The 60948-nt window shown below is 35.7% G+C and overlaps 2 protein-coding genes across 3 annotated transcripts; one reads left to right on the forward strand and one right to left on the reverse strand.

Moving 5' to 3' along the window:
- Positions 1-25802: 25802 nt before the first annotated feature.
- Positions 25803-45829, forward strand: LOC123551963 (uncharacterized). Of its 2 annotated transcripts, none has more exons than XM_053541514.1 (5): positions 25803-26012; positions 29733-29856; positions 31389-31630; positions 43327-44309; positions 45384-45829. In XM_053541514.1, exons 2-5 carry the CDS (start codon positions 29733-29735, stop codon positions 45586-45588), a joined length of 1554 nt encoding a protein of 517 aa, XP_053397489.1. In that variant the 5' UTR covers positions 25803-26012; the 3' UTR covers positions 45589-45829. The 2 variants fall into 2 exon arrangements, with proteins under 2 accessions (XP_053397489.1, XP_053397490.1); XM_053541515.1 differs by lacking the exon at positions 25803-26012 and adding an exon at positions 28809-28863.
- An 859-nt stretch (positions 45830-46688) lies between these two features.
- Positions 46689-60551, reverse strand: LOC123551966 (cytochrome P450 4F1-like). Its single transcript, XM_053541518.1, has 11 exons — positions 60311-60551; positions 57312-57468; positions 55539-55720; positions 54616-54740; positions 53704-53766; positions 53203-53326; positions 52068-52200; positions 51330-51459; positions 48907-49188; positions 47855-47920; positions 46689-47588 (listed from the first exon to the last, which is right to left on the reverse strand). Exons 1-11 carry the CDS (start codon positions 60470-60472, stop codon positions 47483-47485), a joined length of 1530 nt encoding a protein of 509 aa, XP_053397493.1. The 5' UTR covers positions 60473-60551; the 3' UTR covers positions 46689-47482.
- Positions 60552-60948: the final 397 nt, after the last annotated feature.

Below are 60948 nucleotides of genomic sequence, written 5' to 3' on the forward strand. Positions count from 1 at the left end.
TCCATATTGGTATTAATGGAAACGAGGATTTTGATATTACAGCAACAAGTCCATTTCATAATACGACAGTCTAATTCGAAATTAACTTACACTGATTTCAAATCAAATGCTCATATATCTGTCTATTTGATCGTCTTGAAACAATGATTCGCTCAATGTACTTTGATGCTATTAACAAACAATGCTACTGTACTTTTTAAGTTACCTTAGAATACCGTTATCAGATGGAATCTGGTCAGTCATTTATTTATAAATACTTTAAATGGTTAACCAGATTATGCTCTTACCTAGCCACCGCCGCGTGCACGTCGTGTTATGACACCCTCCTAATTCGATGTCGGATCACCATTCCTGGCGGTTCTTTTCTGGAAGATGTTTGCGCTTTCAGCTGGTTTATCAAAGACAAAAGAAGACATCAAATATAAACACCCCGGGGCACTGAGCATTGGTAGATAAGATGACAGAATATAAGGATGCCAGAATATAAGGATGTCCGGTAGGGGAAGCCTTCTATGAGATCACCATGTTGTCCATGCAATTTGCCGGGAGGGGGAAATAAACGCCTGGTTTAGCGACAAAATGAGTCTTCACACCTCGCTATTTTACTTTAATCTAGAGAGTTAGCACCACGCAAAAAAAAAAAAAAAACAGGAATACAGATTGAACATAGAAATATCATCAAAGTCGGAACACTGTGGAGTGCATCGTGAGATGACAACGAAGAATACATAATGATGTTAGATACAACAACTTCATGACATAATGGTGGCATAATTTACAACTTACACGAATTATCAACTTAGAATGCGCTTTCCCATATGGTTCACCGGTAACGCAAATATACACACAGAGACCAAGTCATTTTTGTTTTAACCGTTCTGACTTACCTTTGAAAGCATTGTATACAAGTTGGTATAGAATCTGTAGAAAAAGATTTGTTATTTTTTTCTTTAGGATACAGCCACCATGAACGCGGCTTGATTTGTTTATTTGCCTTGGCTTAATAATATGTTAACAAAAGAGTCTTTGTGGGAACATTAATCTAAGACTTCAGATTTCTTGATTTGATTACAAACATGGTCGCTAGTGGTGGATTAGATTCATATCTGCTTTAAACAGTGAAACTCAGGTGATCAGTCTAGATCCATCTTAACCCTCTTGATTAAAGATGAAATGGTCTCGAGATCACAAAATCTTACTTTGATAGCATGACATCTTACTTCGAGTGTACTACATGATATTTCGATCGCATGAAAACTTATAACTATAGCACGACATCTAATCCCGATCTTTTCTCGAGCGGACAACATCTTATTTCGATTGTACGACATCTTATCTCGAGCGCACGACGTCTTATCTCGAGCATTCAACTTACTGTCTCGAGCGCTGGAGATAAATTAATCTTAAAACAATATTTGTTCAACTTCATCATTGCTTTTAACTAAGTATAAATAAATTGTCTCTGCATTATAGAGGGCAAGAACTGCTTCATTCTTGAATTTAAACTTTTTCGTGAGTATCATGTTTTAGTCATAGAAAAGCCTCAAACTATCAATTGTGTTTGGAAAGTCTTAGCGCTGTGGCCTAATATTACTTAAGGAACCAGCGCGGGAGTCATCTGGTCCCGTCGCGTAATGGCACAGAAGCCAAAGCCAGGACTGACTTACTGTGTCTCTGGTTCTCACAGATGACGGAAACCTTGAGTCAACCCCGACAGAACCAACTTTCCAGGCGGCAGATATGAGTGATGTCAACTGGAAGCGGCAACAATTAAGTGTAAAATTAAAGGAAAACCTGACAATAAGTTAATTTCATATGAAAGCTATCCTCACGCCTTTCATAACGCTGAAAGAATTTTTAAAGTCGGACCACTATTGAAAAAGATATGGCAGTTTGAAATTTTAGAAAATGGCTGATCATTGAGGCAGCCAGTTTAGTGTGTTTATGACGTCATTTACACACTGCTGAAGTAGAGAAATTATTTTACAGAAATAAGTAAATACATTTCACATATGTATCTAAAATTTAATAAATCCGCCGCGGTTTTTTGTTGCCATGGAAACAAAATGACCACCAATTTGACCAAATATTTAAATGCTCGTAACTTTCTCATTTTTACTCCGATTTAGTAAATTCTCTCACTTCTTTAAATGATTTAAGAAATCCCAGCAGATGAAATAACATAAGAACAATATTGCGTTTCCCTTTAAGAGATCCAACCATTTCCAGGATATATAACATCATTGACAACAGACTTCAACTGTCCAAGGACCAGCTTATCTAAGTGTAACGTAGTGTACCTGAAGCTTGTCTTGAACACAACACATTAGGACAGTTCTAACATTTTTATTTACTACGAAGAGCAATGCACATACTTATGAATGTTCAGTCTAATTTCATGAATATAATCAATGTTCAATAAGTCTTTTAAAACAGTTCTGTTTACAGATCTATTTAACAACATTTCTTAATTATAAATATATTTCAAACTAGCTCTTAACAAAGCTTATTAAGTTTCAGCTCATGAGAGCGGGAACAAGTCCCTTAGTCCGCCACTTGGGCAGTCTCTCCCTTCTGATCACAGAGTATATTGAATTTATAAAGGATTATACAGGAAAACACAGCAGACACATTATCTAACTGCCCGATCACTTAAGGATACCTACAAGTTCAACAAGCCTTAAGCTACTGAAGATTGTCAAATCTTGTCTGACTTGTCAATTTATGAAATGTACAGTTTTCATCTTCTATAATTTTTAAAATCATCTTAAACTTCTGAAAGAAATACCCGAAATAAAATACAAAACACCTGAGCATTACACTACATAAGGAAGTACAGAAGTACCTAAGACAAAGGAGTGCTGATGGTGTCTAATACAGACAGTGCCAGATAGACGACCAGACAGTTTCCCAGTTAGTTTTGCCAAAAACTACAGGGAATGGGCCCTGAAGGGACTCCATGATGATATTCGTCACCAGGGAAGAGAAAGGACACTTTGGTTTGTGAAGCAGAGATTCCTTTGGCCAGGCCTTGATCAAGAAGGCTCAAACCTGCCCGAACTTCCTCAGAAGAAAGTCTCCAACCAAAGCCCAAACACACCTGGTACCATTTCAGAGTACACATCCCATGGAGTTAGTATGTAACGACTGCTTGTCACTCGAGAGGTCCATGGGTGGTTACGAGAACATACTTGTCATCACAGACCACTTCACACGCTTCGCCCAATATATTCCAACTCATAACCAAATGGCACAAACAAATGCAAGAGTCCTTTTTGAGAACCTTTTCCCACACTACTCCTTTCCGGCAAGGCTACATAGTAACCAGGGACGAAACTTCGAGAGTAAAGTCATCCGGGAACTGTGTAACATTTCAGGGGTTGAGAAGACCAGGACTACACGATGGGAAATGCGGTCACTGAGCGCTTCCATGCGACCTTGTTGGGAATGCTAGGTACGTTGGGTCCAGCCGAGAAGTCAAATTAGAAAGACTATGTGACACAACTAGTTCAGGCCTACAACTCCACTCGACACGAGTCCACCGGGTTCTCTCTATACTTCCTTCTCTTTCAGTGGCACCCACGACCGGCTATAGATTCATTTCTTGGGGTGAAAGACCGCACAAGCCAGCAACAAAGACAACTATGCCGCCAAGTTGAAGAAGCGGCTGGATTTCGCCTACCAAGTAGCCAGCAGAATTTGGACAAGCAGTCTGGTCGCCACAAGAAGTATTACGACAGCAAGGTTTGACATTCTTCTTTACAAGCTGATGACCGAGTTTTAATCAAGAATGTGACACCAAAGGAAAAAATAGATGACAAGTGGCAACGGGAACCATACCTCGTAATGGACATCCCAGATCAGACGTTGCCAGTTTACAGGGTAAAGAAGGAAAATGGCAAGGGAGCAGTGAAGACCCTACACAGGAATCCTCTTTTACCCCTGAACTCCATTCCAAATGAAGATACCAACCAGGACACACAGAAACAATTACCAAAAACAGAAGTAGACAAGAACCAGGAGGTCAATAACCCATCAGAAACAGAGTCCGACAGTGGTTCAGAGACCAGTGAAACAGTCCCGAGGTACATTACACCACCTAGGCGGATACCGCTACCACAGCTCTGTGTCAATATTCCCCGACAAGTGCAGCCATCTAACATCACACATGTTACTTGTGACGTTTCTTGTATTACTAGAGCTATCAAAATACAGACTGAATATATTGTGAAAAAGAGCGAACTAGTTCCCCCTTCGTTTGAATGCAAAATACAAAAAAAATAGCAAGGCACTCTATAGATTTTTTTTTATTTCGAAGATAAAAGAGTTTCAAACTTGTTCAAGGATGGCCATCGGCAAAAGTAATTAGATAAATATGTTACTCGTAACGTTCTGTATTTAGGGCCTATCAAAAGAAAATGGTATTCAGTTTCTATTTGGTTCATGTTACAAAATCTACAAAGTCATTTCTGGGCATATTTTCGTATCTTCCCGATTCAATAAGTAAGTTATGTGATGACGTTCTGAATTTCGTAAGAGAAATTCCGTTCTGAATTTCGTAAGAGAAATTCTGTATTTACTTTCTGGTATACATGAAAATATTTCTCTATACCGAAATCATGTTTAAAAAGAGCATAAGACTGTAAGCGGCTTGAATTGTTAATTTCACTGTACCATGTTTGCTTGTAAATGTCAAGTATTCTATTTTTAATGGCAACAAAAGGTATGTCTATTTCAAATTGGTCAACCCAGACATATCCGAATCCGTTGGTGTCTAAAATAATTTTAATTTGAAAGGCCCACGTTTTCTGTGAGTGAGTTCTATGAAAGTCTACATCCACTTTCAACATTACAAAGGTTTGCTTAACAAGTGAATTACTTCCTTGTTTGAGTATATGTAACCAATATTTGAGCATGTTGATTTTTCTTATTAAACATAAAGGTATTCTTGCATAAAAACTACTTTTTTCACTGGATCCGCTCATGTATTAACGGGAGAAAAATCATGTACAAACAAGGCAATTCACGTGCTGTTAATACCCGATTTTTATTTTTGAAATGCTTTGCCAGGGACATATGTATGTATTTTTGCGCACACTGATATTTGGCATCTGCGTCTTGTTTCTTCCATAAGAACCTCTTCTTGCAGCATTATAGATATAATGTAATCCATGGTATGTTTAGCTGTATCAGTTTCCAACCCCAAACGTACTGGAATAAGGTCAGTAATTCGGTCGAGAATGTCGAAAGAAGTCCGTAATAAATAGATCCTAATTTTCGCATTATCTGCGCAAATTCGCGTAGAACGAGTGCTTTAATCACACTTTTTTCGCTACTAGAATACATTCTGCATGAAATGAGACGGTTTATGTTCATACAACCCACATGGCAAGTTTTGCAGATCGAAACCGGAAGTAGGTGTTTATTGCGCGGAGGAGAGCAAATATGCGCCATTTTTAGGGTAGCAGACCACAACTGACTGGCATTTCACTAGGAACTATTCAACCCCCTATTTTCTTTTCATTTTTTCGTTAATTTGTGATAGAACTTTCATGAAAAATTGGTGCAGGAAAAAGTGATGTTCTCTAAAGATACGTAAAGACGACATGAAGTTGTCGTTTTTTATATGAAACAAAGAAGGATTTGAATTACTGACCTTTAACCTACTGCCCCCATCAATGTACGCACTAGCTTCTCTTAGAGTTCACTCCCTTTACAAAGCGTCTGTTCAGTTATTGTAAATAACTGTGAATAAATAAGTATCGTGTGTAACTTGTGCTATTGCTCGTTTTTAGGTATTATATTTATGATTTTTGTTAGTATCAGTCGGTATGTTTTTACCTGATTTTTCGCAGAATTCATATAATAAACCTTGAAAGCTAGTCACTACCCTCGTACTCATCCGTACTCTAAATGTGTTCGTACTCAAAATAATTCGAATGTAAATTTATTATTCTTGTTAATCAAATTTTTAAGTTATATGCAAAATTATGAGTAATATAACGTTTGTAATAACTAGAAATAAAAATAAGATGCTCAAAAACCTTCAAGTCACGCTTTTGGTAGTGTTATTGATCTGTGTGCCCTGGTTATGGATATTTAAAACATGTTTACCGTTTCCAAGAACAACCGAATGGTAACTAAAAATGTACCGGAATCGTAAAGTCATCGCATATGAAAACAATGCATTAAGTCGTCGTGTAATGTTTCTTTATGCGAGAATAGCGACAATACACGTTTGTTTTATGTATTAACGTCCTTCGGTCTCGGTCACAAACAATCTCGCGGGCTTCTGCAGACGTTAATACACACAAAAAAACGTGTATTATCCCTACATTCTTGCTGTTTCTCCATAAAGCGCTGCTAAATTAGTAGATCGTTGTACGCATAAAATGCGCTTAAGAAACTTTGTATGTATAACTTCAATGTCTGGCGCTTTATGTGGACCCGTATCATTTAAAATGTATTTTTATGTTCTTTGTTTTGCCCTTTTGTTTTGTTTTGTTTTAAGAATGAATCACGGTATCTCAAATATGCATCGAGTACTTTTTAACATGAAAAAATGTCGGCCTATATGATATGATGGCGTAAATACGGCGAAATAAACAGGTAAATCACAAATAGTAAATAATAAATTACAAGAAATGTAATTTATTTTATGCTAACTAATGAAATACTGTATTCTATCAGTTAAATATTTGCATATCTCATCACTCACACTGTGAAAATATGAAATCTATATTTTCACACTGTGAGAGATATAGCTCCGCCCCTCATTACATTGTGTATGAATTTTAAATTATTTGCTTAAAACAGGATGAAAATTGTAATCGCATTTTGTTCTTTATAGTATATTTCTCGATTCAAATTATTTTACTTAAAGAGAATTTCATAACGTTCTGCAGCAAAAAATAAAACACAATGGAACTTTATGTTGCATGCGTCTTTAAAACGTCACAGCACGTCTGACGTCATGTCTGTTTACGCGCGTCTGTCTCCCGCGATGAGATTAAAAAAAGTTGCAAAATGCACATCTCAACGTAATTGAGCATCAAATAAAAAGAAAATTTGTTTGTTTTGAGTGAATATTGAATATATCTCACCTCGAAGTGAGAAAATTTTCACATTTTCACTCGTGCTAAGCGCTCGTGAAAATATTTGAAATTTTCTCACTTCTCAGTGAGATATATTCCATATTCACTCAAAACAAACAAATAACTTCTATTGATTTAACTAACTTAATGATCCTTTATAATACAGTTTATTAAAGGCGGCTACCTTGACTTACAAGATATAAGGCCTATGCTATTTTGATATTATGAATTAGGTGGGTGGGGTACATGATATTATTTCTGATTAATTTCGAAGTTACTGTAAAACAAACGTTATTCCAATGTGACAATACATCAAAACCATGAAGTGCTGAACTCTTACTTTAATTTAAAAAGTAAAGTGGGAAAAGTTATCAGTGTGTTCGTGTCACAATTTTCGGGGTAAGTATTCTATGTCATCGTGCATAACTGCGAAAAACTATAACATACATAATAAAGCTAAACTATCCGTGTAAATGAGCTGAGAGCTATTTTTCTATTTCCGTTTATTACTTTTCTAAAAAACACATTACAATTTACCAGGTGTTGGCAAAATTTGTCATTTTTGTGCACATGCCTTTACACATTAAAGAAGTCCGAACTATAGGTATGGTGTGCGAGAGGGGCCTGAGCGCTTACGTAGTGCTCATTTACAGGAATTGTACTGCTCATATATATATGAATTTTATAGGTAGATAAAATTATTTATGTCATTATTGTACATTTGGAGCAAATCGGTCCTATTCTGAAATATGTTAATTTATATACTACGGTAAAAGCCAATCAATGAATTCCTTTTATACCGTTGAACCAATCGTGAAACGACATCTTCCTTCTTCGTCAGCATTCAAGAGTGAATAGCACGCTTCTTTCTTTAATTTTATTTTGACTAATTTCTGGTTTTATCTTACCACCACATGCCATTCAGCCTCCTCTTTCAAGTGACAATTTTCTAATTTTGAAAGATTTCTCTTAATATGCAAATTCATCTACATTTCTTGATATGCTTTCGGCGGTTATATCCGCCCTAATATGTGAATATATATATTTGTTATGGTATTGGACTGTAACTCCATTCAGATATGAGAACATATCTATTGTTTAAGGACGGTATGTTTCGCCCAGATATGTGAAAATATAAATTTGTTAAGGTATTTTTCGGCGGTATTTTCTGCCCAGACATGTGAAAATATATATATATTTTTTTAATGTATTGTTTTGCAATGGCGGTATTTTTCGCCCAGATATGTGAAAATATATATTTGTTAAGCGGTATTTTTAGCCCAGATATGTGAAAATATATATTTGTTAAGGTACTGTTCGGCAAAATAAATATTGTCCTTTTTCAGTCAACACTTAGTTCACTCTTATATTTTCCCATACATAGTCCTCAGGGTCAGTGCTTCGTTGTGAACAGATGCACATAAATAACTTTATCATAAGTCCGCAAAGTGCAACAAAAGAAATAGCAGTATTAATTTTGTAATAATATTATTTATTTACAAGGTATGTCTGACAAATGACATCGAGAATTCTAACTTTAGAAAGCTGCATTTTCAAGTACCTGAATTTTTCCACTTTGGTTAAAAACAGTTTTTTTTTACAATAGATAATGACTGACTACAGAAGGTAATAAAAATACCATTGACCTAGAGAATGCTACAACCTACTAAACTTCAGAGTTTGTTTAAAATTATATTGAACACGTTTGCTTTAATTTAAGGTGAAAAATAAACTAGAACTCTATGATAAAATCGAATAAATCATTTCGAACATGTTAGACAGTGAGAAAGCAAACATATCGTACGTATTATTTAGCATGGATGATTTAAACTGTGAATATATACTTTTTACACTTAACATTTAATTCCACGAGTACACACACATATACATATATATTTACCTTTACCCTTTATACAATAGGAATATATTTGTTTTAACTGTAAGATTAAAGCATAACCCCTCGTGAACAAATAATGCATGTGGCGTTCACTGTTGATATAAAATTGTAATATTATATTTTGACGTTACACTGAAACAAACAAACCCTTTTTGCATATTCATTTATATAAAACAAACAAACAAAAACGGGAACAATGTTTATTTTGTTTGATTATGAGTAACACCGAAACGACACAATGAACTTTTCCCAGGTTTTGTTGGTGGTGAAAGGCTCCAGGGGTCCCTCCAGACATTTTTTGAGGCTCAGACTAGTACCTAGATCGAGACACTAACCTCAGTTGGATGGCTTCCTTACGTGAAAAGTTTCACACCTCAAGTGGGTTTTTGATCCCACGTCGGTGATGGGCGAGGAATTCGAAGCCAGCGACCATGACCATCAAGTTTTTCTTTTGCAAGTATAAAACATAAATATTCAATTAAATTTCGTAAACATAACTGACAATGACATTTACCACGTCGGAAGTTACAAATGGTTTGCCGAATACACCATACTTTTAAATACAGAAGTTTACACACCATGTGGGTCGGAAAGCACGAAATTTACGTTCTTGAACGTATATGTGAATAGTTACTTTTGAAATGTAAACAAAGGCATAAAAGTAACTGTTTTCATGTTCGTGGTAAGGATCGACTTGTGATTGTCAATGTTCCCGATACGGAATATATATGAATATATAAACACGAGCCGTTTCATCTTACAGGACTTACAAGAACATAGTGAGTGGTTGTTTATTTATTGTATTTATGTTCTAGTAACCTTTGACACTGACTTCGAGGACAGACCGGGTTTGTGACATATACATGTCTGTTGTTGGGCTGGAAAAAGATAGATCCAAAATTTATACTAAAAGCTATATTGCATAAATGTTTCGTTATTTCTGTGCATACAATTCGGTTGTTTGAAGGTTAGAATATCAGAAAATTACAGGAAATAAAACATGTCTTTGAAAAAGTACCGATCTTTCATCATTTGTTTGATTGGCGCATGATTACAAATTTAATGTTAGTAGGCCGTGATGTCCATGAAGCCGTGTAAAGTGATAATTTTGATGACACATTGGTTTTATTTTGTAATTGTGAGTGATCGTTAAGTGATCAGAAAAATCGGACAGTGGGATGTTATAAAAAAGTGATGTTTTATTTAGATTAGAAAGTCAATCGTACTCTACAATAAGGAAATCTAAGGTAAAATACTCCTTTTATTTCGTTCACTGAAGAAAACATGGCGGACACAGTTTTGTAAAAGAGCGGTGCACGTGTGATTCGTGTAACATAGTTTAACGGCGTTTTCTTAGAAAGCTAACGCTCAGCTCATTTACACTGACATATCCTTGATTGAAGAATATATATATTGTATATATATGAGAGACTTACGGTACCAAATACTTACCCCGAAAATTTCTATGCATTTTCTTCTAGTGCACTGTTGGGACATGTTTTTGAGTGTCATTGATACTTTATAATTTATTCGGAGATACATTTTCTTATAATTATTAGTTTCTTTTTGATCCCCGTGCATTTCTCGCGTTGTTACGACAATCTCAGTTTTACATACGAATTTTGCATTGTCGAAATAGCATAGTCCATAAGAAGATTTATTTAACGTCGGAGAAGTACAAACATATAACTCTAGCTTAGAGCTATTTTCCGACAAGTAAATAGTTACTTACATTTCATATACGATATCCATTTTGTATATATATAGAGAGAGAGCCGGTGTAATGAAGTATTTCGACCCTCATAGAATAACGACCCCCCGGTCATTATTCTATAGAAAATGTGACTCTTTTCCTGTAAAATATTGACTCCCCTTATAAAAAACTGACTCCCTTTGAAAACTCTATAGAATAACGTCCCCCCGGTCATTATTCTATAGAAAAACTGACCCCTCCAAGTAAAATACTGACTCCCTAAAGATGACTCCCTTCGAATCTCATAGAATAACGACCCCAGTTATTATTCTATAGAAAAAGTGACTCCTTCCATGTAAAATACTCACTGCCGAAATTACTACATTCGAACTCTCATACAATATCGATTCTCGGACATTATTCTATTTAAAAAAGTTACTCTTTCCGTGTAAAACACCGGCTCCTAAAAAGACTTTCGACGATAATATCTATTAAAAAGTGATCCCCACCAAACCTAACGGACAATTTTACTAGATCTACAACTCTAATACCCTCCATTGCCAATAGTTAACATTTTGATTGTACTACTACTACTGGTGCCGCTACTTCTATTGCTATTACTACATGTACTTCTTCTTCTTCTACTACTACACCTACTACTTCTACTACTACTACTACAACTGCTACTACTGATACTACTATACCTGCTTCCACTAATACGTCTTGTACACCTACCTCTTCTTCTCCTGCTGCTGTTGTTGCTGTCACTTATTCCTCTGCTGCTGCCGCTGCCACTGCCACTGCCACTGCCACTGCCACTACCACTACCACCACCACCACCACTACTACTACTACTACTACTACTTTCTATTGTTGCCGCTACCGTACTTTACTGCCACTGCTAAGTATTGCAACTTCTATTAATACTAAGTTCTATGCTAGCAGTTTCTTGTGCAGTTTTCTTCTGAAGAATTACTTCATACCGAAGTTTGCAGGGATTATTGACACTGGTGTATTTTGTAAACGTATTGTGAATTGTTATTTTCCTGAAAAAAATGTATACACCAAGATACATGCAGCGTCTAGAAATAGAATCCCTTTTCCCGTTGCGGAATGCTCTGATTTCTGTGTCAAGTGATGGTATCTGGGGCTAATGGTCAAACGGAAGGACGGACGGACGGACAAGGGCAAATCTATATGCCCCCCCCCCCCTCCCCCGAGTGGGGGCATAAAATGCAGTAATTAGGCCTTAGATACATGAGTTATCACTAAATTTGACCAAATGACCGGGGGTCATTTTTTTATGGGAGTCAATATTCTTCGTGAGGTTCAGTTTACTTCACGTGGGGGAGTCATAGTACTATGATCTGGAGGTCTTAATACTATGACCGGGGGTCACTTTTTCTATGGGGGTCGAAATACTTCATTACACCGGCTACCTAGCCACTGCCTTTTATATAAAGGAAAATACCGAACCTACGCTGGGAATTGCTAATATATTTAGCCCTGTGACATTGACATTGACAAACACTGAAGATTTCGTTCGATAACAAAACAACACAAAAAGGTTGAGGTATATAATATAGAGGATATTTGTTTGTTTGCAGTGTGATATCGAAATACATCTTCATCGAATTGTCTCCCCTTATCGGTGAAGATATATTTCGATATCTCACAGAAAACAAACAAATTTTCTTTTTATTTAATGCTAATTTGTGAAGATCGACGATTTTTTTAGTTTAATACATGGTTTTAAGTTCAAATAAATCCAATAATTCATGACGGGATTCGGATTTATTTAGGCGATGCATTCGCTAAATTACCATGGATACTCGGGCACATTGATATCGAATATTGATTAGGTCTGTGAAATCAACACGACGCCATTTCGTTTTTAAAATCAGCAACAACAACAAAACTGCATTTAAATATTTTGTACACAAAATACTCATTCAGCGGCTAACAGACGTACGTACAGTGGCAAATGTCGCTAGTTTCGTTGAATAACCGGCTCCGCCTTCGTGAAAATAATCAAGTTTCAAGTTTATTCAGTAAGTTCTCAGTTTGTATACATACAAAAACATGAGATAAATACAAGATTTCACAAAAAAAACATTACATATAGTCACGCAAATACGAGGGCAACACATTGACATTGTTCTAATTGAGGAAACTATTTAAACATCATTACAAGGTTAAAAATAGGTCAGATTATGTCATTCAGAGAAGCGTGTCGGAGATGCGTGTCGCTATTAAAGTGTAATTGTATAGACACATGTGCTTGCTTGACCATTTATTCGTAACGGGATTACCATTTATTCATAACGGGATTACACGTGAGGAATTAAAGAGATAAACGCTTAGAATGATCTTACTACGTTATTTAAGAAGAATGTAATGATATAGGCTTTTCAAGAGTAATATTTTTTTTTAAAAAATTGCAACCAAAAATGTGGAAGTAATATTCTTCGTAAGTGCAACATATTCTGTGTAGTGTACAGTTGTAAAATATTCCTAATTCTTGAAATGGATTTAAAGAAAAATTAATCAATTGTCTCCCTTATCGGTCAAGATATAATAAGGTTATTATAACAGTAGATTGATCTGGGATGCAGTATTTGGCTCGAGTTTTGCCAGATCGGAACTCACGAGGCGCGCAAGCGCCGAGTGTGATCCGACCTTGCAAAATCCACGAGAGCCGAATACAAAGTCCCAGATCTAGCTACTGTTATAATGACCCTTTTATTATATACCTTTACCATTTTGATTCTTGTTTTGTTCTTGAACGAAATCTTCAATGTTTATCGATATTAAATGGAACTCAGTGAAGTTTTTATGTGCGCTATTTATAGAAATGAGTCGGGTCATGCATATTTATGAAAATAGTCCGGCAACATACAACACGGAAGGTACAATACGGAATTTAAAAGGTACAATACGGAATTTTTGTCTGTCTGTTCATATTTAATTGTGAAATACAAGCCGATTTTTTACAAAATTTATATAGGTATTTAATAAATTTCGATATCACACTATCCTCTATTTTATTAACGGAATATCAAACACTGTTTGTTTAAACGTCTAATGTAACCATGGCAACAGGGATGTTTAAAATATCTTATACATATGTATATTGCTTTTTCACGTAATTTCTTAGTTTTGATGTAGCTTCAAAACATATCATTTCTAAAGTAAGTTATATTTTCTGTTGTTTTATTTAGTATCTTAACAAATATCTCAGCTTGAAATTCTTACAGCAGTACTCCTCAACTGACTTTTTATGAAAAAACCATTGTGTTTGCAGGTTTTATTTTTTCATGGATAGTGTTGAGATACAGATAAAAAACTGAAATTGTGTTCCTTGAATGGACACGTGCCAACGCCTTTGAACTTTACATTCACATGTATATGTCACGGAGTTTGTTTCCATGGTAGATTTAATTTAATTCATGGTATCACTATTTTCTACTGAAATAGGAACAATTTTAGAGCATATTTTTAGTATTAAGTACCAAATTATCAATGGAAATGGAAACATTAGGTATTATAAATCAAACTGCAAAATTTATTTGAAAATGGCCGTAATAAATAACCTTGCACCCGACTGTATTCCCAATAACATCAGTTACTATCATCCATTTTCTTACATTCTGCATGGCATTTTAGTGTAAGTACATAAAAGCCGCAAAATGTTGATAACTAGTCAAAGCGAAAGATTCATAAAAATATTTCGGCAAATAATGGCTGTTTAAAAATAGTTCAAATAAAAATGCTCAGAATTACGTTCTTTCAAGATAAAAGCTGTTGATTTAGCGCGGTAACAGACACGTAACGTCATGACGCCGATGACGTCGTTATTTCAGCATTATCAAACCACGAAGCATCTGAACAGAGGCAGGTTAATGATTTTTTTTGGAAGGAATGAATATACAAACGCATTTAATATGCCATAAATGCTGTCGTAAATCCTCAAGTTAGCTTCCGGTTGGGTATGCGCACGCACAAATTTTAAGGTAATATATATCATACTTAAATCTATCTCCTTAGATACGGTACTGTAAGTGAAAAATGTTATAAAGTTTGTTGAATATGGCATGCTAGTAAAAGATTCTATTACTGGCTGTAGGTCTGGACAGAACCTCATTACCGCCTATACATGTATAGTTACCCTCAAGCCGGATAGACCTATTCCCATCTGCACCTACAACCGGTGAAAGAATCTTAGGCCTATAATATACACAGTCATTGTGTTGATTTGAAACTGAGATAAGTCAATTGCAGTTTCATTAAACTTAAATGATTTTTACAAAATGCCTGTGGATAATATGCAGCCAGTGGTTATCATACATAAAACAAATTCCAAATGAATACAAGTAATTATGAAAATAATGTTTTATACATTGCATACGAGAGGAATTCGGAAAAGTCTGAGTGTGTCCATATAAAATACAGAAAACAACATGTATTTATGTATAGTATGCTTTCACCAGCCACTCAAAATATTAACATTTAACATAAATACACATTAATTTTCTATCCGGGCTATCCATGACCTGAAAGCTCCTGGGTATACTATGCAGACAATGACACACTGCGCGACAGAAAGAGAAAAACTCACAGGGACTTAGGTCGGGCGAATATAGAGGATGACCTGCTGGTACTGCAAATACTGCTCTTGCGTGCGGATGCATTGTCATGAATAATGCAGGTTCCCCGTAACCAGTTTGTTGGCGACGTTTAACGTAATATTTTCTGATTGATTTTAGAACGTTGTTTTTTTTACACTTTCCAGTAATAGTTCTGCTGGGTGCACTTGGTATTTATACAACAGGGCCTTTGGAAGTTAAGACTCCGTTTGCAACTTTGAGTTCTTTTTTGCAATAAGTGGTCGTTCCTGTGATTTCATAAGTCATTGTTTGTAGTTTATCTGCCTCTGTGGTTCGAAATATTATACCCACATTTCATATCCTGTAAGAAATTCATTAAGCGTCTTTGTAGATTCTTAGTATTTTGTTCAATAACATCGCACCCTTTGTTTTTGTTATTTTTTTATTTTGTTTTGCTTTTTAGCTAAAAGATTGGGTACCGACCTTGCGAACACCTTTATGTTTTTGGTCAGAATTTCTCGAACACCTCCCGATGAAATGCCAACTGGGGTAGCTATTTTGGGAACCTGTATAATTTTCTCCAGTCTTCTGTTAAGGTGGCTGCTACAGCAGTAATGTTATGAGAGGATGCTGCTGTTTTAGGTCGCGCTACACGATGTAGATCTTGGAGTCTAGATTCCCCCTTATTTATTAACCGTAAACAGTTTTAAATTCAAGCATAATCTGCTTGGGCGTAAAAAATATTTGTTTCTGGTAACGATTAGTACATAAAAAGTGCAGTTTTGCAACTATGTGTCAAAAAGTTAAGAAAAAAAAAATTCTCCAAGGAGGGTCGGGCCCAAAAGTTTAGGGTAGGTCGGGATACCGGGAACAAACAATTTTTTACGCCCTGGCTGTTATTTTTATATAGGACCTTTTTTCTTTCCTTAAACCACACGATAAAATAACACCAGTGTGTACAATGTGGTGTGTAACTCAGCTATAATAACAAGAAATTTTTGTGTTCATGGCTAGTGAAACCCTCAGAGATAAAAGTCTCTACGGAAGAGGCTTAGTCTAAAAACTTTCTAAATTCCCCTTACTGTGTAAAAACATAATTTGTAAAATCAAAACTTTGAAAGTTATCTACAACCGTTTGCATGAGAGTTTTAATTGAAATAGAGTTTAGATTTTATTGTTTATTTACCTAAGATTTCGTACATTCTAGTTCTTTAGGTTTTGACGAAATATCAGCAGTATTATTGTAATGAGTGTCTGTTGAACCGTAATTTTCACACAAACGAATTCGTCAGACGTGTGAAAAAATCGTACGAATTCCTGACACACTGCGTGACAAGTACGTAGAAATATGTCACAAGTAGGTATTGTGAAATTTTCGAGCCCCATTTTTTAACCACCTTTTAGTAACAACGAAATTTTCACAAATATGTCATACATGTGTGAGTAATTCGTACGAATTGTTCACACATATGACAAATTCATGTCTGAAAATTACGGTTAGCAGAACTGCAGAAAAGCAGAATAACTCCAGCAGAATAGCAGAAAGACAAATTTCTAGGGCATATTTAGGGGGGGAGGGGGTCAAGGTCAAAAGTGAACATCTTGGCAATACCCGGTAATATGATTTTTCGGGGCGAGGGGAATTTTTGTGTGTGTGTGGGGGGGGGGGGGGGGGGGGGGGAAAGGGCGGGTCAAGTTACGTACATACATGTAAAAACCTACTACGTATACGCCACAATGTATAGAAGTGCCTCAGAGCTTTTTCAACTTCATATTGATTAAATGAACTCCTGAGTATCATGAAAAATTGAACTGATATATTTTGACAAGTAGACGAGAGATTATTTATTGGTGCGATTCACTTCAGTCAGCTTTTGTTAACTTTAGTCTGGTTGCCGTCGTACTTTGTATATATATATGAATGCACCCACTGATATTCCTACGCGAAAGTAGACCGATTTCTGAAATCCGCATAGGATGGCGCGGTGGTCTAGTAGTAACGCGCTTGTCGCGATTTCGTTATCGTAGTTTTGTGATTTCGCGTTTTCATTGTTATATTATCAAATATCGCGTTTCAGACCAACACATTCAAAGGTGATGACCATAACGAAATTCCGTACCTTGGGCCATGGAGTGTAGCTGTGCAAGACATAATTTTGCAATTACGGTGTTCCTTTAGGGCCATGACGGAACAAGAGGTCAGATAGGTTAAATAGGTAGTGCAAATGCCTGGTTTCAGATTCGTTTTTCCACTGGTCTTTTGCTGGGGCCACTCTTTTTCACCATAGCTGTTTGAGTGATACAAGATGTGTTTTTGAAAGAGGCGCCTTCCCCCACCCCCATCCCCAACCCCTCCCCCACACAGTGTGTAACGGTAAGTATTTGTAGCAGGTAGTGAGTTGACATTTGAATATATAAGCCGTAAAATTTAAAGATACTCATCCACGAATATTAGCTGAACTTTGACCTATAATCAAATAGAAGGATTTGATCGTCATTACATTGTGCCTTTGACCTTAGATCTAGTGTACTTTAAAACAACAAATGTACTTCAATTGTAAATTTATTCATCTGGCGAAGTAGAAAAACTCTGTTAAAAAAGAAAAACTCTTTAGTGACAGTGACCTTTGACATGTTCATAAACAAGTGAATGGAGTATTGACATGTAATACAGTGTCCCTTACCGGCTAATATTATCATCCGAAAATTTACTGTTGTTAATGTCAGGTTCCATGGTCAGACTTGCCTAAGGGTTCTGCATGCTCTCACAATAAGGTGATAACTTGAGTCAAGTTTCATGAAAAAATCTTCAGTAGGCTAGGACATATGGAACGGAAACGAAATTCCAATGTTTCCTTCAATGGTTACCTTGACCTTGTATCAGTGTGCCTAGAACATGAAGCATGTCGTCTTAATGATTTGAGCATTTGTCCCAAGTTTGAAGAAAATCCTTCAACGGGTTTGGGACTTGTGGAGAAGGCACGAAATTCTAGTGTTGTTCTGATTAGGTGAACATATAACAAGTAGAGGACTAAAAGCCTGTTATTTGCTTAGAAGGTATTAGTCAACACAAACGGTACCATCAATACACTTTACATTTAAGAAAATGTCCTAAAGTACACTGTGCCCTTGCCATTCAAGGTATATGTACAGTTTTTGAATACGACACATCATGATGTTATGGTGAATATTTATGCTTAAGTCATTTTAAATTCACATCATGAATGACAAAGTTACAGGCCGTTCATAATACAAGTTACATAGTGAAAATCAACAAAGTTCAAAAGTGCACTCTGACCCTTTCCGTTGACTACGGACCTGAGTCTTACACGCTACACATTTTTATTTTAGACCTGCCGTCCACTAGACCCCCGAAGGCGTAATTCGCAAAATCGGTATGTTTCGGCATGTCTTCGCGCTGTTGCTTTCTTTCCTGGGAAAGACCAGTACTTAGCCCAAATGTGTGAAGTCGCCAGCCCCTGGTGAGGCTCGAACCCGGGATCCTTTGATCCCAAGTCGTGCGCTCTACCACTGAGCTATCATAACAAGATAGTAGTTCGGCATTACTTATATACCCCGACTCTCAAATTGGCAACATTTCAGCATTCTATCGGCAACGATTCGGCAACTCTTCAGCATGTTCTGCAATGTTACCGCAACCTTTCCGCATGATCGGGAAACATTCCGGAGCCAATTCTGGAGCCGTCGGCATTCTTTCGCGTCGCATTCGGCTACTAAGCATAGGTTTCGGCGTTTTTACCACAACCGTTCGTATGCCACTCCTCGAATACATGCCGAACGAGCCCGATGGCAAGGCTTCGCCCATTTTATTGATTAATAATCCCGAAAGGTTCCCGAAAATAGCAAACTTTTATCGACAACCCTTTCGCAAAGCATCGGGCTGTAAGTGGACGGCAGGTCTTATTGTTAACATTTTTCCAAGTCATTCTATAATCCTACTATGCATAGCAAACACCAACAACACCATCACTATTCTTATACAATGTATAGTGAAAAACAACAAAGTGCACTGTGCTCTTGACCTTTATGCTATGGACCTGGGTCTTGCACGCTACACATTGTCATGATGTGGTCAACACTTGTGCCAAGTTGTGTGAAAACCGATCTATGAATCATGAAGTAATTGACCGGACACGAAATGCGACTGACAGAAGTATCAGTGTCAAAGGATTATCAAGATATTGAGTGCAAAAGAATATGACATTTTACCGTCTGTGACCTTGACCTTTGATCCAATGACCTTAATTTCTGCATGGGTCATCTACTCATTATGTTCTGTCATCCTGTGAAAAATGAGGCTCTATCAAGCATAGCAAAAAAACAATATGTCCCACCCCCACCCCTCTGATCTGTCTAAGTGGCATAAGTTGTTGTTTGGAATGTGTGAAAATTTCGTGTAAACAATATTTATACATATTTTTTTTCTACATTTTTGATTTGTGAAGAATACGTTTCTTCTTTGAAGGCGGGGTATAGGTACAGAACTAATTTTTCACAAATGTGTGACATATTCGTACGTATTTGTCACACAATCTGTGAGGAATTCATACGAATTTTTCACACGTGTGACGAATTCGTTTGTGTGAAAATTACGGTTCAACAAGTGTCTTTATTCGCTTGTTGATAAATTCAGTAAAATTAACTTGTGAGTATAATTGCCGTAGATGACACTATGCGATTTTGTTTAAATTTCCGTATCTAATTTACACAAACTAAGTAATATCTAAAAATTTAAACTTAGAGGTCTATTAAGTGTAATACTATATTTTCGCATGTTATATATAAAAAAATCTTTGAACAGTGTTCTGTTGTAAACATGTCTTAAAGTAAATCAAAAATGTTCAGTGTGCCATAGAAATCCATCCCTACATCTTCCTGTTGTCTGAAAAATAAGAAGTACTAAAACATTCAATATGCCATAAAATAATGAGTTTTTTGGAAAATTAATTAATATCTTATAAGTAAGTTGGATAATAACAAGTGGGTTGTATCTTTTAGTATGAAAGTTACTATAATAATAAAGGAATGAATGTCATATTTTTTTGTTTTACACACTTGTAAAACCCGAAACCGAAGTACACATAGCCGATAAGGCCATTATCGTAGATATGTGTACGAGGTTTCGGGTTTTACAAGTGTGTAAAACAAAAAAAAATATGACCTTTATTACTTTTGTTTCTTTTTATAGTATAAAAAGCTGTTTTATTCTTACAAATTATTTCAAATCTCTGTACTGGCAGTATAAATAAAAAGTGAAAAAGTAGTCCAACATCAGGAACAGCACAAACGTTATCCGTATAAATTTGTTTTATGTACACACTTGTAAAAAAATTCTGTTAGCCAATCAAATTGAAACGGTCCAAAAAAGAAACAATTAAGTAAAATCATGTGTTAAAATTGAGCCGTGCCATGAGAAAACCAACATAGTGGCTTTGAAAGCGACCAGCATGGATCCAGACCAGCCTAAGCATCCGTGCAGTCTGGTCAGGATCCATGCTGTTCGCTTTCAAAGCCTATTGCAGTTACAGAAACTATTAGCGAACAGCATGGATCCTGACCAGACTGCGGGGATGCGCTTGCTGATCTGGAAATTCATTGATGCAAGCATCAAAGACGCCGCCAAGTGTTGTGTCTGAAGTACATTTATTGCAATATGAGAAATCACCTAATTATTAGTTTGGTTAGTCTGACTGGTTACAAATTATCAACATTAGCACACAATACAATATATGTTATAAACTGTTAAAAGCATGAAAAATAAGCATGATAGAAAAGTATAACCATGCAATACAAATCCTCTACCTGCAATGACATTGACATTGCGAGTAGGTGGTCCCTTTACATACAAAATTAAAGAATTTATTTCACCAACTAAGGTCAGCACCTGTAAAAAGTTTTTATATACAGGAGTATGTGTATGAAGTTTCACAGAAATGCAGTTAGTTGGGAAATGTGGAAATGTTGAAAGATAATTATTTCAAAGTTGTGGTTCACAGAAACCATTATTTTTATTATCATATAATGTAATGAGTCTTTTCTATTCACTGATGAAGTTTCATGGTCTTTAGTCACCTACATTATAGATTTCAGAATGCAGATTAGTTTCCGTTGCCAAAACAACCAAAAATTTTGTCCAAGAGAAGAATGATATAACATGAATAATCTCTATATTGCCCCTATTCACAAAGCAAATGTCATGAATCTTTCTTATATACTTTTGGAATATCATAGAATTCATTTTTTTTGGACCAACTTGATTCAAATCTAATATTACAAGAAATTTAGCAAGCATAATAACCCGCTGCCAAAGTGTAGAAAATGTTTTAATGAATTTTTTTTAAGTTAGACAGGAATTGACAGGTACAAAAACAAACTATGTACACAAGTTTTAAAAAAAAGAAAGAAACAAGTAACAAGATATAATACAAACGGAGCAACTGACTAGTCATATAAATTTAATGAAAATATAAATTCAATAAGAAAATCTATTTGAAAATCACTGATGCTTTGATAAGTTATGGTCCCATCGCTTTTGATATTTCGATCTAACCACATTTTAAAGAAATATTAACTTGTCACTGACAAATTCAGCCAAATGATGGCCCTTTATTGCACAACTTAGTTGACAGTGAATATCTGTAAACAATAAGTATATGACACATAAGCAAAAAAAAGTCAAAGGTTAGAATCAAGATGAGTTTATAAACTATTTAGAAATATTCTGATCAGTTGTACATGTGGTCACAAATGGGAAACTCTATGTTTCAAAGTTAAGGTAACCATAACAATTATATAAATATACAACGGTAACAGGAATCTGAAAAAATGTGCACATTCTGAAATTACATCACTGTACCTATCAACAAAGAAAATAAGACAAAAGATTAACAATAAGTTAACAGCGGCACTTCCTACGTTCATTTAAGGTATTAGGCCCCTAATAGTAATGTTTAAAAATGGCATTTGCTTGGTATATTCTTACAGTTGACCCGGCGTGCTTCGCACTTATATGCAAATTTTTAAAAAACTTTTACCGTGCCGTTTTTTATAAATTTTATGTAATTTATGGTATTTCCTAAAGCTCAAGTAGAGACAAATTTCAAAGTGGTGGCCTTTATCCAAAACGTTTTCAGAGAATTTATTATTCCATTATTTTTTATGAAAGAAACATCAAACTATTGGTAAACAATCATAAAACTTAAAATAAAAAATGTCAGTATCATTTTTTCTAGGGTGCCTCGATTAACGGATTTAAACAGACAGAATTCCAACTCCAATATTGAAAAATTATGGTCAAATCCTGCGGGTCTGTTTTGAATTTTGTTCACTTCATTCAAAACTAACCTTGGGGCAGAAGTAAAACCTACCTACATTTCTTCCACAGTATATAATCTAAAGAATGAAGGCAAAATAGAGAACTTTTACCGCATGTAACTCAGTATTTTTAAAGATGTCTAACTCTACCCCTTCTGTCTTATGAGGTAAATTCACTTTTAACAGCAAGAAATCGCATATCAAACGATTTTTTCACCATTTTTTGAAATCAATAACAAGTCTTAAAAGAAGTAAAACTTACTAGAAAAAAAGGAAAACAAGGGAAAAAAATTTGGTCCCAGTAGGGCTTGAACCTACGCCCCCCTGAAAATTGCTGTCAAAGTAGGTTTATGGTAGGAATTGAATACTCTTCAAAAAGGAGATACTCTATTATGGTCACAATAGCCTAAATAGTTTTCCCTATATATTCTATATAAAACTGACCTTTTTCAAAGAGCTACCAAACATAGCTAGACCCATTTCAGAGAACAAATCCTTACCTCATTTTAAAGAGTTATGATAAAACTGATATAAACATGGCCATCATGATGAAGAGATTTCTCTGGTCACATTTGCTTACTGTAAACTGACATCAAAATCATACTGCTGTGACCTGAAAGTACTACTCATACTAAAATTTAGCTTGACTTCACCAAATACAACCTGCTCTCCCATTTTTCCTACCAAAATGTCAAAAATACATCCACAATGAAATTTAAACAGAAACTAGCCTCAATTTAGACCTCTGTTGCCATGCCAAGTGAAAAATTAGTGTTCAAATACCTGGCAGCCATTACGCGACTAGACCAGATGGCTCCCACGCTGGTTCCTTAGTATAGTTAGGCATTATTAGGGTTCCTTTAGTATAGTTGGGCCTAATACCTTAAACATATATATGCTTATTGATTCCTTTATTTAATTTGTTAATACGTTTTTTCAAGGAATTTTATGCAGGCAAAGTGTAATTTTCCGTATTTTTATTTTTTAATATTCTCTTCGAAGTTTACTGAAAGGTTAAGTGGCAGGGGCCAGTTTCGCATTTGGCCCGGGTACGTTTTTTAAATAAAATAGACATATGTACTTTACAGGCATATATATTCAACTGGTTATTTATGATGTTTATAAAACTAAGGATTCCTACGTACGAGTGATTATTGTGTAAAATAAATATGTGCATGTATCGATTTTCCTAGCTCCAGGTAGACGGCCGGGTCTATAACTTTACCTGAGGTAACGGAAGTCAGACGAATTGGAAACGGTCATCCATCCATCCATCCAGCTTCAGCTCAAATTTGCGGAAAAAGTAAACGGTTATGAGATACTTTTCTTCCCACCATTATTTTCGTCTGGCCACATGTTTTAAAAATATGCATTTGTTTTAGGTCAGTCATTTGCAGATAATACGGTACAGGCCGCGCAATGTGTGCATTTCGGGCCATTTTTGTCTAAAAGTTTAGTGTCCCGAAACCTGCGTTTTACTCGTTTTTATCACAGAAGCAACAGAATCGGCAGACTGAAAATGTCACATAATGAAGTGCTATGTCTATGCAAGACATTCGCTCAACAATTGCCTTGATTTTTTCGAAATTGGATTTTTTATGATTTTTTTCGCACTGGTATCAGCGCAGAGTTGTGGAGTTTTCAAATTTACTGTCCCTTGCCCCCATTATTGTAAAAATGCATGAATGCTCCCTTGTCCGCAAATCACGCGTTGCAGTATGGTATATCTGCGGTGTGTTCTATTTATAGAAAATGAGATAGGTAAGTAGGTCATGCTAAGGTCAGAAATAGAAAACTTGACATACAGACCTCCCTTATCAATAAATCGGATCAACATTTTGACGAAATTGTAAATTAAGAAAATATTTTCTGCTCTACAAATAAGGAGAGGAAAGACAGATAACATTGTTTTATATCACATAATAAGTTGCATTACATACATTTCTTATGTTTCTTTTTGCCATTGTTTTGTTTATTCACTAAAATCTATCGTGCAATATCGAGGGTCCTTTTACAAACTATTCACTGTGTTCAGTTTATCATTCCGAAACTATTCATTACCGTCTTTACAGGGTCCAAAATAAAAGTGTTTCCCATATATTCGACACCGCCTCCTGGCGGCGTCGAATAATTCTTCAAAATAAGTAACAAGTCGAAAGATTTCCTGCGGCCAGAAGTTATGCAGACCAGAAATTGTATGTGTGACCACTCATTCTAAATAGTAACTTATGGGTGAATGACGTGCGTGTGTTTTTTATTATTATTATTATTATACCATTACACTTTAATGTAGGAAATATTACTCCATTCTACATGATTTACAAGTAGATCTATGGCTATGGAATATGTACATGTATTACTTAATTCTGAAAGTTATTGTTTTGAGCAAAAATAACTATATTTCGCTTTCATGTATAACATAACTTTTAGTTTAAGTGGTCACATTCCTTGATGACTATACTGAAATACTTTACTAGAGCTTTCACAAATGTGATTCATGCCTTCACCTGGACTTCTTTGACAACACAGGACCATAATCCAGGAAATTGAAGAGCAATTCACACAAAAACCCTTATGCACAACTAGGTATCAATATTAAGTTTGAATAAGTTATATGAAATAATGAATGAGGAATTCAAGTCACAAACATTTCTCTATATGTCATATAGAGTGCCAGCTATATTGCAAAAACGGCGTTCCATAAATGCGATAAGCCAATCGCATATCGGTAAAAAGTCACGTGAAATCACCCAGTCCCCATGTGCTACACTACTTGTTGTATTCCAATATACCTGCGGCCTGCAATAAAGATTTGTACTCATGTGCCCAACCCTAATTGATTGTTATAAATAGAGTACTAATAATAATTTAATCTATTTTTAAATCTGTAAAACCCATTTGATACTATAAATAGAATACATGGTATTTCCGTATTCACCGTAATTGCGTATTTGATTCCGGCAAGGTACGGTCACGAATATACCGCACTCTGATCACATTCTAACGGAGGATTCCGGAGATGGCCGAGGCTTTCCGATTGGAATATACCGTTGATTGTTATAAATAGAGAGCTAATAATAAAACAATCTATTTTTAAAACCCATAAAACCCATAGAATACAGGATGGTGCTCAAACTACGCAGAACTTTGTGTTTAGTTTTAGAAACAGTATAAAAACCCATGAGATTATTTCACAATGAGTTAGTTTTGTGTAGTCTAGTATAAGCATTTACGCTTTACTTTTCGACGCGATAAACAGGATTATTTATATTTTAGGGATGATGGCGATGCGCGAGTTCTTTTTTTCGGAATCTGTTAATAGGTTGATAAAACTTGACACTCTAAAAAAGACACCTGCAAATTATTTTCCCGGATAATTGCACAAGGTAATGTTTTGCTTTTTATACGGACTCGGTGGTTGAGTCCAAATGACTGTGATTGTCGATTTATTTTTCAAATAACCAGGACTCAGTATAAAAGGAAAGGCTTCACACACAAGATGTCAATCATTGCATATTCAATCAAAGCGCTCAAAACGCTGATGGTGGCTGCTAATCAATGTGTAAAATATTACAAAGAAAGTGACATCTGAGGAATTCTTAATATAAACCAGAAAAACTTTTTTTGCAAAATATTCAGCTTTGGTTTCAAAATTAATCCTTTTTCACTGCCAGTCATTGTTTACATACACACTACTTCAGTCTTTAACGAATAGTGTTGGTCCTTTTTGATTATTTGTGACGAAAACTACAACATAAATTACATCGACGGTGTTTTACTATAAATAAATAATATAAGCTTTTTCTCCAAATCATTCAGCTTTTAAGATTTCTTTCTAAAGCTTTTGGACAGTGCCTGTCATTAATATATACACACTGATTTAGTCCTTATCAGATAGCTGTGGTTTTCATGAGATTTTTGTGAAAGAAAACTCCCCAAACATGCACCACAAATGCACCTCAGAATGTCAGTTCTGCAGCCAGTGTATTTTAGAGGTGCATTAATTATCACTCCATCTGTTATACTCAAAAGTCCGCTAGACATAACAGCAGGCTTCGCAAAAATGCTGGACATTTAGTCAGACAAACTTACAATTTTAGTCAGACCGAGAAAAAAATCGAAAAATATGTAACTGGCGAAACGAAACCGTTTTAATTTTGATACATATATTTGTATCAACCCAGATATATTGAGCCGCACCATGAGAAAACCATCATAGTGCGTTTGCGACCAGCATGGATCCAGACCAGACTGCGCATCTGCGCAGTCTGGTCAGGATCCATGCTGTTTGCTTTCAAAGCCTATGCATCTAGAGAAACCGTTAGCGAACAGATTGGATCCTGACCAGACTGTGCGGATCCGCAAGTTGATCTGGGTCCATGCTGGTCGCAAATGCACTATGTTGGTTTACTCATGGTGCGACTCAAATGAATTTAGCTGAAGTGAGCAGAATCTGCCTTGAAACAATTTAATTTTTAAGTTGGTCAAATCTGTTATCCGACGACTTTCTACAGATTGCCATTTCAAAAAGTCGAGTATTAATACCATAGCTGCGCCTATTTTCACGAGCTTACAATTTGATGAAATTGTGATACAGTAGCACCATTTAGTCAAAGCGAGCTTGCAACATTTGTCAGTTTGGGCGACCTGTGGGTTTCCACGTTGATAATTCATGTTTTGTCAAACGAAATTGTACCGAATACATGTGTATCTATGCATAAATATAGTATCTTATATTGTACATTTTCCTGAAGGAAGATTATCTGTGAGGGAATATTATTTAGAAAACATTACACGATCCTTACATACGAGAGAGCGCTATACATGTATATGCCTATACTAAATTTTACAAAATACACAGAATGGTGATAAAAGTTTAAACACTTGCGAATGAGGCACACATCAAATAAATAAAATAATATTGATGACCGAAATATAAATAGAACACACCGTAGATATACCATAATGCAAAGCGCGAATTGCGAACAAGGGTGCATTGTTTATATATTACACATATATACAAGGTGAGCTATTGTGACCGCTTGATGTCCGTCGTCAGTCGTGCGTCAACAATTTCTAAAAAACCACTGGGCAGAATTACACCAAACTTCACAGGAATGATCCTTGGGTGGCCCCCTTTCAAAGTTGTTCAAAGAATTGAATTCCATGCAGAACTGTGGTTGCCATGGCAACCGAAAGGAAAAACTTTAAAAATCTTCTTGTCCAAAACCACAGGGCCTAGGGCTTTGATATCTGGTGTGTAGCATCATCTAGTGGTCCTCTACCAAAAGAGTTCAAATTATCCCCTTAGGGTCAAATATGGCCCCGCCCCAGGGGTCACATGGTTTATATAGACTTATATAGGGAAAACTTTGAAAATCTTCTTGTACAAAACCACATGGCCTAGGGCTTTGATATTTGGTTTGTAGCATCATCTAGTGGTCCTCTACCAAAAGAGTTCAAATTATCCCCCTAGTATCTTCCATTTTTCTTCAATCAACTAAATTCTAGCAGTAAATATAAATACTTCCTCTGACCTTAACTACATGTGTAGGTGATCATCAGGGATCAAATACTCTACTAATATCTTTTATCAGGGTCAGTCAGCTGATTCACCTGGATGGAACAAACTGACCGTTTCTTGACTTTAATCACATTCACATAGTTTTACAGGAAACTCCTCCTACAATTTGGGTGTAGGGCCTACACCAGACCACAGGTGGCAGTAACGTACATAGGATACAGTATGGGTCCATGAGCCATATGCACTTAAATTTATTACAATTATAATGTTTATTCGGGTGGAGAAATCACTATCGTTTCGTACGCCGTTGCTCGCTCGTGATGCGTAAACGGTTTGGAACTGGGTTTTGAAGTAAGGTTTTTCTGAAAGATTAATCTTTTGCCTAGAAGGCGACCAATCATTGATAAGGAAATATTGTTTTGAAAAAAAATACGGACCTGGAAGCAATGCACGTGTCAAACTGTTCATATCTACCTTTCTCATGGCTCATTGTCACAGGAGCAAAAAATTTTTCAAAATGGCTTTTTGTCATTTTTTTCCTAAGAAAACATTATAATTGTAATAAATTTAAGTGCATATGGCTCATGGACCCATACTGTATCCTAGGTACGTTACTGCCACCTGTGCACCAGACTGGCCTTTAATTAACAAGTGTCAGTAGGAAGACATCTGTAACAAGCACTTGAAATAACCGTCGTGGAAATATAAGTAAAGTAAGCAATATTTCATGATCACATGATGTCTTTATTGGCAATTCAAAAGCATTAGTCTCACTTATATTTTCAGAAAATTGTTTCTGGATACCTAAGTTTAATGTAATCATGGTAATAAAAATCAAGTGAGCATGATTTTACAAATTCTTAGCGAGCTGTAACTTTATGGGTATTTGTAAAATGTACCTTGAACAGTTTTACGCAATTAAATATATTTTCGCATGTTTAAAATTAGAAAGTAAAAAATTCATGTAGGTAAGACATTTACTTACTCGGATTATTTATAGGCCTAGGAGGCTTTTTCAAAAACCTCGATCCCATACAGATTGGCAGTGAATTTGAGAAATTAGGGCATAATTTCATTATAACGTTCAAGACGGCAGGCGTCGCGTTATATAAGACATGTTTCTGATAAGGTTTTTACAACCATTTCCCTAACGACTGAAATAAGCATAACCACTGATATTTTTAAAGAATACGTAAATAATGGTTTCCCTTCAGTTGGTGTAAAATACTCATTCGTGTTCTATTAATTCAGGAGAATTAGCAGTAAGTATACGATTTGACTCCAATTATACACTTATTTTCAGGTATCCAGTAACACGATTCCAGTTATATTCTTATCATGTTTTTTTTAGAAGTCATTTTATTTTCATCTTGATTTTCTGTTGCGTGACTGATGCTATTTAAAGAGAGTATTTTATACATTAACAGATTGAACTAATGTAAATATATCTAAAAAATGCCTAGAACTTAAAGATGTCTTCCTTTTATGTACAATTCTTTAAATTTAAGTCATTTCTAAATTTCTAAATAATGGCAAGTAGGATGAGCACATTGGCAACTGTCTGTGTCTCTTTCTGTTTCAGATGAGTCTGTCGACAAAAATGCCGGTAAAAAGGCATGAGGTGGAGACGTTGAGAGTGTATCCAAGAGTGCATTACTTCCAAAGAAGACTTGGGGACCTTGTACCAAGGTTCAAACGAATAATTGGTGAGTCTTTTGAGATTAGCGTATGAGACAATATTAAATAGAAAGAGTTAAAATGCGGTTTTACGGAAGCTGACTGGAATATTCGGGTGTTTTGTGATCAGTTTCTATGTTCAGTCATTGTTTGAGAAATAATATATATAATTTTATAATTTGTCGCTGAATAAAATCATAGTTTGGAGTGCACATGTAAAGGAATTATATCACGAGGGCGCAGCCCAAGTGGTAGGGCCTATGATAATACGCATCTGAATGACAAACAATGATTTTATTCGGGAGCAAATCACTAAATCAGATATATCATTTCAATTCTAACACGTTACCAAGGATTTTAAAGTGCACCCTTGACGACATCCATTTAATATTTGCCTGTTGGTTTCTTTTCCAGCACGCCGTTACACAGTTTGATGGTATGACTTAATAATTGTGACGTCAGAAAAATGAATTGTTGTATAATTACACACAATCTTCTGAAAATAAATCGGGACGTGTTAGAATTGTAGATTACATACGCAGAATAACAATTGACCGACAGATATGATATCTATTCATTTAACCTTTTTTTTTTTTAAAAAAAAATCATTCGTATTATCAGCTCTTTAGCTTGACTTACATGCTTGTCACATTATGATATCATTTAATTGTGATATTCAGTAAAATGAAAATGTTCTCTTATAGGAATTTAATATTACAAGGATTTAAAAGAATGTTCCAATGCCGGAGCAACTGTATATCATTTCACTGTTCTATCTGTTCCATTTGTTATGTACAGTTACAATAGTTTCTGACTTCACTGACATACATGTATTTTTTTAAAATGAATAAAAATGCACACTTTTTAATGGTTGAATTGACATAATTTAATTTGCATAACGAATACAATTGCTATCCTAATAATAAATGAGAGTAATGTTTTAAAGGGAGTTTCTGGGTTGATTAAAATTATATCTTTATATCAGATAGTATTATTTTACATATGAGATGGCAAATGTTAAACATTTCATTGAACAATAGCTTTTTTATGTTAACATAATGACCTGTCAGTCTATATTTCAATACACCATTAAAATATTTGAAGCCTTGCCAAAATTCTTTTGCGAAGACTTAAAACTTATTGTTAGATCAAAGCTTTTATTGGCAGAAAATCAATTTCACATGACTTTATAAAGACTGTGAAACCACTAGTAAATAACAGAATTTATTACATGACTGTATTCTATTGTTTCTCTGATTGGCTGAAAACGGTTCTAAAAGTAATGAGTACATATCATATCAATTTATCTTGGGTTATAAATAGTACGAAAATAAAAATAGATCGAAGTAGGTGCTTGGAAAACCAATATCAACCTGATCTGGGCTAAATTTATTCCTTATTTCTTTATTAAAGATACAATACTGACTATACATTTAATCATCGGTGAATATATCTCTTTTCGGGTTGATAAATTCTGATATTAACCTATGAAAAAGTCGATAATTGTATAATACGTGTACATTATATTTATAACATATTATAAATCTTAAATATCTTACAGGTGCATTCCCAAAAAGTTTCCATGTTGAGAAAGCCATTCAGGAAATCGATGACTTAAACGACAAATTTACGAAGAAGTTGAATGTATACATCATAGGAGACAGTGAACTTGAATTTGCACATATTGTTGTTTCAACAAAGCCATTTGAAATAGAAAAGATTTCAGATCTCAAAGAACCATCAAGTATCTCATGGTTCTTGTGCTACACGAAAACAGACTCGCTGGACCAGACTGGATTGAAGGTAGGAGTATATTTAATGACAAAATGGGTTTGAATATAAAATTAATCAGTAAGTACTACCCCGACAGTTCAGCAACACACAGAGGCAAACTACAGGTCATCAAAAATTAGCATAATTTGGAAGAAAAGTTAATATCTTTTTCTCTTGTATTTTAGAAAAACTAGGTCACCAGGTCAAATCAAAGGAAAAGCTTGTTAACACTCGAGAGGTCACAATTTTAACCCAAACTTAATGAAACTTGGTCAGAATGTAACTCTCAATAAAATCTTGGACGAGTTTGATATAGAGTTATCTGGGATTAAAAACTAGGTCACCAGGTCAAATGAAAGGAAAAGCTTGTTAACACTCTAGATGTCACAATTTTGGCCCAATCTTAATGAAACTTGGTCAGAATATTACTCTTAATAAACCCTTGGACGAGTTTGATATTGGGTCATCTGGGGTCAAAAACTAGGTGACCAGGTTAAATCAAAGGAAAAGCTTGTTAACACTCTAGAGGCCACAATTTTGGCCCAATCTTAATGAAACTTGGTCTGAATGCTACTCTCAATAAAATCTTGGACAAGTTTTGATATAGGGTCATCTGGGATCAAAAACTAGGTCACAAGGCAAATCAAAGAAAAAGCTTGTTAACACTCTAGAGGTCACAATTTTAACTTAATCTTAATGAAACTTGATCAGAATATTACTCTTGATAAAATCTTGGACGAGTTAAATATTGGGTTATCTGGGGTTAAAAACTAGGTCACCAGGTCAAATCAAAGGTAAAGCTTGTTAACACTCTAGAAGTCATAATTTTAGCTTAATCTTGATGAAACTTGGTCAGAATGGTACTCTCAATAAAATCTAGGATGAATTTGATATTGGGTTATCTGGGGTCAAAAACTAGGTCACCAGGTCAAATCAATGGAAAAATTTGTTAACACTCTAGAGGTCACAATTTTGGCCCAATCTTAATGAAACTTGGTCAGAATATTATCCTCAATAAAATCTTGGACAAGTTTAATATTGGGTCATCTGGGGTCAGAAACTAGGTCACCTGGTCAAATCAAAGGTAAAGCTTTTTAACACTGTAGAGGCCACATTTACGACTGTATCTTCATGAATATTAGTCAGAATGTTAATCGTGATGGTCTCAAGGTCCTGGTTGAATCTGAGTCATGTACGCTTAAAAACTAGGTCACCAGGTCAAATAAAGGAAAAGCTAGTTAACACTGTAGAGGCCACATTTATGACCATATCTTAATGAAATTTGGTCAGAATGTTGATCTTGATGATCTATAGGTCAGATTCAAATCTGGGTCAAGTGGGATCAAAAACTAGGGCATCGGGTTAAATCAAAGGAAAAGCTAGTTAACACTTTAGAGATCACATATATAACCATACACTCAGTTCCAAAAGAAAGTGTGCACTTAGTTTTCTGTTATTTTTTCTTGGTTATTTTCATGAAAACTTACAATGTTTGGTACCAAAATTTAAATCAGTTCGTAAACAAATTGGTATGCATTTTAGATTTTGAGTTATACCTGAGAGTTAGTGTATGAAAAAATGAAACAAAAACGTCGGGGAATATTTTGAAATATTTAAACTTAAAAAGTGCACACTTTCTTTTTGAACTGAGTATATCTTTATGAAACTTGGTCAGAATGTTAATCTTGATGATCTTTAGGTCAGCAGGTCAGGTGAGCGATACAGGGCCTTCATAGCCCTCTTAATAACAAAACCCTTTTTACGATTTTCAGCAAAGTTAGTATTTCAGTAACTATAAATCACAACTAAATGATACTTGCCACACTTGTTTGCCATTTTAGTACCATAAATCTCGCTATCATTTTATTATTCCCTGCTTTGAAGTGGAGTGGGTGATGTAAAAAATGTGTGTCCGTCACTCTGCCTACACCCACCATTTACAGCTCCGATCCATCCAACAACATTTTGGTTTTACTGTCCGCTCCTTGCCAACATCATTCACACCCTTACCTAGACCCCCACACATCACCCCAGACTTTTTTACTTTTATTTTTCTTGTGATTCTTCTTATCAAACCCCATCACCCGCCTCAACCGCTTTACCCTCTTCCACCCACAGACCAAAACAAATTTTAGTTTCTTGTTTTTAGCTCACCAGAACAAAAAGTGCTCAAGGTGAGCTATTGTGACCGGTCATTGTCCGGCGTCCGTCGGCGTCCGTCATGCGTCTTGCAACAGTGCGTCGTCCGTCGTCCGTCAACATTTGCCTTGTGAACACTCTAGAGGCCAAATTTGTGACCCAATCTTTATGAAACTTGGTCAGGATGTTAGTCGTGATGATCTCTAGGTCTAGTTTGAAACTGGGTCATGTTGGGTCAAAAACTAGGTCAGTAGATCAGATCAAAGGAAAAGCATGTGAACACACTAGAGGCCACATTTGTGACATAATCTTTATGAAATTTTGTCAGAATATTTGTCTTGATGATTTCTAGGTGAAGTTTGAAACTGGGTCATGTGAGGTCATGAATTAGGTCAGTAGGCCAAATCAAAGGAAAAGCTTTTGAACAGTCTAGAGGCCACATTTGTGACCCAAACTTTATAAAACTTGGTCAGAATGTTTGCCTCGACGGTCTCTAGGTCATATCCGCAACTGGGTTATGTGGGGGGTAAAAACCTAAGACAGTAGGCAAGATCAAAGGAAAAGCTTGTGAACACTCTAGACGCCAAATTTGTGATGTTTGCCTTGATGATCTCTAGTTCAGGTTCGAAACTGTGTCATGTTTGGTTAAAAACTAGGTCATAGGCCAGATCAAAGGAAAAGCTTGTTAACAGTCTAGAGGCCACTTTTATTGACCCAAACTTTATGAAACTTGATCAGAATGTTTGTCTTGATGATTTCTAGGTCATGTGGGGTCAAAAGCTAGGTCACCCAGTCAAATCAAAGGAAAAGATTGTGAATCATTTAGAGGCCACAGTTGTGACTCAATCGTTTTGAAATCGGGTCAGAATGTTTGTCTTAATAATTTCTAGGTCAAATTTGAAACTGGGTCATGTGGAGTCAAAAACTAAGTCATCAGGCCAGATAAAAGGAAAATCTGTCAACACTCTTGAGACCACAGTTCAAGTTTGAAACTCATTAGAATTAGTCAGAATGTTTGTCTTGATTATGTATAGGTCAAGTTCGAGTCCGAGTCATTGGGTTAAAAAACTAGGTCAGAAGCTAGATCAAAGGAAAAGCTTGTGAACACTCTAGAGGCCACATTTGTGACCCAATCTTTATGAAACTAGGCCAGAATGTTTGCCTCGACGATCTCTAGGTCATATCCGCAACTGGATTACGTGGGGTAAAAACCTAGGTCAGTAGGCAATATCAAAGGAAAAGCTTGCGAATACGCTAGACGCCAAATTTGTGATCCAATCTTTATAAACTTGGTCAGAATGTTTGCCTTGATGATTTCTAGGTCAAGGTCGAATCTGGGTCATGTTTGGTCAAAAACTAGGTCAGCCGTTCAAATCAAAGGAAAAACTTGTGAATACTTTAGAGGCCACAGTTGAGAATCAATCTTTTTGAAACTGGGTCAGAATGTTTGTCTTAATGATTTCTAGGTCAGGTTTGAAACTGGGTCATGCTGGGTCAAAAACTAGGTCACCAGGCCAGATCAAAGGGAAATCTTGCCAACACTCTAGTGACCACAATTCAAGTTTGAAACTCATTAGAATTAGTAAGAATGTTTGTCTTGATTACCTATAGGTTAAGTTTGATTCTAGGTCAAGTGGGGTCAAAAACTAGGTCACCCGGTCAGATCAAAGGAAGAGATTGTGAATACTTTAGAGAACACAGCTGTAACTCAATCGTTTTGAAACTTGGTCAGAATATTTGTCTTGATAATCTCTAGGTCAGGTTTGAATGTGGGTCATGTTGGGTTAAACACTAGGTCAGTAGGCCAGGTCAAAGGTAAAGCTTATGAACACTCTAGAGGCCACATTTGTGACCCAATCTTTATGAATCTTAGTCAGAATGTTTGTCTTGACAATCTCTAGGCCATATATGAAACTGGGTTATGTGGGGTCAGTAAAAAATTAAAAACTAGGTCAGTAGGTCAGACCAAAGGAAAAGCTTGTGAACACTCTAGACCACATTTGTGACCAAGTCTTTATGAGACTAGGCCAGAATGTTTGCCTCGACGATCTCTAGGCCATATATGAAACTGGCTTATGTGGATCAAAAACTAGGTCAGTAGGTCAGATCAAAGGAAAAGCTTGTGAACACTCTAAAGGCCACAGCTATGACTCAATGTTTATGAAACTTGGTCAGAATGTTTGTCTTGATGATCTCTAGGCCAATTTTCAATCTGTGCCATGTTGGGTCAAAAAAACTAGGTCAGTATACTAGATCAAAGGAAGAGCTTGTGAACACTCTAGAGGCCAACATTTTGACTCAATTTTTATGAAATTTTGTCAGAATGATCGTCTTGATGATCTCTAAGTTAGGTTTGAATGTGGTTCATGTGGGATCAAAAACTAGGTCAGTAGGCCAGATCAAAGGAAAAGCTTGTGAATACTCTAAAGGCCACAGCTATGACTCAATCTTTATGAAACTTAGTCAGAATGTTTGTCTTGATGATTTCTAGGTCATATTTGAAACTGGGGCATTCGGAGTCAAAAACTAGGTCACTGGGCCAGATTAAAGGAAAATTTTATCAACACTCTAGAGACCAGTTCAAGTTTGAAACTCATTAGAATTAGTCAGAATGTTTGTCTTGATTATCTATAGGTCAAGTTCGAATCTGGGTCATGTTGGGTTAAAAACTAGGTCACCCGGGCAAATCAAAAGGAAACTCTAGAGAAACCCAAAGGTTTGACCCATTTTTATGAATGTTTGGCAGAACGTTTTCTTGATGATCTCTAGGTCAGGTTTGAATCTGGGTCATGTTGGGTTAAACACTAGGTTAGTAGGCCAGGTCAAAGGTAAAGCTTATGAACACTCTAGAGGCCACATTTGTGACCCAATCTTTATGAATCTTAGTCAGAATGTTTGTCTTGACAATCTCTAGGCCATATATGAAACTGGGTTATGTGGGGTCAGTAAAAAATTAAAAACTAGGTCAGTAGGTCAGACCAAAGGAAAAGCTTGTGAACACTCTAGACCACATTTGTGACCCAGTCTTTATGAGACTAGGCCAGAATGTTTGCCTCGACGATCTCTAGGCCATATATGAAACTGGCTTATGTGGATCAAAAACTAGGTCAGTAGGTCAGATCAAAGGAAAAGCTTGTGAACACTCTAAAGGCCACAGCTATGACTCAATGTTTATGAAACTTGGTCAGAATGTTTGTCTTGATGATCTCTAGGCCAATTTTCAATCTGTGCCATGTTGGGTCAAAAAAACTAGGTCAGTATACTAGATCAAAGGAAGAGCTTGTGAACACTCTAGAGGCCAACATTTTGACTCAATTTTTATGAAATTGTGTCAGAATGATCGTCTTGATGATCTCTAAGTTAGGTTTGAATGTGGTTCATGTGGGATCAAAAACTAGGTCAGTAGGCCAGATCAAAGGAAAAGCTTATGAATACTCTAAAGGCCACAGCTATGACTCAATCTTTATGAAACTTAGTCAGAATGTTTGTCTTGATGATTTCTAGGTCATATTTGAAACTGGGGCATTCGGAGTCAAAAACTAGGTCACTGGGCCAGATTAAAGGAAAATTTTATCAACACTCTAGAGACCAGTTCAAGTTTGAAACTCATTAGAATTAGTCAGAATGTTTGTCTTGATTATCTATAGGTCAAGTTCGAATCTGGGTCATGTTGGGTTAAAAACTAGGTCACCCGGGCAAATCAAAGGAACACTCTAGAGACCAAAGGTTTGACCCATTTTTTATGAATGTTTGGCAGAACGTTTTCTTGATGATCTCTAGGTCAGGTTTGAATCTGGGTCATGTTGGGTTAAACACTAGGTTAGTAGGCCAGGTCAAAGGTAAAGCTTATGAACACTCTAGAGGCCACATTTGTGACCCAATCTTTATGAATCTTAGTCAGAATGTTTGTCTTGACAATCTCTAGGCCATATATGAAACTGGGTTATGTGGGGTCAAAAACTAGGTCAGTAGGCAAGATCAAAGGAAAAGCTTGTGAACACTCTAGACTCCAAATTTGCGACCCAGTCTTTACGAATCTTGGTCAGAATGTTTGTCTTGATGATCTCTAGGTCAAGTTTGAACTGGGTCATGTTGGTTCAAAAACTAGGTCACCTGTTCAAATTAAAGGAAAAGCTTGCGAATACTCTAGAGGCCAACATTTTGACCCAATCTTTATGAAATTTCGAATGTTTGTCTTGATGATCTCTAGGTCAGGTTTGAATGTGGGTCATGTGGGATTAAAAACGAGGACAGTAGGTCAGATCAAAGGAAAAGCTTTGAACACTCTAGAGGCCACATTTGTGACCCAGTCTTTATGAGGTCAGTAGACTAGATCAAAGGAAGAGATTGTGAACACTCTAGAGGCCAATATTTTGACCCAATCTTTATGAAAGTTTGTCAGAATGTTTGTCTTGATGATCTCTAGGTCAGGTTTGTGGGTCATGTTGGATTTAAAACTAGGTCAGTAGGTCAGACAAAAGGAAAAGCTTGTGAACATTCTAGAGGCCACATTTGTGACCCAGTCTTTATGAGACTAGGCCAGAATGTTTGCCTCGACGATCTCTAGGCCATATATGAAACTGGGTTATGTGGATCAAAAACTAGGTCAGTAGGTCAGATCAAAGGAAAAGCTTGTGAACACTCTTAAGGCCACAGCTATGACTCAATGTTTATGAAACTTGGTCAGAATGTTTGTCTTGATGATCTCTAGGCCAGTTTACAATCTGTGCCATGTTGGATCAAAAACTAGGCCAGTAGACTAGATCAAAGGAAGAGCTTGTGAACACTCTAGAGGCCAACAGTTTGACTCAATCTTTATGAAATTTTGTCAGAATGTTCGTCTTGATGATCTCTAAGTCAGATTTGAATGTGGGTCATGTGGGATCAAAAACTAGGTCAGTAGGCCAGATCAAAGGAAAAGCTTGTGAATACTCTAGAGATCACAGTTGTGACCCAATATTTATGAAACTTTGTCAGAATGTTTGCCTTGATGATCTCTATGTCATTTTGAAACTGGGTCATGCGGGGTCAAAAAGTAGGTCAGTAGGTCAGATCAAAGGAAAAGCTTGTGAACACTCTATAGGCCACAGCTGTAACTCAGTCTTTATGAAACTTGGTAAGAATGTTTGTCTTGATGATCTCTAGGTCAAGTTTTAATCTGGGTCATTTAGGGTCAAAAACTAGGTCACACGGTTAAATCAAAGGCACAGTTTGTGAACACTCTAAAGGCTACAATCTTTATGAAACTTGGTCAGAATGTTTGTCTTAATGATCTCTAGGTTAAATTCGAAACTGGCTCATGTGGGGTAAAAAACAAGGTCAGTAGGCCAGATCAACTCTGTTGAGCGATATATAGGGCCATCATGACCCTCTTTTTTAATATTGCCTTTTAATAGCCCGTACACATTTTGTTTTGCACTTTGATATATCTTTATTTTCACTTTATTGTGTTTATCAGAATTGTTTCTTACTCAGCTAACCCCTTGCTACCAAATAGTGCACACTCTAAATAGTCCCCTTTCAGAATGTGCCAATCTTGTCTGCAACGTTGTCTGCTGACAATATTTGTTAGACAAAACCGTGTTACAACTGCATCTGTACATTTTGTCATCAATTCTACCTACTGACTGTTTCCATAAGGTTCAAATGAAACTTGGTATCCATTTTCAAAATGAAGTAAACTCTCACATGCATTTCGTATAAAAGGAATTACAGTCCTTATCCAGCTTTGGTAAGTGCACCTGAATTTTGTACTTACTTTACCAAAGCTTTACTAACGCTACAAAGTAGTACTAATGCTCTGATGAATGATGGAGTATTTTACTCTTTGGAGGATCTGGCACTGGAAATTCTTTGTTACCGACACTATAATAAACCAATATTTATCTACAGACTATATCCGATACTTCAAATGCTCTATTGAGTGCGTGATTATTTTCCTCATTGCTTTTGCAAGAGATACGTGTTTGGAATCGAGTCTATATTTAACACTCATTTTTCTCAAATAACGATATTGGATACTAATTTTGCTGTGATGAGTACAATGGTATTACGCAAATTGGATATATTGACACTAGAATGTTGCTGCGTTGCTATCTTGACTGGATCAGACCCTTACAGCTTTACCTATAATAACGATATAAATACAGCTATTGAAAGGGAAAGGCTCCGGTGTAGAAACTTTATAAATTCAACAACCTGTTTGCTGTACGAATGTTTATCTATGGTGAGGACTGGAGTATTGAACTAATTTATAATATTTACACTGAAACTTTATTGCAATTGAAAGGACATAATTTGGAAAGTGTATGCCTCTACGACTGATCGGATGTTCTTAATATATCAGATACTAGTCTTAGTCTTAATGTGTACTGGAGTATACATAGGAGAAGTTTCGTTGTCAAGGCTGTATCTAGCACTTGTTATGATACTATTTGCCTTTACGCAGATACGCAGCCGCGTAGTTAAATCTGGCAAGCATACATAATTAAACTAAGTCTGTATCATGCAACGGAGATTGCTTCATACGCAGTCATTGCTTACTTCATATTTTGTTTAAAGAACAGTAAACTCCAGTGATAACGAACTCATCGTGACAAGCAAAATATGTTCGTTATAGCCCAAGTTTGTTTTAGACATATAGCGAACATTTTCCTTACCTAGGCATTAATGCATATGTGTAGAGCAAAGTGATTTATATAATTAGTTGATTTAACACGTGGATTGACTTTGTAGTTTTATAACAATTTATGGACAGTTTTGCAATTTAGTTCATTATCCTACTATTTGATTGCTTATTTTGTAATAATACTGACTATGTGAGCTATTACAATCATACGTGTTTAAAAAGGCAAATTTCTATAATAAGATTATAGTACAATGTCAAAAACTGATAAAATGTTAATTCTAAAATAGGCAAAGAGACATTAGCAATCATTCTATGGTCCCAATGTTGAAGAAAATAAAATATGATAGAAATCAAATAATTACACCTAGTTAAATCCTACGCGTATTGCCGAGGTCTGGCACCGGTACAAGTCATACTACAATCATTTTACAGTGAGATAAATATGTTCTTTCTTTATAATTGGTGATTACAGTTTTTCAGCGGCCTAACTGGTAACTAAATTATAAGTATTATATTTCGGAAGGCTTTAAACAAAATTATAAAAATTATAAAATCAAGATTTCAGTTTAATACTTGGTTTTAGATGTTGTTGAGATATATCAACAATCACGCTAAATTTTTACTATTTTTTATGATTCAATATCTTTGTTACAATGTCATCCCAATGCTAATGTTAAAGCCTGAAATGTTCGTACTTTCGCACTTCGCCATTGTCATCTCGCGTTTCGCCATCGTGATTTCACGTTTCACGCTTCTCCATCATGAAGAGGCGATACACTAAGGGCGGGATAATGATGGCAAAGCGCGAAATCATAATGGTGAAACGCGAGATCACGATCACTGAGCGTGAAATCGACAATTTTCGTAATTTTTCGCTTCGTCATCGCGATTCTGCGCTTCATGATTCGCTCACATGTGCAGGCCTCAGCGTGAAATCACGATGGCGAAGCGCGAAAATGCTAAGTTTCGCAATCTCGCGCTTAGCCATCGTTATCTCGCGCTTTGCATATCGCTGGAGAAAGCGATGCGCGAGATCACGATGGCAAAACCGCGAAATAATTTAAAAGGTTTAAGGAACATTTTGCAGAATATAAGAAGAAAAGGGAACTACCTATAACGAAGTTGACGTAATGTAGACGTCGCTGACCTTTGCCGGAATGCTTTCCCTATGCAATGTATCAGTATCAGAGTTGGTACATTTTTATCAGTATTATGAAACTAAGCATATCTTTGTTTACTAGTCTAGTATTCAGTTTGGAGTTATGGCAAATTCCTTGTAACAACTATGGTATACACGCTTACAGGCATATCTCTTGAATTATATCCAATCATAATGATATTTTTAAAGTGTGTCACCACTAACCATTTGTTTTGAATAAATACTTGCACTTGTATAACATGGATCGCTAAAACACAGATTGTACGTGCAATATTACGCACAAACCTAGTAATATAAAACATTTTATATACAAGATTAACAAAGAATAAGGTTTTTCATGCAATATTTTTGCATCAGATACACGCTAAAATTCACCATTTGCCAAAATTAATAATCAAGGGGAAATAGCCCGAGCTACCCCCATTATCTCTGCGTACTATGACAAATGCCCTAGCCATGAGCTCGAGATACTAGCACTGCATACACCTATACTAACAGTATAGTATCCTGTTGTGACTAGTACTGGCGTGTTATAAGCCATCGAAGTCTTAGGTTTCAGGTTTCGGGACTATTTTACATACTCGTTTATGGACTACGTACGATATAAAATACTAGTCTTTGCGAATGATAGAGTAATTAGGTCCTTGGAGACACTAGCACTGAAAACTGGCTTCGTTAACAGTTCTGTATGTTACCCTCATATTGCTCTGCCAGCGACCAGGTACTTGCTGCGCCCTGTTGAGTAAATATTAATACTAGAAAAGCAACACTACAAAGAAATGTCAGAAATCCTCATATGGCAAGACCACCTCTGAATAAAGGCAATGATATGGCAAGAATAAAGGCCACTATAATGAAACCTGCGTACAGAAACCAGTATCTTCTGTTCCCATTTAAACGGGACTGGAGTTCAAGTTTCGTTCTAAAATGATCTGTCTTTGAAATTAAAGTTTTGCCACATCATGGACATTAGAACAGGAGTTTTTTGTTTCTTAACTCTCTAAGAAAGTGCTTAATTAAGAAAAAAAAAACAGGTTTGAGCTGGAGACTTTACCAGTTTGTCTATGCAGTAGAAATTTCCTACCACATTGACCAATACATGACGAAGGTATTCTTATTTGGCAACCATTTATATAAAGCTTTGTAATTAAGGTAGTTTACCTCTGGTACCACATGCCAACGATTTTCAGTTTTGAACTGGATAATTAGCACAAAAAAGTACCATGCGTTGCCAAAACACACAATCTGTCAGTTACTAACTTTCAAAGCTATCCGAAGAAATGGAAAAATAATTTCCTGTCAGATATCCTAAATTGTTTTCTTTTCCGTTGTGGTATGATCTGGGAGTCAGTCCCTTTACCACAAAAAGTGTAAATTTATCTGTCTTGAGGAAGCACCTGTCAGCAGACTACTTTGGGTTTGCTGTAATATTTTAAGATGCGTTATGAGAATGGGCATAGAAGTGTGTTACATATTCAGATATCGAATTCAAAGTCTTTGTTTTTCCCTCATATGTATCAGCTAACAATATCAGAAACTATTCATAAAGGTTAAATACGAAATATCTGCTTACATAAACGTTAACATATAATTTATATACAAGACAGTGATACTTGCGTTATCTTATATGTTTATTATATATTATGTAGTTTGTTTTCTAAGAACTGTTGGTAATGCTGAAGTAAAACTTTTATAGTTAAAGTCTTTCTCTGGCATTCGCTATTTACAGTTTTTAGCTCGACTGAAATAAAGCGACTATTTTTTTAATTAGAAATTAAATAATTCGCGTTTTACTTTCAGGACATCAGTTCAGTTATCGATAAATTCTTCGACGACTTCGGAAATGGAAAACCACATTTGTTTGAATACATGTTTGTTGTAATTGACACCGAACAGAACCACACTGACGAGGAGAAAGATTTGTTTCGGAATAGAGTTCATGAAGTAATACTTAGTAAGCTTCAAGACACGGATGTACAAACGTTTCAAGACAGAATAATTATTGGTTCTCATGACACTGTTCTTGGTAGTAAAATATCCGAACTGCTTGAAACAATGCTAATTGATGGCTTCCATAAAGTTATGGCATTTCTAGATCGTTTTGTACGGAAAACGAAACAATATAATTCGGAAATTGATATTATCTATACCGACCTTGTAGTTAGATCAATCCAGGCCTTTCTACGAGATGACATTGGTCTTGCTGACATGAGAAAAGTAGCAGAAAGTAAATCTTTAAAAGAAAGTGACCGAGTTAGTGTTGATGAAATATTTCTACAACTTCTTTTAAATAAGCTGGCACGACTTGTGAAATGCGCAATTGTTGAACCATGCGCTACGAAGTACAATATTCCATCATGGGTTGTTAACCAACTCCTTGTTGAAATAAAATTTGAGCAAAAACTAGTCGAATCTGTTTCGAAAAATACAAAGCATCATTTACGAAAACTAAACGATTTCAGTAAAAACTTTGAAGAAATATTGAAGACTTATAAACGTAAAGCAAACATGGGAAGAGGAGAGCACGGTGCAAGCCAACACGAGTATTTCACCAGACTTGTTTCATACAAATTTGACTTCATTGTCTATCCGCTGCAAAATGATATGTCTAAAGTTATAAGTGATGTGGAAAAGACAATGGCCTCTGCCGAAAGGATTATTACTATAATGGGCAAAATGATATTCGAAATAGAGGGATATTTGGAGCAAACGATAACAGAAAAATACGAACCAAAAACTCCAACTCCAGATGTACCAAATGATCTCCGGAATGACATTTTAGAGTAAGTTCATATTTTAATCCATTTGGACGATTACAGCAATTTTGTTTAAAAGTTCACAGTTCAGCGATAGGAACTCGTGTTTTGAAATATTACAATCGTTCTACTCAATCAGTGATTAGTATTAGTTTGCTTGCAGATGATTTACCTGCTTACGTGTATGTTCATTAATGTGCATATTCTTTTGTATCGCTTGAATACTACTAGACTTAAAGGTAGGAAGAATAATTGACTGACTTATTTCGCGTTTCTAGGACTTTGGGTCAAAACATTCTATTATACCCCAGTCACACATACGGCGCGGATAGCTACGTCTGGCCACGGATAGAAACGTAGTAATCCGTATCGATTCGTACCTGAGCCGTACCTTAAAGTAGTAACCCGTATATCAATCCGTACGGCTCAGGTACGGATCGATAGGGATTACTACGTTTCTGTCCGTAGCTAAACGTAGCTATCCGCGCCGTATGTGTGACTGTGGTATTATGGATCTTTTTCAAATCTATTCAAATAGTTTTACATTGATATATATCCCAATATGTTTGTGTGTATGAATGATGAACCAGGCTGAATGTGTAATACTATTCAAGCGTGTATATAAAATAATATCGAAACTAATCTAGTTGGGCTAGTGGACTTTTTGTGAAATATATTGGTGCGTTTGTACAGCCAGGCGCCCTGTCGTAATCGGGCTGGTATTTTGTGGTGGCAGTTTGTTCGTATGAATTCTCACTACTTATATCAACACCTTTAAAGTTTGCCGGAAGTATCGTTTGATGGCCCTTTCTCAAGTATGTTCAAATGGTTCCGCTTGACTGCTTAGAGCTGTAAATAGTAAAACATATTCTTCTCACGGATTCTCGTGAATCGAACGCTTGGTGAGAAGTAAGCTTGTATCGTTTTTCTCAGGTTTGTTCAGTTGGTTCCGATTGACTATTCGTAAATATAGAAGAATAACTTAAAATGACATGTGAGGCCGTCATGAATCACTTGAACGATGTTCCACAAACTGGCTCAGCAAAGTCAGTTTAGCAACTGTAAAAAAGCCATCATGACCCCATTATTTCTCTTTTTCAGACTAAAAGACGTTTACAGCACAGGTACAGTTTACGGTGTCTTCGAAATCCATGTACAAGAACAAACCCCAACATTAAAAGAGGACGTATCAACTTTAATGCACAAGTATGGATACACTCAACCATACATAGTGAAGACTGTTACAAAAGAACCGGTCAAAATGATGGCAGAGCGGGAAGCTTATCAAAAGGCTTTATCCAGGTGATAAAGCAAAGTATTGGGAAAGAACTCTACGTTGTTTTGAAAACAATTGACCTTTTGACGATACCAAAGTACATGTAGTAGCTATGTCTAATGGTTCGTGATAATCATGGTACTGGAGCAAAAGCTTAACGACAAATACAGCCTGTTATTGAATATTCCATTAATTCTACAGTATGTTTTAACTGCTTCTTTTGTCTTTTCTTCAGTATTTTTCAGTTCTATATTAAACCTTGCAAAATTTACTTTTTTGTTTTCGTTACGTTTTATTCTCAGTAATGTTCAAGAGAAGCTATTTATTTTTCGAAATACAACTTTGCTCACTTTTAAGGGTTTTTTTCAAATGTGCGTTATAGTACAACTAATAGATAACTTTGTTTTTTTCCTTTAATATAAAAGAAAAAGGTGGAACCACATTGAACATGGCATGATTGCAAATACATAAGGGATTGTACAAATTTTTGAAATTTCTCAAAACATAAAAGTATCCGATCCGCAAATAGGTAAATTTCGATGCCTGATGAACCATGTTTTCTTGTTGTTGTTTTTTATCATTTGAAAGGGTTGTGTCTGCTGAGCAATTATTAGTAAATAGCATGACTATAAATAATATGCAGGAACTGCTACTAAATATTTTGACTGCGAAATGCAAAATCTTACACTGGCTGGATTTCTGTTGAAGCATCACTGAAGACTATATATAAGTAAAAAAGAAATGAAAATTCTGTAAAATATTTCTGTAATGTATTTATATTTCATTTATCAGTAGACAAAACGCTTTCAAATGATACCAAAATTATATGAGCTTTGTTACATAGAACTTGCATATTTGTGGATCGGATACATACAAATAGATGGCAATACCGTACCATATCTACGAAAAACTCGAAGAACAATAATGAGTAGTATACGTTTATTTCGAATGTCATGTAATAAAATAGTTAATAGTTTACTGGTCAACTTTTCATTTTTATGCTCCTACATTTATGTGGGGTGCATATAGCGTTGCTGCTGTCCATACGAACGTACGTCCGTATGTACTTAAACTTTGTGTCCAACTCCTCCCACACGATTTTTTTTGTCTGTCAATTACAGAAGAAGAGTTTAAATGTACATGAGGTGTTTTTTTACAGATAATAAAATTTGGAGATTGTGTTCATTATTCTTTTTTACCATGTATATGTGTCAGATTGTCCGTCTGTTTGTCTGAAGGCATTGTCGCCACCACGTTTTGACTCAAACCCACTACCTTGCGTGTATCAGCCAACACCACTAGGCCTGTGCATCACTTCTAAATTCCCCCAGATTAAGGCTAGTTCGCGACTTCGTGTGAAAAAATCACTGAAAATCGGACTTTCATTTTCAAATTCCTTTATTAGCAACACTAATTTCTGGTTATGGTATAGTACGTGAAAATGTATTTTAATCAAATTAAAAGCAATTAAGGATAGCAATAAAAGAGCAAATGCATCATTGTTCACGAAATACCTGTATTTTACGGTACCGTACTTCAAATTCTTCGGGGTTTTTTATTTGAAGGATGGTCTTGTTAAAATCATACCAGTTTATCCGATCGATGCCCGGTAACATTTGAAACGAAAGAAAAGATTCAGCACTATCTTATTATATACTCAACAAAACTTTTTATTTAGCCAATGTCTTAAAAATTACTTAAAGTACCTCTTTGAAATTTAGTGTATGCTCAGGATCAACCTCTGAAGCCACAAAAATATTAAGAATTTACAAACTAGCTGAAAACTTTGAGGGAAGGAAATCAACAAGAGCAAAGTAACTCCGTTGTCCTGTCGGTTGGTATATTGTGAGATATGTATTTCCAGTTAAAAAAATTAAAATTCATTCTCATGAATGGAAACGTTGTCAAACATGTAGTTTCTCCCTTAGATGTTCCGTTTTTCAGCAAACATGTAAATTCCATCCTTCGTTCTCATAACAGCAGACATATTCTTCCTAACTTCATGGTTCGGGTCAAGTCTAAATGTGAAACTGAAATTATATATATAGTAGATCTCTACTGATAAACACCAACTAACGTGCATAATTGTTTTAAAAATAGGCTTCTGTCGCTGACAGCTGTATAGTAATAATTTAAAACATTTTATGTTTATAATATACATTGTATCAGTTTTAACTTTAACTTTATTCATAGAGTATCCAATCGACATAATTATGAAAGAAATTTTCTTCCTGTTATGATGATTTTTTTCATTTTAATTTAAGACATGTAAAAGGTTTAGAAAAGCTTTGCTTACTTCCTTAATAACTTTGACAAAACAACTTTTTCTTCGTTCATTGCAAAATTCTGGCCAATACAGTTCCTGAAATATAAGCAAACTTGAACAAAAGAAACTTTATTATCAAAGAAATAATCAGCTTAAACTGCTTTTTATAAGCTAAGACCTCTCTCGGTTTATTGTATAAATTATGTTCTTTCTTTATTTCATTAAAACGATAAAACCTGCACACATTATTTCCAGCATACTGTAGAGTGTCAATTATTATAAATTGTTTAACAAGAGCTGTCAATAAACCGATGTACGAATACCACCATCCCCTCCCCTCACCTCTCACCCCTGACCTATATATCCTTGGCACAGGCAGTGCGACAACATTCTGACAGAATAAAACTAAGATCATTTTAAACAGAGTTATGTTTCTTGCGAATTAAGTTGGAATAATTGCGAGTTATGAAGTACAAAAAGGGAAATAAATCAATAATTATATAAGAATGAGTTATATTTCAAGGCTTTTGCACTTTATCTTATTGAGACCTCATTTTACGGATTCACATATATGATAAATAAATCAGAAAAGAGTTAACAACATGATATGTTAAATAACAAACAGACAATTGTACATTTACATGGTGGCCACAGTCAGTGATTTACAATAATGACATTCGTATATTCTATTGCGAGCAAAATTTTGAAGGCAGATATTTACGGACTTTCTAGCATGTAAACATAAAAAGCAAGATATTCAAAGGGCGTTAAAAGCTGTAGCTAATGATACAGACTTACTGAATGAGTTATTTCCCTTCGTAAGACCGCTTTAGATCAAAATTTATATAAAACATATTGGTTATTTTCATTCTTTTAAAATTCTAGTTATTTTTTTTCTTATAATTGATAACAGTTTGGCCATTAAACAAAGTCCATACTAAAAATATGTATTGAGGAATAAGCAAATCACTTTAAAGTACACTGATTTTTTCCTCTACAACTTGTTCAGGACTATAGCACTATTTACCGATAGAAGTGAAGCCGACAAAAGAAGAAATGGAAACAAGAAAACAATTGTTAACCTTGGTCCAGCTGAAAACGGCACATACTGGAAATGTTCGATCTTGTCGATATTTTCCTTTGAGAATCGTTCTGGTTTAAACTCCATATGGTCCGGACCCCATACATTTTCCATATGGTTCATTGCCCAAATGTTTATCTGGATAATTGTCCCTTTTGGTGCAACACGATCGCCGAGATCAAATTCGTGTGCGGTGTCCCGGCTCACTATTGGTACCGGGGAATGAAGACGCATTCCTTCTTTGATACACATTGTTAAATAGTCAAGTTTAGTTAGATCTGACCTGAAAACATTAATAGAGATGTCTACTAAACACATACAGAATAAGACATTAAATTCAAGACATATTTGCCACTTTGACTAAGACTATGAAAGTATTTCTTTCAGATGGCTATGTAAGAGAAGTGACTTGATTCGTATAGGTTTGATATAGGTCAATCCGAATTCTGATGATGATGCATACCAAATATGCACATGTTATACGCTCTACTCAGTTTGGTTTCAAACGTTTTAGACGATTTTACTAAGGTATGAAATGACAGGTTGACATGGCGTATGACCACTTCTGACCACTTCCTGATTTCTATAAATTTGATACAGGATCATTAGATACATAAAGCATTCCTAAGCTCCAGTTATTGTTGCGTCGGAGATGACTTTTAAATAAAAAATCTGTAAATGTATATAAAACAAGGGAATGAAGTATTGCCAGGCAAAACAAAGTCCCTAACTGCACGGAATGTAAACAATGGCTCCCTCTCTTTGGAGGTGAGTTGAAAAAAAGAGCCAATGATAGTTCGCAGCCCTAATGACTGAAATTATACAAGAAATGAAAACAAAGAAAGAGTGTAAGTTGGTGTTTTACTTTCTGTAACAAATCTGACCTTCTTTCAAAAATAGGACAATGTTGTTCCACTCAGAAATGGTTATACTTGTTATGTATACAGATCGATTTGCAGTGCGAAAGCATGATGTGGTGACTTACCAGTGTTAAAAGGCCATGTACAAGAAGGTAACGTAATTTCTTTCCTATAGTATCATAATGATTTGATAAACGTTTGGATTAAAATTTGTATATAAAAAAATCTACAATTGTTGTTTGCCTATATCGACTAAAACTTTAAAAAGTATCTGTCGATTATTCATTTTAAAATCGTTGATGGGAAAATGTGAGAAAAATGTAAAAAAAAAAAACATCATTATACACCAACAATTTTATAATTCGGTGCATGTAACACATGAGCTTATGTTAAGATATTTTTCAGTCTGGATAGGAAAAGATCGATGTTGGCTTGATCTAGGGGTCTTGGTATTGCGCATGACACATTGTCTCCTTAATAATATGAGAAACAGATGTGTCAAATAATATTAAATCCTTTGATGGATCACAGAGTAATGTACCGGACATAAAGTGAAACCATATTGACATTCGACCTCTAAGTTTGACCTTGACCTTTGAGATTGGTGTCTAGGTGTTAGGCATGACGCATTATCTTTTTATGAGGATCTTTATTGTCAAGTTATATTAAAATCACTTTATGGATTGTTGAGTTACAGACTGGACAGGAAAAAAAGCCCACTGATCTCCAAGTGTGACCTTGACTACTGAGCTAAGACTCCTGGTCTCGCGAATGGCATTTCGTCTCATCATGGGGAACATACGTCCAAAGTAATATTGAAATTCCTTAATTAATGACAGACCGGACACGAAATTCATGAGGTACGGACACAATGACAGAATGACGAACGGACGGACGAAGAAGAGCAATTCTTTAGTCCACGAAACTGGTTTTCAACTAGTAGGGGGGTAATAAATGACCCTGACACGAAGTCGTTTTTATGCCACGTGTCATGATTTGTATACGTGTGATACAGGTAAATTAGGTGATGCCATATAACATAGATCGAAGCTCCATCTACTGTGGTTTCAGAGAGTTTCCTATACAAAACAAGTGTCCTGGGGAGCGCCAATTTTGCTCCTGTGGTAGGATTCCTAAAAGTTTAACACAGGTCAATTACGTTATGCTACATATACAATTTCTAACGTCAACCTAGATCTTTTAGAAAATTTTACGTTTTTTCCCTTCGGCACCACTATGTACTCCATTGTTATTTGTAACAGTTCCGTACAGGTGAAGTACATGTGAACTGGCAAGTATCTAACATCTAATGCCATTGTGGTTTCAGAGCGTTTTTCTTATATTTCTATGTAAAATAAGTGGCAACTAGGATATGGAGCCACTTTTGACCCAGAATCGTTATTTGAATACATGTCACTTGATTGACGTTATATTTCAAATATCTAAACCCCGAATTGGCGCCACTTAGAGCTCAAGGCTATTGTTTTAGTATCATGGTGTAATGCAAGTCCATTGGATTTTTCTGCGTACATAATATTTTATGTTTTGAATGTCTTTTACATACCATTCCAAATCATCACTTTCCCTGTCGCAGAGTATTTCGTCAATTTCCGCCTGACATTTCCGCTGGCATTCGGGATTTCCCGCCAGAGAATACATTATCCATGATATTGCACTGGCGGTTGTGTCATGACCTGCAAGGTAATCATGTTTGACCATAAATGCGTGAAAATATGTTTTAGTATTTTATTTTGATATCTTGATAAAGCTGGAGACACATATACAAGTTCGCGTTACATCGATTTAATCTTGACGGTCACGTTGTTATTTACAGCTTCAAGAAATGCAAATAAAGAAAACCATGCAGATTGTTAATATATTCAGATACCATTAAGATACAGTTCATTAAGAAATCGCGGCGAAGTACTTCACATTTTGGATATAGAAACATGGCGTGAATGCCTCTATGCGAACGCAACGTGATGCGATAGAACGTTTTTCTATTCCAGTAAATGCCGTAATGTAGCAATTTTGCCGTTTCAGTCATTTATATTGCAATGAAAGAGAAAACAAACTTCATATATAAACAATGAGTCGAGGTTTGTGTAACGACCGTTTGGGCTGTGGTTAAAGTTCACTTGACAGTTTCATACTTGGAAAACTGGAATATACCTCCTTTGGGGTCAATATTTTTTATTTCAGGAGAACTGGAATGCAAACACTATATATGATTTAATTAAATTGCTTCATTAACATTATTTATAATAATTGTAACTGAAAGCTCGTTTAATGTTGACGTAACCTTCAAACAAGAATGTGTCCACTTCGTTCCTGATCTCCAATCTTGTGAGCTTGTTACCCTCCTCATCCTGGGCTGTCAGAAGAATATCCAAAAAATCAATGTAGCGACGGTTTTGGGGACCTTCCGAATCCTCCTGCAGAATAAACAAGAGGGTCACGATAACCCATTATCGCTCACCTGTTAAATATGCTACATGCAATATATAAAATGTGGCCTCCAAAGTGTTAACAAGCTTTTCCTTTGATTTGAGCGAGTGATCTAGTTTTGAATCAACCTCACCCAGATACAAACTTGGACGTGGAATCATTTAGACAAACATTCTGACCAAGTTTAATGAAGATAGGGTCATAAAAGTGGCCTCTACAGTGTTAACAAATTTTTACTTTGATTTGAGTGGTGACCTAGTTTTTCACCCCACATGACCCAGTTTTTAACTTGGTCTGGAGATCATCAAACTAAACATTCTGTGAAAGCTGTATCAAATCAAAGAACAGATGTAAACCTCTGTATGGCTGAACAAAATTCAGCAACCTATGACGGAATCTAGCTGGGTTTCGAAACGAACCGAAATAGTATTTTGGATTAAGTTGTGTGTAAGTGTGGTTAAAATCGAATGTAAAATGTTCACAAGGTAAAAATTAAATTTTTTTAGCTCTTTTATGGGTCAATCATGGGCAATAACTCCGAAACCTATGATTAGATCTGACGGATTTATCATGGAGTCCAAGATATATTGTTGTTATTAATATTTTGTTTAAGTTTGTTTCAAATCAAACCATAAATGAAGTCTCTGTATGGCTAGCAAAATTTAATGTTGGCCCTTTAAGGGGTCATAACTTTAGAAGCCATGAAGGGATCTGGCCAGTTTTCGAAAGGAATCGATTGCAAAATATGGCATCTATCGTGTTCACAAGAAATTGTGGACGGACGACGACGGACAACGGGCGATCACAAAAGCTCACCTTGTCGCTACGTGACAGGTGCGCTAATGAAACAAATACTGAATTTAATAATAGGGTTAAGTTAAGAGGAAAGTATAACACAAACTGTAGTGAATTAATTAGAATTTTTAAAAAGTGTCGAAATAACGTTATCAGAGAAGAGCAGCCTGATTTACATATTCAAAATAGTTTACCAATGCCTCCCTTCGCTTGTCGATAATTTCCTCCGCTACTGAGTGAACAAATTTACAGTCCTTATTGCACTGCCGTCCGACTTTACTTAGATTCCAATAGAAGTCAAACAAAGTGATTGGATGCCTGTAAGGATTAACAAAAACATGTTTATACCGTTTCAAAGATTGTTGATTCACAACATACTTCTTTCGTATTTTAAATTGCACATACGTGAAATCTTACAACATTGCTTTCGTTATTACTATAAACATATATATCATAACATGTGTTACTTTTTGAAAATCCTGTGAAATATTTGATAATATTTGAATGAAATGCACTAAACAGCCAGTTAAAATATGGGGATATGCAAATGTGTTAGATCGACTCTTTTTTTTTTTTTTACAAAAGCTTTATATCATGAGTTTGACAGACATCGTATATTTGTTTACACCTTTTCTATTTCTGTAATTTGATGAAACCTTTTGTACCTTAGGAAGAATACAATGAGTAACACTTACATGAATCTGTAGACTAACCCATCTGTTAATCTATTCACTGCTTTCACGTATGGATTATTTTCCCTGTAATCACGAGAGAAGAATGATTATGTATACATTAAAGAATTTCTAAAAGGGGGCTAGAAATAACCTGAAAATGCCGACACTACTTGACAGGACAGTTGCGTGAATTTATTTGAACTCGGAATATCAGTATTAAATATTAATATAATATACATGATGTATGTGTAATGTAAACGATATGGGTCACAATTTCAGACAAGAAGCGATATCTTAACACAAAGCACAATGTTTGTAGATATATTTGTGGAGCACCATAAGTGATATACACAATTTATGTTTTATTTTGTTATATTCTTTGATAAAGATTCATTAATCAGTTCTTGAGAAACAATTGTTTTAAAGTAAGTCTATTTAGCTCTAGTTGCCTCTAAACGGGACAGGCTCCCCTATTTGGGAAAAAAATTTAAGAGGAAATTATAATATTGGTACAGACAACGTTTGATGAAGATCCATCACGCAGTTCATCAAAAAAGTGGTTTTAAGATATTTCTATTTTTACCTCGAATGGGCTCTTAAAAGGGCTATTTTCAAGTTGAGCGGCCGCTAAAATTTGCCAAGACTTAGTGCCCCTATTTGAATAGAATTGGGAGAGGACCGTATAATAACCCTACAGACGAACTTTGATGAAGAATCATCAAGCGGTTCATCAGAAGTAGTCATTTAAATTCTTTATATTCTTATAAATCGGCCAATCTGAAACATTTAAAAAACCGTGATAAAGGACCGTGCCAGGATGCTGCACTGACAGACTGTGTGCAATTCTGACCGGTAGTTTCAGAGATGTCATTTTAAGAAAAGTATAGACGGACGACGAGCTCGTATCATAATTGTAAGAAACTCGTTCCTTACCCAGAGTTCTGTATATCTTTGCTGTATGAAAATGCGCATTTCATTATTATCTCCAAGGTGCATAAACAAACATGCTGGAAAACTTCGAACCTCTCACCATCTTCTGCTTTTATCAAAAGCTTTTTCTGAATCGTGAAAATAACAAGAGCAGTTTGTAAAACCCATATTCCCCTCTGATAGCCTGTCATACACTGCTGAGTATTTTATTTTAGTTCATCTAGTATAAAGTACTGACCATACCAATTGTTGATCTAACGACATGACATACTTCTGATTTTGATGGTCCAGAATCCAAGTGTTTTCTATTTATTCATCAAAATCTGCGTTCAACCTTAATTTCATTATGGCATGTTGAATTACTGACCTCAAAAGCTATAGGGGTCATCTGCATATGACAGCCTATCATGGTACGAATTTGAAAGTCGTTAGCGTACGCGTCCCCGAGTGAGTGAGTTTGGAAAACATTATCTCTCTCAATGTCACTGTGACCTTGACCTGCTGACTGAAAAGTGTTGACCACATGCAGTCACTACAAAAAAGGACAACAGTAGGTCTTGGGGTCTAAAATTATTGATACTGACCCAAACTACAAAAAGGATAACCAACTGACCGCAGTTAATCTTCCTATGAATAAGGTTTGACCGCTGTCGGTGAAAGTGGTCCTCAGTCCTATGAAGATTTTACATAGTAGATCTGAGTTTTCTCTACTGATATTCAAGACCATTGATACTATGACCTTGACCTACATCCACAAATCAATAGGAGTTATCTGCTACAGTCTAATGCGCTCTCTAGTCACTGGTCCACTGACATAGGTCAGGAAAATATATCCTGCTTCGTTGTAAGGTTGGGATTGGGGTTGGGGAGGGTCTACAAAATAGATTTATAGTTACAAAATGCATTAGATCTAGTTCATTGCTTACAACAAGTATATCAGCTGACTGGTTGAACACTTTGGTGTAAGGCTTCAAAATTTCAAAGTGGAAGGCGGGAGTTAGCAGACGTCTATTTCGCGCCCATTTTTCTCCATTGGCTGCAAGCAAACCATCACCTAGCCACGGTTGTACAATACGGTAAAGACCAACCAGTCCTTTTGATTTTGGTTCTGTTCAAATGAATGATATACTTTTGTTGTTGTTGTTTTATATGTCAATGCAATACATTTAAAGCAAAACAATTTACAAAGTTTTATTTTCGTTTCACTTTCTCATGCCATAGTTCATTTATACATACATACTTATCAAATAACTAAAACAAATACGAGAGACTCGTTTTCTATTCAGTCAAAAACTAACTAACATCTAGTGTCTAAATGGACATGTTTTATTGATAAACTATCCAGTGGCTAACTTTGTATTACACTACAGGTTATACAGCACATATCATACTGTACACTTCTACAGCACATTTACAGTACATGTCCTACAGCACATATCCTACAGAACGTATCCTACAGCACATGTCCTACAGTACATATCCTACAGCACATATCATACAGCATATGTCAAACAGCACATATCATTCAGCACATGTCCTACAGCACATATCCTCCAGTAGATATCCTACAGCACATACCCCACAGCGCATGTTCTACAGTATATATCCTACAACACATGTCCTTCAGTACATATCCTACAACACATGTCCTACAGCATATTAACAATACACATCCTACAGCACATGTCCTACAGTAAATATCCTACAGCATATATCCGACAGCGCATGTCATACAGTACATATCCCACATCACATGTCACACAGCACATATCCGACAGCACAATGTTTTACAGTATATATCCTGCAGCACATGTCCTTCAGTACATATCCTACAACACATGTCATACAGCACATATCCGACAGCACAATGTTCTACAGTATCCTACAGCACATGTCCTTCAGTCCATATCCTACAGCGCATGTCCTACAGCACATATTCTACAGCGCATGTCCTACAGCACATGTCCTACAGGGCATGTCCTACAGTGCATATCCTACAGCGCATGTCCTACAGCACATGTCCTACAGTTCATATCCTACAGTTCATATCCTACAACACATATCATTCAGCACATTATACATCCTACAGTACATATCCTACCGACAGCGTATATCCTACACATAATTTTGTGGTTTTAAACATATTCAGTGATGTACTGGTTTTATAAAAGACTTATTTTACAATATTTTCTAGTGCATATAGTTTTTTTTTTGCAACTCCGTGTAGCATGTGATAGAGTGGGTCAAACAACAAATCCGTGCGTAAGGAGATCGGTAAGCATTGTTTCTCTTAAAAATATCAGAAGACTGGCGACAAAAACGAACAGTACTGTTATTTTTGCTGTATTTTCCGAGTCTTATGTCAAATTTGTTTTGCACTTACATTTGTAAGTAACTGCTATGAAAAATCAGGAGCAATAATTGGAAGATGTTTTACCTCGCGTGATTTGTAAACTACAAGGCTCTCTTATGCGTAATTCACGCTGTAAACGCGTGTTACAAAATTCAAAATACATTTGTACAAATAGGACGATCAATTTAAATGATGTTTTATGTTTGTTTGTTTGTTTGTTTTTTCTTTAATAACTGTTTACAGAGTTTGGTAATTGCACATAAAAATGCTGTTGTGGTGTATACCAGGAGGCTAACCCCAACAGGGCTCAAAGAAAAAGAAAAATATGCAGCAAATTATAACTTACCGTTACTTTTGCAAATGTTACCCATTACTCTTGGACTACAGGCCACCACGATTGGTTTCTTCAACAGCCCCCACAGTAAGATGTAACCCTGATCCCGCCCATATTTGTTACAAACGTCAAGGAAGTAGTGAGCCCGCTCGTGGCCATCAGCAGGGAACTGAAATTGAAATTTGGACACAGTAAGAAAAGGAAATTTTCGGATAAAATTCAATTCATCGTTTGGCAGTATTTATTCAGACTGGCACAGTAAGTCAACACAAAAATATATCCTCATCAGGTGGAGATAGGTCAAAATACACATCACAATTAGATGTAACATGCATGTTGTACTACAGAAAAGTGGTCTCGATTTTTCCCTACGACATGTAACAACAAAGGAAAGTAATTTTAAGAAAGGACCTGCGCATGACACGCCGTCTCATGATGGTGTACAATTGTGCCAAGTTATATCAAAATCCCTGCATGTATGAAGAAGAAATGCTCCGGACAAAGTCATTCCTGTATCTGACCTTTGGCCTCTAAGTGTGACCTTGAACTTAGACCTAGGGACCTGGTTCGTGCGCATGACTCTCCGTCTATTGGTGGTGAACATTTATACCAAGTTATTTCAAAATCCCTCCATGCATGGAGAAGAAATGCGGAATGTGAATAAGGTAGAATCGTCTTGTCCTTGTTTCCGATCCTGGGGTTCCACACACTAATTACCAGTATTTAAAACAGACATTGCAATCAAATTTTTACAAGATGATCATTATATACTTATATAGATGTGCCCTACAAGGAACTTTGCTATTAACTTGTGATTATTTTATTTAATTATGATTATTGATAAAATGCTTTTAAATGAAATTTCGGAGTATGCCCCTATAATGTACAGTCAACTCGCCAATAGAGAATCACTGCCAATAGCGGGTCACTTGAAAATAAAATGTGAATCTCTCTTAAACATATTAGAGTATACAATGTTTAAGTATTCAGTTATATAAACTTATCATTTAGCAATTATTAGACAAAAGAAGATAGATCTAATCTAATGAGTTTGAGTTCCATGAGTAGATAACTCTTGCAACCATGTTTCCTGACTTGGATTTTAGCACTCTTGAATTCTTCAAAGTAGAATATTTTTGAGCATACCTCACAATTTCTTAGATAAAACCACACACATTTGGTACCATTTTGAAGAGTGTAACGCACACTTTCGTAGGAATAATATGATCGACTTCGATGAAAAAAAGTGCTATCAAACAGAGGCGGTCATTCAGCCAATAGAGAATCACCCATTTCAGGGATAATCAAAAGGTTGTTTATTTTGCTTAAAAAATACAAATCAGTAACATCTGATGTTGATGTTGTACTGGTTTGAACTGGCAAATCTACATAAATGAATAAGGTTCCGTGAATCAACATTTTGATTTTAGTTTTAGATATATAGGTGACGCTTATTATGCATAGAAATACCACTGTGAAAACTAGTGCTATATTCTTTGACTTAATATCTCCTGTTTGAAATGTAAACATACTGTCTCTCATTATATTATGTCTTGAAATGTTTATTTCTAATACCACAGTCATGTTTTGTCAGAAATAGATAAATTTTAAATGGATAAAAAAAATGATAAACTAGGTGACCCTCTATTGGCAAAAGTGACCCCCTATTGGTAAATCAGACAGGTATAAATATTTCATCATAACTTCAGACATAAAAGAATGATTCAAATAAATCAAACATTGATATGAATGCGAGCAATAGTTTAAGTGTTAGTAAGTTTAGATATCATGAAAGTCTAAACATTCTTCTCTTAGATAGTGACCCGCTATTGGCGAGTTATCTGTAGTTGTATAAAGGTCAAATGTTGTTATTATTTGCCGGCTTCGGATTGGTTGAAAACTGTGTAGGGAACCCGTAGCATTCAATGAGACTTCAGCTGATTGGTTAAAAATGTGTTGCTTTGAATCATGAAAATATCCTTAAAATCTTGAAATATAATGTTTTTTGTGCATTTTGAAGTATTTTATAGCTGCCTGGCTACATATTTAACTTTGAAATTAGCAATTTAGTGAAGTAAGTACTTGTTGGAATTCACCACTAAATTCCATGCACAGTTGAGGGTGGTTGTCTTTGAATGGAAATAGAAAAAAAATGGATCCTGCATGCCCATGTAAAAATGTTATTTTTTGGTGTCTGGAAGGCTATTTGACAGGGTAAATGGCACCTCATGTGTCAACAAAAGTTTTGAGGGGGGTCATACAGAGTCATTTCTTACAATGTAAGCCTATGGAAAAATTAATAGCAGTGTCTGACCTAAACGTGTATTAATAGTCTATACAAATAGTTGAATCAGTCACGGCTAATGAAACTATGACAAAAATAGAACTCGGTTATTTTTGTAAACTTTATCTTTCAAGCAATCCCAAAAGGTCGTAAAACCAATTTACCTCTCTCTCATGTCATCAGGTCATGCATATTGCGTGATATCTATACAGTATTTAAACAGAACTGATGTAGAAAAAAATGTGTATTTTCGAACTACCTGTGACCTACATATACTCTTGTTTGTATGTAACGACCTACGAATAGATATGATATTCACAGGCGGTTCCAGAGGGGTGAACCCAGCTCGCACATCCTCTAAATTAAGTCAAGCTTATTACACTTTATACAAACACCCTTTCGAAAAATAAATGGTATTGACCAAATTAAATGATTGACTAGTCCATTTTAGAAATTTAGCAGAGTAAATTAATTATACAATTATTATACAAAGATAAGCAACATAAATATTAGGATGCGGCACCCACTTTAAACTTCTTACAAAATCTGACATTCATGGCAGAGTTGTGCTCAAATAAATATTACCATCTAACATATATTTTCTTCAACTTTATCGTATCCGATGACCTCTATTGAAAACCTTTACCCTCTTTCCAAAAACTCCGGATCGGCTCCTGAAACCGCCCTTGAAATATAGAATCTATATTTTATACATTTGTGTACTTACTTGAACATAACTACCAAGCAACCAGTGGTATTTCTCAGGTCCCTTCGCTCCCTTGAAAATAGTCCGAAGTCTCCGTATATAAATGTAAAATGAAACAATATGATATACCGCAACACTTCCCAATATTAGTAAAATTGTTTGTATTATCGATGTTACTTCCATTTTAATAGATTGATAGATACACTACTCTGAAATATGTCCGCGGTAAATTGTGTTGTGCTGCCGAGAGACACGAGATTGGAGTTAACCACTTCTTTTAGCCTATAATTAAGTTCTTCTTTTAGTTTTTTTAACTGTTACCGTATTTCCCTAAATAAATTGTACATGTATATTGAACAAGTATCACAGTAGTATTGGTTTAACAGAGGTATAAGTTATAAACGTTTAAATAAATCTAAAACCCTCCCCACGTTTAAAAATATTGATCGTTTATCTGATTTATTCTATCAAGTAACAACTGAATTATACAATGACGATGATGATGATGATGATGATGATGAATTCTAATGATGTTGAATGATAATAATTTGACAGAAGATTATTTATATGATGATGATGAAAAATAACGATGTATAGTCCTTAACCAGTTTGACAACCTTCTTATAAAAATCCGACCAGGCCTAGTACAAGATGCTGTT

Source organism: Mercenaria mercenaria, chromosome 4 (assembly GCF_021730395.1).
Source record: "Mercenaria mercenaria strain notata chromosome 4, MADL_Memer_1, whole genome shotgun sequence".
NCBI classification, from domain to species: domain Eukaryota; kingdom Metazoa; phylum Mollusca; class Bivalvia; order Venerida; family Veneridae; genus Mercenaria; species Mercenaria mercenaria.

Excerpts from the sequence above, each read along its gene's own strand:
- LOC123551963 (XM_053541514.1), top strand. The coding sequence starts at position 29,733 with ATGAGTCTGTCGACAAAAATGCCGGTAAAAAGGCATGAGGTGGAGACG. Across the intron at positions 29,857-31,388 it reads AAGGTTCAAACGAATAATTG|GTGCATTCCCAAAAAGTTTC; the intron begins GTGAGTCTTTTG and ends AATATCTTACAG. Across the intron at positions 44,310-45,383 it reads CTCCGGAATGACATTTTAGA|ACTAAAAGACGTTTACAGCA; the intron begins GTAAGTTCATAT and ends TCTCTTTTTCAG.
- LOC123551966 (XM_053541518.1), bottom strand. The coding sequence starts at position 60,472 with ATGGAAGTAACATCGATAATACAAACAATTTTACTAATATTGGGAAGT. Across the intron at positions 53,327-53,703 it reads GGGTTAGTCTACAGATTCAT|GCATCCAATCACTTTGTTTG; the intron begins GTAAGTGTTACT and ends TAATCCTTACAG. Across the intron at positions 47,589-47,854 it reads TTGTCAAAGTTATTAAGGAA|TTTCACATTTAGACTTGACC; the intron begins GTAAGCAAAGCT and ends ATATAATTTCAG.